Raw genomic sequence first — 72089 nt, 5'->3', positions numbered from 1 at the left:
CAAGTTAGGCACTTTCCTACATAAATGGCGACGTCCCTTTTAATGTTCGGCCACCAATATTGTTCTTTGAGGTCGTGATACATCTTATTGGCACCGGGGTGAATCGAATATCTTGACTTATGGGCTTCGTCTAAAATAAGGCTTCGTAGGTCCCCATAACTAGGTACCCAAATTCTTCCGGCAAAATATCAGAGTCCGGTTTCTTTAACTTCGAATCGAGAGGTGAGAACGTTCAAGTGTTCGAGAGAGATGTTTTCATCCTTGAGAGCCTCATCTTGGGCTACACGAATTTAACTATTGAGATTAGTGTGGATGGTGATGTTTAAAGTTCGGACACGAAGAGGCACCGCTCTTTCTTTTCGACTTAAGGCATCGGCTACTACATTTGGCTTCCCGGGATGGTAACGAAGCTCACAATCATAATCGTTTAAAGTTTCAATCAACTGTCGTTGTCTCATGTTTAGTTGCTTTTGATCGAAGATGTGTTGAAGGCTTTTGTGATCGGTGAAGATAGTACTCTTGGTTCCATACAGATAGTGTCTCCACATTTTAAGTGCAAAGACAATGGATACAAGTTCGAGATCATGTGTTGTGTAGTTTCGTTCATGGATTTTTAGTTGTCGAGAGGCATAAGCAATGACTTTCCTTCGTTGCATCAATACACACCCAAAACCATGTTTCGAGGCATCACAATATACAACAAAATCATCGTTGCCTTCGGAAAGTGACAAGATAGGAGTGGTGGTTAGCTTTGTCTTCAAGATTTGAAACGTGGATTCTTGCTCGGTCGCCCAAATGAATTTCTTTCCCTTGTGAGTTAGCACGGTTAGAGGACGTGCAATCAAAGATAGTACCCGATGAGACCCAAGGATTGACGAATGTGAGTAGGAGTAGTAGGAGTCTCCCATTTGCTAATGGCTTCGATTTTCGATGGATGGACCTTAATACCTTGATCACTTACAACATGGCCAAGAAATTGAACTTCCTTCAACCAAAATTCACACTTGGAGAATTTGGCATAGAGTCATTCTTATCTCAAGAGTTCAAGCACAAGTCAGAGATGTTGTTCGTGCTCTTCTTCGCTTTTAGAATAGACCAAAATATCATCGATGAACACGATAATGAATTTGTCGAGGTATGGTTTGCACACGCGGTTCATAAGATCCATGAACACATCCGATGCGTTAGTGAGACCAAATGGCATTACAAGAAATTCATAACTACTATAACGAGTCTGTAAAGCGGTTTTGGAGACATCTTCCCCCTTAACCCTTAATTGATGATAACCCGAGCGGAGATCGATTTTCGAATATACACGAGATCCTTGTAGTTGATCAAAGAGGTCGTCCATGCACGGAAGAGGATATCGGTTCTTAACCGTCAATTTGTTTAGTTTACGATAGTCGATACACATTCGTAGGTATCCATCTTTCTTCTTAACGAATAAAATCGGAGCGCCCCATGGTGAATGGCTAGGTTGGATAAAACCACGGTCAAGTAGTTCTTGAATTTAACTTTGCAATTCTTGCATTTCGGATAGAGCAAGTCTATATGGTGCACGTGCTACGGGTGCGGCTCCTGGAATAAGATCGATTTGGAATTCTACCGGTCGATGAGGTGGAAGACCCGGCAATTCATCGGGGAATACATCGGAAAACTCACTAACAATTGGCACATCATTGATATGCTTCTCGTTGATCTCGACTTTCTTAACATGGCCTAGAATTGCGAAACAATCTTTACGAAGGTATTTTTCAACTTTAAGGCACGAGACGAGGTTGAGTCCGGTGCAACTCTTATCGCCATAGACAATCAAGGGTTCACCATTCTCGATAGGAATTTGAATCGCTTTAAGATCGCAAAGAATGTGGATTTCGTTTTAGCTAACCAATCCATACCAATGATTACATCAAAGCTCCCTAGTTCTATAGGTATCAAGTCAATTTCAAACTCTTTACCCATTAAGTTTAACGTACACCCCCGATAAAAAATTTCGGCACTCAATAGTTTCCCGTTGGCCACTTCAATGGTATAAGTAGTATCTAGTGTGAGTAGTGGAGTGCTAAAAGAATGAGTCAAAGTCTTGGATACAAAACTCTTATCGGCACCCGAATCGAATAAGCAAGAGACATAAGAATTGTTGAGAAGAAACGTACCAGTGACTAGTTCATTGTCATCTCGGGCTTCCTCGGTATTGATGTTGAAAGCTCGGTCGCGTGTATTGGGGTTAGCTTTCTTATTTGGGCACGCATTCCTATAATGACCTGGTTGGCCACATTCATAACAAATGCCCGGTCTTGGTGCATTGGGCCCCTTTTGAGCAACGAAGGGCGGTATTCCTACAATCGTGGGCCACGTGGCCACTCCTTTGACACTTGGCACAAAATGGTTTGCCACATTCACCAAGATGATGTTTGTAGCACTTGTTACAATAAGGCAAGTTTCTGGCATAACTCTTCTTGCCGTCGGAGGTGAAAGGCTTTTTGGTGAAGTTGTTTTTGTAGTTGTTTGATGGAGTGGCTTCCCATTTTCTTTTGTTGCCACCCGACTTATCCTCGGCCTTAGGTGCCAGTACTACGATTTCGTCCACCATTTCAATTACTTTGCGGGCCATATTCAAAGCTTCTTGATGATTGGTGGGTTTGGATGACATTACTCCGTGTTTGATGCTCTTTGGAAGACCATCCATGCAAAGTTCAACCCTTAAAGACTCGGGGTTCACAAGGTTTGGGCACATCAAGGCTAGTTCAGAAAATCGTTGATTATAGGCCTTGAGATCGTTTCCGACCGCTTTTAAAGTTCTTAGCTCTTGTTCGAGCCTTCGGGTTTCTTCACGAGGGAAATATTTGATCATCATCTTTTTTTTCAAGTCGGGCCAAGAGAGAGCGTGACCCGACAAAATCGTCATTGACGGCTTCGTCTACTTGGGTCCCGTTACCTGGTCATAAGTCTTTAAAACAACGTTTGACCAAAAGTATGTCGCATTTTAAAAGTAAGGATGTTTCAAGGTTTACAAAGTAGTTCGACAACTAGTTACATTACAATGTTTAAAGTACAATTGAAACATATGCGACACAATTTAATAATAAGTCAAAAGACGCTCCACGTATGCATGTATACTCGACATCCAAGCAAGTATCAAAAAGTATAGTGCGGAAGCATGTATCACCTAGTATTCAAGGACCTGAGAAAAACATAGAAAAATCTGTCAACGAAAACGTTGATGAAATCATAGGTGTATGTATAAAGTATGTTTTGAACCACAAGATTTTGTATAAACCGATTATCAAGCGTATACATCTCAAAAGATGTGTTTATATCATGAGCATCCAATTATCAAGGCTTAACTGAATCTTACCTCTGCATATAGTGTTAGAGCCTACACTATTCCGATAAAATTATATTTCATTCGCTAACGGTAGCGAACCGTCCGAACGAGGGTTCGTTAAACCCGTATGGCCACACAACATAAGTTCACGCTTACACCCTACAAGTGTAACTGATGATAATTGGACTTGAGGATTTTTGTTCTAACTCGTATGTATCTTTGCTTTCGTATTTGTGTTCAAAGTATGAAAGTATAAATCGTTTATGTTTTCTCATCCCACGTATAAGTATAAAAGAGTAAAAGTGGGACTACGATCTCACCTTGAGTGCACGAATGTAAAAGTACTTCACAAGTAAACATGTGCAAGAAAGAATGTTAGTCTCGACCTAAACAAATAGGTTGTATCAATATCGGTAAACACGGTTGGTCAAAGTGTTCAATTAGTCCTATAGCTCGTTACGACTCGATTGCGTATAACATGTGAATCAAGTTGTCAAGTTTCATGCAAGAATCAAGTATACAAGAAGATTAGAACGGTTTAAACAAGTATTGGTTAAGTTTGGACAAAAGTCAACTTTGGTCAAGTCAAAGTCAATGAAAAAGTCACCACGTTCGGGTCGGGTCCCGAACTATTTTTCTGAGGTTTTTAATCATATATAAGCATGTTAGAACAACTTACATAGCATAGCAAACATTTTTCGTAAATTGACAAGGTAGGTCAGTCCCTGAACATGGCCATTGCCGCGCCGCGACAATCAACGTGAACTGGTGCCTGGTCAGTTTCAATTGTTCAAGTCTCAACCAAAACTTCAATTAAGCACAATTCACAACCCGTAAACACTTAAAACGCATACCATACATCGTTAGAAAGGTAATTTGACGAGGAATACAACTAAACGTGTTTCATCAATTAAAACATCATTTACAAAAATCAAAAATCCAAGTTGAGTGCTCATTTAATGTTCACCATAAATACTTTCAAGTTCATAAATGCACATTTATGATTCGGGAATTAAATGCACACATATAATACGCCGTTTCGTAGGTAACTACGCATACAATACTACTAACACTTACAAACCACATTTCAAAGCATTTAATGCATTAAAAATCCATTTTACTTCTACCAAACCCTAACTCAAACTCATAAATTTAGCAATTATGTTTATGGAGTCTTTCTAAGTCAACCTACACATCAAATTGAAGCTAGTGATGCTAGTAACACATTTAATTCATGCACTTATAACATTTAACAACATTTAAGCAACCAAAACTCAAGATTAAACACACCCATATATCAAGTTCATGCTAGTTACTCAAAATAACAAGATCGAGCATATAAATCACATATTCATGTTAGACTTGTGCCATAGACACTAATTAACACTTTTATAAGTTAAAAACATCATGAACACAAAATCTAGTATTTTTAGAAAGTTACCCAAATGCAACCAAGTTGGTATGGATTCGAAGAGAAAGATGTAAGGATTCCGAATATGTAATTTGTTTTGATGTTTGCTTCCTTGAAATGATTTAGATGATGATTCTTTGAATTGGGTGTTTAAGAGTAAAAGATGGAAGAAGTGGGAAAATGGGTGGTGAATGGATGAGTGAAGGAGAAGCACTTTGACTAGTTGACCTAGTCAATTCTTTGCCCAATTGACAACATTAGTCCCTCAAGTTTGATTCGGGTGCGTGAAATACCTAAACGAGATATTTTAAGAACGCGTATTAACGGAAAATGTTATAATTAAATAACGGACTTTAAAATAATTAAACAGAAAGTAAATGGAAAAGACAGGATGTTACAGTATATATGTAGAAAGTAAAAAAGAAAAGAAAAAAATAGAAAAGGCCCCAACGACTATGTATCGGTTATATATATATATATATATATATATATATATATATATATATATATATATATATATATATATATATATATATATATATATAATTTTTTTTATTCAACGTTTAACATTTTCATCCGTCGCCTATGCGACTGACACAAGTGGGACGCAGGCAACTGACGGGGTGGGGGAGTGGGGTGACCTGCGACGAGCCAGGGAACGAGGTTGGGGACGGGCTCCACTCATACTGCTCTGAACATATCATGTCTAATTCGAATTTTATATTAATCATAAAACTCCTAAAAATGGAATTATTTAAGCCTGCTAGAGTGCTAGAAGTTTCGATTTAGGAGTAACTTATTAACATATAAACATAAATATATAGGAGAAAGTTCGATACAAAATCAAAAAGCTAGTGAACTAACTAATGTGCATTAAGGTATACTTATGCACAATGGTTCACATTAAAATAGTTTTGTATTTGTGCACAAAATTATACTTGTGCACAATTGCACATCAAAAAAGTTATGTTTCGAACTTTAAGCTAAACATACATTATAATTTATAATCAATATCTAAAAAAACAATACTACGTAACAATATATCAATATCAATATACTAATTACAACAAAAATAATAATGATAATAATTTTTAAATTATACTAAGTTGTGCAATCGGTGAGGTAATTTGGTACTCATTCCGTCCCACTATAAGTATTCACATTTGATTTTTAAAATTTTTCGTTATCAACTTTGACTGTAAATATCTTTAATTGTGTTATATAATATTTGATAATATTTGATAAAATTAATATGAATAAATAGTAATTATTTGTCAACTTTAACCGACATATTTTTATTTTTGTTATATAATATTTGATAAAATTTGTATGAATCGATTGGGGTTTTAAACGTAATTTATTTAATATTTATCAAATAATATATAATACAAAACAAAAATATATAAACATCATTAGAGTTATTAAAAAACAAAAAAAAAATTCAGTGGGACACTTTAAAAGACTTATGCAACAAATAGGATCGTGTGTAGTTGATACCTGCGAGGCGTTGTCGTTATATGTTCTGAAACTGCTGGCTGCTGATTGTAGATCTAATTTAACTATTCTTGAGATAATTTTCAAAGTTAGTTAACTGCTGGCTTTTTCAAAAGCGAATTGCAGGAAAAGAATTGTTCAGCGAAATAGAGAAAAGAAAAAAAGAAAAGAAAGAGAGAGAACCAAAAAATTATAATCTTTTTATAAATTGTTGTAAACGGATAGTTGTGAAATAGGTTGATTACTTTACAGTACCACAACTTGTTACTTTGGTAATACTTGAACTGCTGTGCACTTAAAGTAAGTTCATAGTCCTAAGAGCACTGGGTGTGGTGACGCGTCAGTTCAGTGTTAGTTCAGTGTTTTGCTGATGACTGGACTGACACTGAAAACTGACATTGGTGAAAAAACAGGGGAATTGAAAAGATGGTCAGTTCAGTGTCTTAGAGAGAGAAGATATTTATATTTTGTTATTTAATCCTTTATTTAAATTAATTAATTTATTTTATAAAACAATATTAACACAAAATAAATATTTTATTATTATTATGATTATGATTATTACTATTATTAATTTTAATTAATAATTAATAATCACAATGATAATAATTAATGATAACAATAATTATAATTATACTTTATACTTATTATTATAAAAAATGTAAAAGAATCCTTACACAATCTTACACAATGTTACAGTATTATTTTTATTTTATTTTATCACTAATTAAAAAAAATAAAAAACCCATGGATTCCAAATAAACACGTCATCTTTTATTTATATTATTATTTATCATTATCATCTATCATCTATATCTTACCATCTCTTTCCCTTTCCCCTTCATATAAAGACATATACATATAGATACAGATACGCACCACCATTTTCTTAATCAAAATTAACTCCTAAATTCTAGACTATCAAAATTAACGGCTAGTAATTTGAATTTGGGACCCACAAAACTCACACCTCCACCGTCGTGCAGACGACTTCGGCCCTTGAGACGCCGGAGCGACACCGAGATGGTGTGGTCCGACCGTCGGCGGGTTAAGCAAAGCAATCCGACGCTGAGCTGACTGGATCCGCACCCAGTGCTCTAACTTTTCTACTGTTTTAACTGTTTTAAAATATTGAGATGAGAATACTTGCATCTTTATAACTATTTTATAGTGTAGACACGAGTACCTTAAACCGGTTTCGTATGAGTTACATGACCACAGGAGTACCTTAAACAGGTGCTTTTCCCCGAATCATCACATCCACCACCCAAATTAGCATTCGTATATCCCCTAAGTATGACAGTGTTTTTAGTAAAGCACAATCTCGTAATAGAAGTACCTTTCAAATACCCGAAGCAACCATTTGACCGTTTGTCACACCCCCCAAATAAGGCCAGGGGTATTTGTGACCATTCATATCATAACACGGTTGTATAAACGAGAACGACTCTATATGAGACGTTTTGAATAAAACCTTTAATAATAAAACAGCGGAAGCATTAAGAGTGTTTACATCAAATCCAAACTATAATAGTAATAGTTTTAAAATGCGAAGTAAATGTAATGAAATGAAGATTCCATGCAGCAACATTCAATTCATCAAGTAGTAGTCATAGCAATCATCTTAATCGTTACATGAGACAAAACATGCTTAAAGTGTCAACCAAAAAGGTTGAGTGAAGTTCATAGGTTTATATAATATGCATTAGACCACAAGATTTAGTTTAAAGTTGATTGATACCAAATATATCAATCTAAAAGTGTTGCTGTAGTTTGTAATATCGCGACTAAACAATAGTTACCTCGTGACACCTTATACAGTCAGTGTCATTGAATCATTATTATGTAACCAAAGACCAACGGTCAAATGGTTAGAGACGTTACTCTCAATAGGCCTACTCACAATAATTAAGTTTGCGTTATACCAACCAATTAACGATATTACGGTGAGGATTTGCATGACAAAGCAAGACAACATAATAACATTTGAGTACTTGTGTCTAAACGTAAAATAGTTATAAAGCAAGCATGTGTCTCACCCCAAAAGTTATAAACAGTTAAGTAAACAGTAAAAGTGGGGCTATTAAAATCAACTTAAATTAGCACAACGAGGATTTCACTAGGAAGTAGCTGTAATTGAAGTAGACCAGAAATCTCAACCTAGAGATAATAGTTGGTCGTTAGTTGAGTAAGCAACAAAGTATCTGGGTATAATTATTCGTTTGTTCGGAGGATTACTACTAATAGTAAATTTTCCTTTTAAGGAAGGTTTCTATTTTTGGAAAGTTTGTAAGCACGTAATCAGATAAACTTTCGATTAAAGACTTCGAATTCGTAATGGCCTATTCAGGTCTAGGGGCTTGAGCTGTAGGATCCTTTAAATCGGAAAATCCAAACCCTTCCATCATAGAGTTTCGTAGATGCCACCCGTCAAGAAAATTTGATGATAAAAAATAAATCCAATACGTTTATTTGTTCGTGAAATATTTACTCCCAAATATTTTACGAAAGTATAATATTAATCGTATATTAGAAATCGCGCGTATAGGAATACGACACTTTAAATATTTTACTTATACAATAAATATATTATGATAGTTTGAATATATAAGTTTTTATATTATTATTTACTAATCTTTAATTTAAAATAATATTTGATTAATACTTATATTATACTATATATATATATATATATATATATATATATATATATATATATATATATATATATATATATATATATATATATAGTGGTAGGATCAAGAGGGAAGTAACCAATCGGGGGGAAGCGAGGGGAAGCAAAAACTTTTTTTTTTTCGTTTTTTGAAAAAACTTTGTTCACGAACATTATAGATGAGATGAAAATATGAACATTTAGTAGAGACACTTTGTGATAAATGTTTTTATTTTGGTGGGAAAACGCTCGAAGAGGTAATATATAACAATTATCGTGTTTTTCGAGCGTATGTTGAGGTTTTAGCTATTGGGGTTTAGATATTAGGGTTTATAGGGTTTAGATATTAGGGTTTAGAAATTTAGGGTTTAGGGTTTAGATTTAGGGTTTAGATTTAGAATTTAGATTAAGTTTTTAACATGAACGGTTTAGAGTTTGGGGTTTAGGGTTTAGGGTTTGGTGTTTTGGGTTTATGGAATAAACCCAAAACACCAAACCCTAAAGCCTAAACTCAAAATCGGGCTAAATATTTACTTTACAAAACATGAAAAAAAAAACGTTCATATTCTTCACGAACAATATTATCTTAAAAGTTATTTTTGTCGATCGTTTTCCCGCCTAAATAATAACATTCATCACGAAGTGTCTCTTCTAAATGTTCATATTTTCGTGTGATCTTGATGCCGGAAAAAAATTTCCAAAAAAACCGAAAAAAATAAATTTGCTTCCCCCCGCTTTCCCCCGATTGGTTACTTCCCCATTGATCCTGCCCCTATATATATATATATATATATATATATATATATATATATATATATATATATATATATACACACACACACATATATATATATATATATGTATATATATATATATATGTATATATATATATATGTATATATATATATATTGTATATATATATATATATGTATATATATATATGTATATATGTATATATATATGTATATATGTATATATATATATGTGTGTATATATATATATATATATATATATATATTATATTTAATTTGTTTTTATTAAACATATAAATTGTAAATAAATATAAATAATCTTCAAAAATTCATACAACTTAGTAGAAATATTCTAGAATGTATTTAGATATTTTATAAGTAATATAATATGTTTATGACAATTTTTAATAATTAAAATTGATTTATTCAATTTTATTATGTTTCGCATGAATATAATAACAAATAAATTATAAATTTGATTTAAATACATATAAAAATTATAAAAAATTATTTTTTATCAGAGTAATATCATATTAAGGTTAGGAAACCTGTAAAAATATTTGTTTGATTTTTATCAAATTATTACATATATACTTCGCATATACACATATATATTCAATAATTCATTTTAATTGCTTAATAATTATAAATCCTATTATAATTAAAAAATTATAACATGTTTTCATACTCAATATTAATTGTGGAATAATTATAATAATAATAATATGGTATTTATTTTATTTCAATTACATATAATTTATAACATTATTTACATGTTTCGAAAAAAATAATCAACCAAAATAAATAAAAATAAATAAAAAGAAAGAAAAAAATACTTACAAGAAGTAGTTTTTCAAAGAGAGAAATGAAGGTTTAAGGTGCAAATTAAAATGAAGAAATGATGGGCTATTTATACTTGAAAAAATTAGGTAAAAAGAATAAAAGAAATAAAAAAAAAATATTTTAAGTCTTAGTTGGTTTTATAATGGGATTTTAAAAATTAAAAGTATTAAATTTTAGGTCATGAAATAAAATAACAAAAGTATTTTTCCATTAACATTTTAAAATAAAAAGCAAAAGTAGTTTATTACTTTATATATATATATATATATATATATATATATATATATATATATATATATATATATATATATATATATATATGTATATATATATATATATATATATATATATATATATATATAAACATAATCTTTTTATTAAAAAAATGGGCCGTCCCTTTGTTTTAATTTTATATATTATTATTATATTTTTTTAAGAGAATCTTGATCCAAATATTTATTTCTCATTTTATTTTTTATTTTTTATTTGTATATATATATATATACCGAAATATACATGTATATATATATATATATATATATATATATATATATATATATATATATATATATATATATATATATGTTTCTTTTTTATAAATTTATAATTTAATCCTAATCATTTTTAATATTTCAAGTTTTATAATTTATATATTGGACATTATATACTAATTATAAAGTTAATTATTTAACTTTCTATGTAGTTTCTTACCGGGTTTTTATATACTTTCATATAATATTAATAGTTAATATAATTTACTTAGTATTAAGGTTAGGGTTTGAGTTATCGACTGAAAATTCATCATCCGGTCAACGTTCATTATATAATCATCGATTGCGTTTTAATAACAACCCTAACTTTAGGAGTAAAATAGTTAATTCAAAGTGAAAAAGTGAGGGTCGTTATAGTACCTCCCCGTTAAAGGAAACTTCGTCCCGAAGTTTTAGGTAGATTTCTCGATTGCATCAACGTTTGAGAAAAGATGGGGATATTTGTGCCTCATTTGGTCTTCACGTTCCCAGGTATACTCGGGGCCACGTCGTGAATTCCAAAGGATCTTAACAATAGGTATGGTGCTTTGTTTTAAGCGTTAGCAGATCGGTCCATGACCTCTACGGGTTCCTCTATGAAGTGCATTTTATCATCAATGCGAATGTCATCCAAAGGAATAACGAGAGTGTCATCAGCGAGACACTTTTTGAGATTCAAGACATGAAATATGTCGTGTATGCTGCTAAGTTCAGCAGGTAGTTCAAATCGATAAGCCACGGGTCCGATCCTCTCAGTAATCCTGAAGGGTCTAACAAAACGCGGACTTAGTTTGCTTCGTTTAACAAAACGAACGACGCCTTTCCAAGGGGATACTTTCAACATGACTTTGTCACCAACTTGAAATTCCAAATCTTTCTGACGTTTATTAGCAGAGCTCTTCTGTTGGCTGCGGGTAGTTTCTAATCATTTCTTAATCTGAACGATCTTTTCGGTTGTCTCGTGTATGATTTCAGGACCGGTTAACTGTCTGTCCTCTAATTCATCCCAATATAAAGGTGATCTACATTTTTGCCCATATAAAGCTTCAAAAGGAGCAGCCTTAACACTTGAATGATAGTTGTTGTTGTAAGAAAACTCGACCAAAGGTAAATGTTTATCCCAACCTTTGTCGAAATCAATAACGCACGCACGAAGCATATCTTCTAACGTTTGAATGTTTCGTTCACTTTGACTATCAGTTTGCGGATGATAAGCAGTACTCATGTCGAGTTGAGTTCCAAGATCAGTGTGTAAGGATTTCCATAATCTGGAAGTGAATCTACTGTCGCGATCGGATATGATTAAAATAGGAACACCATGACGAGAGACAATTTCCTTAATATAAAGTTGTGACAATCTCTCCATTTTGTTGGTTTCCTTGATCGGTAAGAAATGAGCTGATTTAGTAAGAAGATCAAATATGACCCAAATAGTATCATTGCCACCAGAAGTCTTGGGAAATTTAGTAATGAAGTCTATAGTGATACCTTCCCATTTCCACTGTGGGATTTCTGGTTGTTAAAGTAAGCCAGATGGTATCTGATGTTCGGCTTTAACCTTCAAACAAGTTAGACACTTGCTCACATATTCATCAACGTCTGATTTCAGATGAGGCCACCAATAAAATTCTTTCACAACGTGATAAATTTTACTAGAGCCTGGGTGAATAGAATACCTAGTCTTATGTGCTTCATCTAAGACTAGTTTACATAGATTTTCGAAGTATGGAACCCAGATTCGGTTATTGAAATACCTTATTCCGTTTTCCTTAGTTTCCAATTGTCATACGAGACCTCCAAGTCCCTCAAGTTTGACATTTTCTTCTTTCAATGCTTCTAGTTGCGCATCGCGAATTCGAGTTGTAAGATTAGTCTTAATGACCATATTTAGAGCTCGAACTCGAATAGGTTTTTCTCGTTCCTTGCGACTTAGGGCATCGGCAACAGAATTCCCTCTTCTGGGGTGATACTTGAGTTCACAATCATAATCATTTAATAATACAATCCATCTTTGTTGCCTAATATTCAGCTGTTTTTGATCAAAGATGTGTTGGAGACTTTTGTGATCGGTAAGTACCGTGAATTTGGTTCCATATAGATAATGTCTCCACAATTTTAAAGCAAATACCATAGCTCCTAATTCCAGGTTGATAATGCTAAAAACGAATATATATATTTCATAGCATTATCCCTCAAGAAAGACAAGCTTTTAGTTGCAATTGTTCTATTTACAAGTGATATTCATTTAAATAATGAAAGGTGAAGACAAAAGACAGATTTGACGAATTAAAGACGCAAACGACCAAAAAGCTAAAAAGTACAAAGTACAATCAAAGTGGTTCAAATTATTGATGAGAAACGTCTAAAAATTACAAGAGTACAAGCCGTGAAACACAAAGTACAAGATATTAAATTGTACGAAAAGGCGCTCAAAAATCCGGAACCGAGACATGAACCAACTTTCAGTGCGCGACGCAACGGACTAAAAATTACAAGTCAACTATGCACAAGAATATAATATAATATATAATTAATTATATATATTATTATATATTATAATTATACGCAGCCCACGTTTTGGATTTAATCTATGAGCTGGATTCCAGACCTCTGCACTTGCGGAGCTTTAAAGAAGAAGACCTCCGCACTCGCGGAGATCAACAGTACAACGTGGGCCTATAAAAGGCAACGAATTCTGTACAACGAAAACACACCTTTTTCTCTCTATCTCTCACGTAATATATATATATATATATATATATATATATATATATATATATATATATATATATATATATATTATAATTTTAATTTTAATTTTAATTTAATAATAATAAGGGTATGTTAGCGAATGTTGTAAGTGTGTAAGTCAAAATTCTGTCCGTGTAACGCTACGCTTTTATTAATCATTGTAAGTTATGTTCAACCTTTTTAAATTAATGTCTCGTAGCTAAGTTATTACCATAATTGGGGTTTGGACAAAAGAACGACACTCGTAGAAATTAGACTATAGGCTAATAATGGGCTTTATATTTGTTTAATTGAATGATAGTTCGTTAATTTAATATAAAGATTTACAATTGGATGTACCTATAAATAATCATATACACTCGATCGGACACGATGGGTGGGATATTTATAAGTACTAATAATCGTTCATTTAACCGGACACGAGAATGGATTAATAGTTAATGGACTCATTAAAACAGGGGTGGATCACATACGAGGAAAATTAGTGTAATTATAGTTTAAGTCCCCAATTAGTTGGAATATTTGACTTCGGATATAAGGATAATTTGACGAGGACACTCGCACTTTATATTTATGACTGATGGACTGTTATGGATAAAAACCAGATGGACATATTGAATAATCCAGGACAAAGGACAATTAACCCATGGTAATAAATTAAAATCAACACGTCAAATATCATGATTACGGAAGTTTAAATAAGCATAATTCCTTTATTTCATATTTCATCGCACTTTTATTTACTGTCATTTTATTTAATTGCACTTTTAATTATCGTACTTTTTAATTATCGCAATTTTATTTATTGTCATTTTATTTATCGCACTTTAATTTATCGCACTTTAATTATTGTCATTTACTTTATTCTTTAAATTAAGTTATTTTTATTTTTAATATTTTACATTAGGTTTTAACTGTAACTAAAGTTTTAAAATCGACAAACCGGTCATTAAACGGTAAAAACCTCCTTTTAAAATAATAATACTACTTATGTATATATTTATATATTTACAAATATAGTTTTAAAAATATAGCGTTAAACTCGGCTAGATCCCTGTGGAACGAACCGGACTTACTAAAAACTACACTACTGTACTATTAGGTACACTGCCTATAAGTGTTGTAGTAAGGTTTAGGTATATCCACTCTATAAATAAATAAATAACTTGTGTAAAATTGTATCGTATTTAATAGTATTTCGCAATAAAAATATAACTATTTCGTATACACCTCTACGCACATCAAGTATTTTTGGCGCCGCTGCCGGAGAATCCTAAACACCGAAAGCGCAATGCTATATAAAAAAAAAATTTTATTAAGTCGTGATCTATTTCTGTAAAAATATATGTTTTAAATATTAAAAATACAAGAAAAAGAAAAATATATCTATATATTTTTAAGTTTAGTTAAATTAAAAAGTTTATATTTTTTATTTATTGTGAAAAAGTTATAAAAAAATAATAAGTTATATATATATATATATAGGTTAAAAACAGAAAAATTAAAAAAGTAAAAAAAAAAATCACTGAACCTGCACAAATTCGACCTAAACCTCAGCTGAGTCTGCATAATCCGCACTCGCGGTACTTTTTGCCAGCTGGGATCCGCACTCGCGGAGCCTTATGACAGGCTGAACCTTGTACGCATTTATTACACAATTAGGTTTAAATTAATTATTATTATTATTATTATTATTAAACCTAATTAGGGTTTATATTTAATATTAATTAGTTTTAGTTTAATTAATTTTGTATTTTAAGTTTTAAGTTTTATTTAGTTTTATAAAAATTAATACTTTTATAAAATAATAATATAAAAATAATATTTTTGTAAAAATTGTATTTTTATAATTTAAGTTTTACTTTTAAATTTTGTATCTTTTTAATCGTTTATTCGTAATATTTATATTTTTTCGCTCGTAATTAGTTTTAAGTTATAGTTTTTGCCGTAGTTATTTATATTTCTAGATTTTTAGGATTTGCCGTAAAATCCCTTAAGTGCTTTTTCTTTAGACTAACATTTAGGTGCTTTAGAATTTTACGACGTTGTTTATCGTTTTAGTTTTAAATACATTTTAGTACCTTTTTAAGATATTGCCGTCTTGGATATAGAATTTCTCTAAGCTTTAATACCTCTAGACGCAACTTTTAATTTTTAATTTTTAGAATTCTAAGTTTCGACGCGCTACTTTCTTATTTTTATTTTTCGACCTTTTATTTTTCGACGTGCTCTTTTTCTTTCTTATTTCTCGCCGATCTAGTTTTTAGGACATAGAATTTTCTATTTCTTCTCTAAAATTTCTTTAAATTTCGACGAAAAATTATTTTAAGTGGTTAAATTGATAGACATCCAAAATTTTCTGGTCGTAGTAATAGTAGGATTTGTTAGTGGCGAGTTGTGGGCTTCCGATTTAAAGGGTCCTGGCTACCTACTGCATCTATTGGCTATTCGTAACGTGGGCAAAATCAGAAAAGTCTATTAATTTGATAGCTTATATAATTTTTATTTTTATAACTAATAGGATATTCAATGAATGCACCGAGCAAAACGTTCACCACCTTTTATACGTTCACCACCTGTAACCAGATCAAGACATCTAGTCAATATTGTCGCCGTTGATTTTTCTTTAGAATCGTCATCCAGTCGACCAAGTACTCCAATTCAAATTTCCGATAATCCGTTTTTGGACCCGACTACACAATTGAGAATCCGAAGGATATTCAGGGACAATTCAGAGATCCTGAACCACTAATCATTCCTCCTGAACCACCAATCATTCAAACAGAGATTGTCGAGGAACAAACTATTAAATCAGAATAATCTAGTGATTCAGATTCAACAAATTCAATCATGGAAAATCTGGAACCTCTAAGTATGGAAGACCGAATGAGAGCTAAACGCACTGGCCAAGGTCATGCAATTACTCAACCAGACATTAATGCGCCAGATTATGAAATCAAAGGACAAATCCTACACATGGTAACTAATCAATGCCAATTTAGTGTGTGCTGAAGGAAGATCCAAACGAACATCTTCGTACCTTTAATAGGATCTGTACTCTATTTAAAATTAGAGAAGTGGAGGATGAACAGCTATCTCATGTTATTTCCCTGGACTTTAAAGGGAGAAGACAAAGATTGGTTAGAATCGTTACCTGAAGGGGCGATTGATACATGGAATGTTTTAGTTGAAAAATTTCTTAAACAATTTTTTCCGGTATCTAAAGCCGTAAGACTTCAAGGAGAAATTGTTACGTTCACACAAAAACCAAATGAAACTCTATATGAAGCATGGACAAGATTTGGAAAGTTATTGAGAGGATGTCTGCAACATGGTTTAGACACTTATCAAATAGTATAAATATTCTACCAAGGATGCGACATCACTACACGAAAAGACATCGATATAGCAGCTGGTGGTTCCATTATGAAGAAAACCGCAACTAAAGCTTACAAAATTATTGATAACACTGCTTCCCACTCACATGAGTGGCATCAAGAAAAAGATATCGTTAGATCATCTAGAGCGGCTAGAGCCGATTCTAGCCATGACTTTGATTCCATTTCCGCAAAGATAGATGCCGTCGAGAGACGAATGGAAAAGATGACTAAGGATATTCACTCAATATGAATTAGTTGTGAGCAGTGTGGAGGACCACATTTGACAAAAGATTGTCTCAGTATTGAACAAACAATGGAACAAAGAGAGAATGTTTCATACATAAACCAAAGGCCTGGAAATAATTATCAAAATAATTATCAACTGCCAAGACCAAACTACAATCAGAATTATAACCGAAATGTTCCATACAACAACCAACACGGTCTTAGCAATCAACAAGTACCTAATAATACTTACAACCAGCAAAGACCTATTTTTTAAAATAAACCACCACAAACCGATGATAAAAAGCCAAATTTAGAAGACATGATGTCGAAGCTAGTTGAATCTCAAACACAATTTTTCACATCTCAGGAACAAACCAATGAACAAAATGCTCAAGCATTTAGAAATCAACAAGCTTCTATCCAAAATCTGAAACAAGAAGTAAGCAACCTAGCAAGGTTGATAGGTGAAAGAAAACCGGAAAGTCTACCTAGCGATACAAATGCTAACCCCCGGAATGAAACCGCTAAAGCAATTACCACAAGAAGTGGTATTACACTTAAACCACCTGAAATACCTGTAATTTCTGATGATTCTACTCCTACTACACAAGAACCACAATCTGAGCAAGATAAGGAAACAGAACCGGTAGTTGAAAAGGTTAATGAAGATAACACAGTTAAAGCTAAACCTTATGTTAAACCATACCAACCACCACTTCCTTACCCGAGTAAAATGAGAAAAGAAAGACTTGAAGCAGAGCAATCCAAATTCTTGGATATGTTTAAACAAATAAATGTTAATCTTCCTTTCATTGATGTGATTTCAGGAATGCCTAGATATGCTAAATTCTTGAAAGATCTAATCACAAATAGAAAGAAAATGGAAGAACTCTCGGCTGTTACTATGAATGCTAATTGTTCTGTAGTGCTGTTGAATAAGATACCAGAAAAACTCTCTGATCCAGGAAGTTTCACAATTCCATGTTTTCTAGGTAGTCTTATTTCAATAGAAGCATTGGCAGATTTAGGTGCTAGTATAAATTTAATGCCGTATTCACTATACGCTAAACTAGACCATAGAGAATTGAAACCAACACGAATAAGCATACAACTAGCCGATCGATCAGTAAAATATCCTAGAGGGATAATGGAGAATATGCTAGTTAAAGTTGGTACTTTAGTATTTCTAGTAGATTTTGTTATTCTGGACATGGAAGAAGATTCTCGAGTTCCTCTCATATTAGGAAGACCATTCTTAAACACGGCTAAAGCAATAATAGACGTGTTCGGTAAGAAACTGACCTTAAGTATAGAGGACGAGAGTGTTACCTTTTCTGTGGATAGAGCCATGCAACAACCGCAATCTGCAGATGATACATGTTATTATATTCAAACTATAGATTCACATGCAGAATTGTTAGAAGAATTTCCAGAATTACAAGGAACAGGAGAATGTTCTTTAGGAGAAGGAACTGAACCAATTGATGAAGCTGAAATGTTAGCTACACTCTTGGCTAATGGATACGAACCCACAACAGAAGAAATTCAAATGCTAAAAGAAGAAGACAGATATCGATACAAATCATCGATAGAAGAACCACCGACATTAGAGTTAAAACCACTTCCAAACCATTTGGAATATGCTTATTTATATGGTGAATCTGAATTACCTGTAATAATATCGTCTTCGCTTACGGAAAATGAAAAATCTCAACTCATTTCTGTGCTAAAAGCTCATAAACCAGCTATTGCATGGAAGATTCATGACATTAAAGGCATAAGTCCTTCGTATTGCACACATAAAATCCTTATGGAAGAAGGTCATAAAACGTATGTGCAACACCAACGAAGACTAAATCCGAATATGCAAGATGTTGTTAAGAAAGAAATTATTAAACTGCTCGATGCAGGTTTAATTTATCTAATCTCTGATAGTCCATGGGTAAGCCCAGTTCAATGCGTACCTAAGAAGGGTGGCATGACTGTCATCACAAATGAGAAAAATGAGCTTATTCCTACTAGGACTATAACAGGATGGCGTGTTTGTATTGATTATAGAAAATTAAATGACGCCACCAGAAAAGATCACTTTCCCTTACCTTTCATTGATCAAATGTTGGAAAGATTAGCCGAAAATAGTTACTATTGTTTTCTTGACGGTTTTTTCGGATATTTTCAAATCCCAATAGCACCCTAGGACCAAGAGAAAACCACATTTACATGCCCTTATAGTACTTTTGCTTACAAACGCATGCCATTTGGACTTTGCAACGCCCCTGCAACCTTTCAAAGGTGCATGATGGCGATTTTTCACGACATGATAGAAGAATGCATGGAAGTATTCATGGATGGCTTTTCAGTTTTCGGTGATACATTTGAATCATGTCTAGTTAATCTTGAACGAATGCTTATTAGATGTGAACAATCAAATCTAGTTCTTAATTGGGAGAAATGTCATTTCATGATTAAAGAAGGCTTCGTTCTTGGTCATAAAATTTCAAATGAAGGAATTGAAGTGGATAGAGCTAAAGTAGATGTAATTGCTAAACTTCCACATCCCAGCAATGTTAGAGGAGTTAGGAGTTTTCTATGGCATGCCGGTTTTTACCGACATTTCATAAAAGATTTTTCTAAAATTGCCACTCCTATGAATAAACTCCTAGAAAAGGATGCTCCATTCATCTTTTCGAATGAATGCATCAAATCTTTTAATATTCTTAAAGAAAAACTCACTAATGCGCCGATCATGATAACTCCAAATTGGAATCTACCATTTGAACTCATGTGCGTTGCAAGTGATTTTGCAATGGGAGCCGTTTTAGGACAAAGGATTGAAAAACGATTTCAACCTATTTATTACGCTAGTAAGATGTTACAAGGAGCACAAACGAATTACACAACTACTGAAAAAAAACTCCTTGCTATTGTCTTTGCTTTTGACAAATTTCGTTCATATCTCGTTCTAGCTAAAACGGTGGTCTATACTGACCATTCTGCTCTTAGATATTTATTTTCAAAACAAGATGCCAAACCACGATTAATCCGTTGGATCTTACTCTTACAAGAGTTCGATATTGAAATCCGAGACAAAAAGGGATCAGAAAATCTCGCCGCTGATCATCTTTCTCGTCTTGAAAATCCTGAATTAGAAATTCTAAATGAATCGGCCATACAAAACAACTTTCCTGATGAATATCTATTGAAGATATATTACAATGAAATTCCATGGTTTGCAGACTATGCAAACTACTTACTATGTGAATTCCTTGAAAAAGGGTTGTCGTACCAAAAACGAAAGAAATTCTTTAGTGATATAAAACACTATTTCTGGGAAGATCCACACTTGTTTAAAAGCTGTCCCGATGGAATAATACGCCGATGTGTATTCGGAGATGAAGCTAGTCAAATCTTAAACCATTGTCACACAGGACCAACAGGAGGGCATTATGGGCCTCAACTTACAGCAAGAAAAGTCTACGATGCCGGATTCTATTGGCCTACAATTTTCAAAGACGCACACCTTCTTTGCAAATCATGTGATGCATGTCAAAGGGCCAGAAAAATAAGTCAACGTGATGAAATGCCACAAAATGTCATTCAAGTATGTGAAGTATTTGACATTTGGGGTATTGACTTTATGGGTCCATTTCCAAAATCTCATAATAATCTCTATATTCTCGTTGCCATTGATTATGTATCTAAATGGGCGGAAGCACAAGCTCTCCCAACTAACGATGTACGAGTTGTAGTCAACTTTTTAAAACGTCTTTTTGCTATGTTTGGAACACCGAAAGCTTTAATAAGTGATCAGAGTACTCATTTTTGTAATAATCAACTTGAGAAAGTTCTCAAAAGATATGGAGTAACTCATAAAATCTCAACCGCTTATCATCCACAAACAAGTGGACAAGTTGAAAATACCAACCGAGCATTAAAACGTATTATAGAGAAAACCTGGTGTGAAGCGAGGTGTATATAAAATAGTTATTAATTTTAGCAGAAAACACTATTAAATACGATACAATTTTACACAAGATATTTATTTATTTATAGAATGGATATACTTAAACCTTGCTACAACACTTATAGGCAGTGTACCTAATCGTACAGTAGTGTAGTTTTTAGTAAGTCCGGTTCGTTCCACAGGGAAATCTTTAAACAAAGCTCAACGCTATATTAGTTTACTTTTATAAAAATACAAACATATATATAAGTAATATTATTATTATAAAGGGGGCTTTTTACCGTTTAATGACCGGTTTGTCGATTTTAAGATTTTAGTCGCAGTTAAAACCTAATGTAAAAAATAAATACAAGACTTAAATTAAAGCGTAAAGTAAATAACGATAATGAAATTGCGAATAATAAAAATGCGATAAAATAAAATTGCGATAATTAAAAAGTACGATAATTAAAAGTGCGATTAAATAACAATAAATAAAAGTGCGATAATTAGAAGTGCAATTAAATATAAAATAAAGGAAATTAAATATGAAATAAAAGAATTATGCTTATTTAAACTTCCGTAATCATGATGTTTGACGTGTTGATTTTAGTTTTATGCCCATGGGTTAATTGTCCTTTGTCCTGGATTATTTAATATGTCCGTCTGGTTTTTGTCCATAACAGTCCATCAGTCATAAATATAAATTGCAAGTGTCCTCGTCAAATTATTATTATACCCGAAGTTAAATATTCCAACTAATTGGGGATTCGAATTGTAACAAGGTTTTAATACTTTGTTTAATGAATACACCAGGTTATCGACTGCGTGTAAACCAAGGTTTTACTACTTTGTTAACAATTACACCAATTACCCTTGAATGTAATTTCACCCCTGTTTTAATTATTCTAGTGGCTATTAATCCATTCCCGTGTCCGGTTAAATGAACGATTATTCGTACATATAAATACCCCGCCCATCGTGTCCGATCGAGTGTATATGGTAATTTATAGGGACGCCCAATTGTAATTCTTTATATTAACATTAACAAACTTTCATTTAGTTAAACAAATATAAAGCCCATTAATAGCCCATAGTCTAATTTCCACAAGTGTCGTTCTTTTGTCCAAACCCCAATTATGGTACAAAGCCCAATTACCCAATTTTAGTAATTAGCCCAACATCATGATTACTTCGTTTTAAATAAGCATAATAATAACTTAGCTACTAGACATTAATATAAAAAGGTTGAACATAACTTACAATGATTAAAAATAGCGTAGCGTTACACGGACAGAATTTCGACTTACGCCCTTACAACATTCGCTAACATACCCTTATTATTAGAATTAAAATTAAAATTAAAATTAAAATATAAATTATATATATATATATTTCGTATGAATGAGAGGAAAAAAGATGATGATATTTGATCAGAATTCGGTTGGCTTTATAGCCAGAGTTGAAAATTGGGGCTCCGCGACTCGCGGCAAAATGCCCTTAAAACTCCGCGAGTCGCGGAGATGTATTTACAGCTCACACCCTTGGAGTTTCTTGCTGCCGACGGTTTTTAATATATATATATAATATATATATAATTAATATAATTAATTATATATTATATTATATTTATATACATAGTTAACTTGTAATTTTTAGTCCGTTGCGTCGAGCGTTAAGAGTTGACTCTGGTCCCGGTTCCGGATTTTCGAACGTCCTCGCGTACAATTTAATATCTTGTACTTTGCGTTTTGAATCTTGTACTCTTGTGATTTCGAGACGTTTCTTATCAATAATTGGAACCTTTTTGATTGTCTTTTGTTCTTTTGAGCTTTTTGGTCGTTTGCGTCTTCAAATCGTCGAATCTGTCTTCTGTCTTCACCTTTTATTATTTAAACGAATATCACTTGTAAATAGAACAATTGCAACTAAAAGTTTGTCTTTCTTGAGGAATAATGCTATGAAATATATGTTCGTTTTTAGCATTATCAAATATTCCCACACTTGAGCGTTGCTTGTCCTCAAGCAATATTGTCTTGAAATACTAGAATCACTTCTTTATTCTTCACACTTTGTACATCAGTGATTTCTATACGGCGGTATAAACAATGGTAGTAACGATATGGTTTACAGTCCCACATGACTATAAAAATTTAGATCCATTAAGGAAATTGGATCTTTATGAAAACATTTGATCTTTTGAAATCTAGTTTTTACCCTAGATAAGTTTTCCGGAATAACCCTTTACCGGTGTTTGCAAAATATTTTTTTGTGGGTTTGGTGGGTTTCAGATTTGAAAATTTTAGCTCAAAACTTGCGGTTTTGTGTCACCCACTTGCTAACCTTGTATTTGGAAAGCAACACGTCCAGTTTACTTGTCCCGTATATTACCTTTCGGCAAACTACCGTCCGGTTGTAAAGGAAAGCGTTGAACAAGCAACTGTTTAAGGCAATGTCCCGTGACATGCTTTTGATTATGGTCTATAACGTGTCGGACGCAATTACTATCCTTGGTAGGAGCAATAGTAAAGCTCACCCTTATAATTTTTCGGTCTGGCACAAGGTCCTGTCTTTGACCATGCTATGCAACCACCGTTCTTACGGTTGACACCTGATTTAGTTCAAGTGACCTAATGAATTCCAGGTGAATTCCTAGGATTTTACGTTCAATGGTAATGAACGCATTGAAAATAGGGTTTTCAGAAAACAAATCGGTTTGTAATTTTTTTTGATCAAAATATTTTCTCGTTTAAGCTCGAGTTTAGATATCATCGAATTCCATGAGTTTGAATTCTCAATCTTTAAGGTCAATCTCTAGGATTGAGTAATATCAGTCTTAAAAGCTGATTTTTAATCTTTAAGGAGATTATCCTTTCTGGGGATCTGATTCATTAGTCTTATCCAGCTAATTTGCATGGTGCCCCCCCATTGTACGAGATAAATCCTTCTCATGGTTAGGATAAATCTGACCACTTGGCGACCCTGTTTAATGCTGAGGTCCGTGGATTTCCTGCTGATTTTAGTGATGACTTTTCTAGATTTTTCGTCAACCTACAGTTGGTCTGGACGACAACTTCATGACCTAAATCAAGAAGCGCGTGTCTTTTTCGGAAGACTTTACTTCCTTTTAATGATGGAATTGATTCATCATGTAGATCCATCTCTTCTTTTCTTTCATTGGGTAAAACAGTTTAGTTTAGTCCAAAGCAAAAGTATTTTCAGTTATTTGTTACAGATATATGTGACATATGTTTAAAATAACTTGGTAAATTTTCCCACACTTGGCTTTTATTTTCCTTTTTATCGTCCTCTATTCCATTTTAAATGAATTTTAACATTTTAGTTTGTTTCTCAATTTATGTCCTTTCCGAGGTAACAATAATTTCGGTGTTAAAACCTAGTTTTATCGTTCATAAATATGTATAAACATGATTTGAATTCATTTAATTGAAAAATTTTACTAGAATTGGGTAGTCAGTATATAAGACTAGGGCTGTTCTTTTTTATCAGAGAGCACTAGATTCTAATACAACTACTGCTTTACTAGTATTTTTAATGGTAACCAAGTGTATAAAGTAAAAATTTTTAAAATCCGAAAGAATTTAACCCCTTCCCACACTTAAGATCTTGCAATGCCCTCATTTGCAAGAAATCAGTAACAATTTAAATTATTGAGGGTGATTTGTGTGAAAATGATTAAATTTTTACCAAAGTTTCCAAATATATTGGCGTTTGTTTGCTGAATGATAAATGGTGCACATCATTTGTTCATTCCGTCTTGTTGTTATTTCACATATATTTTGCATCTTGTCGTCAAAATTAGTTGCTTTTGCTGAACTTAATGCCAGTCTTTGAAAATGCGTTGTTTTACCCTGTTGTGTACATAAGATAAACTGCAAACATATATACATATTTTTGAAGTTTGGTTTATTACCCCACATTCAAAAATTATTAAAATCTAAGAATAAAAGTTAGATAATTATAAAAATGATTACAATATTAACAAAAATATTAAATGTATCAATAATTACAAATTACAAAATAAAAAAATAAAAAGTAAACTAAGGATGATATTGGTACCAATAGGGGTTCCACGCATAACCATAAGTGCTATAGAATGCTTCGGCAGGGTCATACGTAGGATATGGTGGCTGCATCTCTATCGACCAAGGAGGGAACACGGGTTTCGGTGTAGGAATATAGTTTCTACCTATATGTTGGCAATGCGCTATGATCTGGTTCTGATGAACTTGCCAATCTTCAAATGCTCTCTGTCTAGCATTTTCGTATTCCTGAGAAGCTATAAACCTATGCATTTCTTGCATCTCATTCCCCCCTCCTACATTACCTTGTTCCTGGTTTCTCTCCACCTGTGGATGTCTACCATTGTATCGTACTGCGGCGTTATTTCGCCGCTTCAAAACTTTCGCACCATGGTATACATTTAAACCTATAGTGTCGCGGGGTTCCGGCTCTTCTACTAATAATCCCCCCCGACTTATATCCACACCGAGATATTCACCAATCAAAGTAATAAAAATACCACCTCCTATTATGCTATGTGGACGCATCCCCCGAACCATAGCTGATAAATAATAACCCACACAATATGGTATACTTACAGCGCTGTGTGGGTCTCGAATACACATATGGTAAAACAAATCCTGTTCATTTACTTTTTCTTTGTTCTTACCCCTTTGTGTAATCGAATTAGCTAAAAACCTATGTATCACTCTTAATTCGGCTCTATCTATATCCAAATAAGAGTAGTTTCCCCCTTTGAAACGGTGATGGCTTGTCATTTGACTCCACACACCGTGTGTATCAAAATTCTCATCTATCTTTCTACCGTTTAGTATCAATCCTCTACAATCGGCAGACGCTAATTCCTCAGGCGTATATATACGTAAAGCCCGAGCCATGTCCAGTAAAGACATGTGGCGCATCGAACCGCCTAACAAAAATCTAATAAAAGAACGATCGGTTAAACTAGCTACCCGATCATTCAACTCTATACTACATAACAACTCTTCACACCATACTTTATATACAGGTCTGCGTATGGTGAATAAACATATCCAGTCATTAAAAGAAGAATTACCATACCTCTGTACAAGTAATTCCCTAATTGGCCCGGCCAATTCTACAGCTTCTAAGGGTTCCCATTCTATGACCCTCGGTACCTCAACAACCTTGGAATGAAGAGTATGCAAACCCCGTTGATATTTTGGATAATCTATCCAAAGTCTGTCAAATCTCAGGTTCGGGTGCAACTGTTCCAAGTGCATATCTGAAAAGGTCATGACTGGATGAGGTACATCCTGCTTGTAGTAGTTATCTACCTCCTGTTGTTCCAAGTTCTCAGCAGGAGCATGGCGGGCTTGGGATGAAGATTCACCCCTTTCATTCTGCAAAACACATCAAACACAAATTTTGTGCATCCAAATATGCATTAGTGTCAGCAAAATCATCAATCAAAATAATTACAATGACATTATCAATTTATATCAAACTTAAGCTTATTTTCACATTTTTATCAAATCTACACTTTTTTCAAATAAGCATATACGAAAATTTTCGCCAAGTTCATAAGCATTCAACTCAAATAACATGTCAAAATAATCATTACTAGCAATCAAACAAGTCTCAAATGGCATTATCTTTCAAAAATCAAGTTCATGAATTTTAGACTTGAAAAAGTCCACTTTAATTCTCAAAATCATGTTTAGGCTCAAAGTTTGGATCATTTAACTACCTAGACATGTTACACTACTCAATTTAGCAACAATTCATGACAAAAATCGGCCATAACCTGTTTATATCAAAAAGCCCCAAATTTGCTCAAGAACACAAACCCTAGATTATTCAAAATTTGAAGTTTAAGGCTTCTAATCATGTTAAACAGCATCAATCTAGGTTATACAAGCATAATACATAAACAATTTAAGTCTAATTACACTAAAAAGCATCAAAATCAAATTGGGGAAAAAATAGCTCAAGAACACTAAAATTCAAATTAAATGGTGTTTAGGTGTAGAAATTTACCGTTTTTCTTGAGTAATTCTTAGATATCATCCTTCTCAACATGATTTTAGCAAAAAATTTGGTGATTAACGGTTAAAAATTGAGATTTTTGGGGGTGATTTTCGGGTTTTTTCGGGGTTTTTTCGCAGCTATTTCGCTGTGTTTTTGTGTGTTTTTGTGTGGGTTGAGTGAACTGATCGTGCAGCTCTTTTATTTTTTTTCTGTAATTTGGTCCCTCCGCGAGTCGCGGAGGTTTTGCACTGCAAACTCCGCGAGTCGCGGAGTTTACTCTTTTTTTTTTTTTTTTTTTTTTTTTTTTTTAAATCTTTAACTTATAAAACAATTAAGAAATTAATTTTAAAATTTTGTTTCCCTTGTTATTTAGGACGAGGTCGTTTCGGATCGATGTCCTAGTCCGTCCCTCGACAAAATTTTAAAATTTTTCTTTTTGTAGCGATTGTTTTAAAAGCTAAGATTTTTGGGTTTTTTAATGTTTTTGGCATACTTTAAATCAATAAGATTAAAAATAATGATAATAAAAGTTCTCGTCCCTCCCTCGGGTAAAGCAATTTCGGTTCAAAGACCTAGTCTTCAACTTACGACGAATTTTAAAAATCATATTCTTAACTTAATGAGATAAAGTAAATTTTTGTTTTTAAATTCACACAACTTAAATATAAAATTCAAAATTAATAAAAAAAATAATCACACCAAACTTAAAATTTGAAATGCATAAAATTAAAAATTCATATTTTAAAAATTAAAAATTCACACCAAACTTAATTTAAAAATTCATATTATAAATTCATACCAAACTTATATTAATTTTTCAAATATTTACAATTTTAAATATATTGTTTTTACAAAATTTACAATATTAATTTAAGATTTAAATATTAATTTTAAAAACATGGTAAAAAAATAAATTAAAAATCTTTTTGTCTTTTTATCCCACTTTAATCAATCAAATATTATCAAAAATATGCGCCCCTCTTTTCGGTAAAGTAATTTCGGTTCCAAGACCTAATTTAACTCATGACGAATTTTTGAAATATTTTGGGTTGATTGATTAAAGATATTTATACCTTAAGAATAAACGTTAAATTTCGCAGTGATGTAATAAATTTTTGAATGATATCAATAATTTCGGTCGCCAAACCTAATTTTATTTAATACCAATTTAATACTTTTTAGCGAACAAATTAGCGTTTATTATCAAAAGGTTAAAAATAAAAATAAAAATAAAAACTGTACAGACATACCTGTGGAATAGATTTCTTAGTTATATGATCTATTATATTCATAAGATAGTCGGTTTAATTGGTTTTCCATGGCTGCATAGGCGTAACCTCGAGCATTCATTGTCTTTTCTTCTAAACATATGAACGGTCCGTCTCTGCATAAAGTAACAAATTCGGTATTTGAATAGGTTTGATTATTTGAACATTTACCTCCATGTGACCATTTTCCGCATTTGTGACATCTTTCTAGGTGTCGTGCTCTTCTTTTCGCTGCGGATTTTGATTTTCCTTTACCAAATTGTAACTTATTATCTTCGCATCTGGATCCTTTTCTAACTCCGTCCATTCTTTCTCTGATTACTGATACTAATTCGCTCGGTAGTATGTCATTATTTCTTTTAGTGATCAAAGCGTGTAGCATTAGACCATGGTTTAGTTCACAGGCAGTCTTCATTTTGTAAAAACCTAAAAAAAATAAAAATTCAGAATGGGGGGAGAAGACTAGTTCTTTAGGGTCTGCTAGGGAAAGACCATACGTGTTCCATTTTCGAGAACTACACGAAAACAGACAATCTAACTCTAATAGAAATACATATTATCCTTTAAAGACTTGATTCTCCCCATACTTAGTTAGCTGTGGTGTCGAAATTGTGATTAACTTCGTTGTCGACTTCCATCGGACCATGTATGTAATGTTTAACTCTGTGACCATTAACTTTAAATTCATTCCCATTTGAATTTATTAATTCTATCGTTCCGTATGGGAAAACTCTTTTGACTATGAATGGTCCAGACCATCTTGATTTCAATTTTCCAGGAAATAGCTTGAATCGTGAATTGAAAAGAAGAACTCTGTCTCCTTCTTTAAATTCTTTTGAACTTCTGATTCTTTTATCATGCCATTTCTTCGTTCTTTCTTTATAGATTAACGAATTTTCGTATGCTTCATGTCTTAATTCTTCTAATTCGTTTAGTTGACTTAATCGTAGACGTCCGGCTTCATGTAAATCAAGATTACATGTTTTCAAAGCCCAAAATGCTTTGTGTTCAATTTCTACTGGAAGATGACATGCTTTTCCATAAACAAGTCTAAAAGGTGTGGTTCCAATTGGAGTTTTGTAGGCTGTTCTAAAAGCCCAGAGTGCATCCTCCAATTTAATGGACCATTCCTTCGGATTTGATCCTACGGTTTTCTCTAGAATACGTTTTAAAGCTCGGTTGGTATTTTCAACTTGTCCACTTGTTTGTGGATGATATGCGGTGGAGATTTTATGAGTTACTCCATATCTTTTAAGAACTTTCTCAAGTTGATTATTACAGAAATGAGTACCCCGATCACTTATTAAAGCTTTCGGTGTTCCAAACCTTGCAAAAAGACGTTTTAAAAAGTTGACTACAACTCGTGCATCGTTAGTTGGGAGAGCTTGTGCTTCCGCCCATTTAGATACATAATCAATGGCTACGAGTATATATAGATTATTATGAGATTTTGGAAATGGACCCATAAAGTCAATACCCCAAATGTCAAATACTTCACATACTTGGATGACATTTTGTGGCATTTCATCACGTTGACTTATTCTTCCGGCCCTTTGACATGCATCACAGGATTTGCAAAGAAGGTGTGCGTCTTTGTAAATTGTAGGCCAATAGAATCCAGCTTCATAAACTTTTCTTGCTGTTAGTTGAGGCCCATAATGCCCTCCTGTTGGTCCTGTGTGACAATGGTTTAAAATTTTACTAGCTTCATCTCCAAATACACATCGGCGTATTATTCCATCGGGACAACTTTTAAACAGATGTGGATCTTCCCAGAAATAGTGTTTTATATCACTGAAGAATTTCTTTCGTCTTTGGTATGATAATCCTTTTTCAAGGAATCCACATACTAAATAATTTGCATAGTCTGCAAACCATGGGATTTCTTTATAATCTATCTTCAATAGATATTCATCAGGAAAGTTGTCTTGTATGGCTGATTCATTCAGAACTTCTAATTCGGGATTTTCAAGACGAGAAAGATGATCAGCGGCGAGATTTTCTGCTCCTTTTTTATCTCGGATTTCAATATCAAACTCTTGTAAGAGTAAGATCCAACGGATTAATCTTGGTTTAGCATCTTGTTTTGAAAATAGGTATCTAAGAGCAGAATGGTCGGTATAGACCACCGTTTTTGCTAGAACGAGATATGATCGAAATTTGTCAAAAGCAAAGACAATAGCAAGGAGTTCTTTTTCAGTAGTTGTATAGTTCGTTTGTGCTCCTTGTAACGTCTTACTAGCATAATATATAGGTTGAAATCGTTTTTCAATCCTTTGTCCTAAAACGGCTCCCATTGCAAAATCACTTGCATCGCACATTAGTTCAAATGGTAGATTCCAATTTGGTGTTATCATGATCGGTGCATTAGTGAGTTTCTCTTTAAGAATATTAAAAGATTTGATACACTCATCTGAAAAGATGAATGGCGCATCCTTTTCTAGGAGTTTATTCATAGGAGTGGCAATTTTAGAAAAATCTTTTATAAAACGTCGGTAAAAACCGGCATGCCCTAGAAAACTCCTAACTCCTCTAACGTTGGTGGGATGTGGAAGTTTAGCAATTACATCTACTTTAGCTCTATCCACTTCAATTCCTTCTTTTGAAATTTTATGTCCAAGAACGATGCCTTCTTTAACCATGAAATGGCATTTCTCCCAATTAAGTACTAGATTTGATTTTTCGCATCTAATTAGCATTCGTTCCAGATTAACTAGACATGATTTAAATGTATCACCGAAGACTGAAAAGTCATCCATGAATACTTCCATGCATTCTTCTATCATGTCGTGAAAAATCGCCATCATGCACCTTTGAAAGGTTGCAGGGGCGTTGCAAAGTCCAAATGGCATGCGTTTGTAAGCAAAAGTACCATAAGGGCACGTGAATGTGGTTTTCTCTTGATCTTCGGGTGCTATTGGAATTTGAAAATATCCGGAAAATCCATCTAGAAAACAATAGTAACTATTTCCGGCTAATCTTTCCAACATTTGATCTATGAAAGGTAAGGGAAAGTGATCTTTTCTGGTGGCGTCATTTAATTTTCTATAATCAATACATACATGCCATCCTGTTACAGTCCTAGTAGGAATAAGCTCATTTTTCTCATTTGTAATGACAGTCATGCCACCCTTCTTAGGTACGCATTGAACTGGGCTTACCCATGGACTATCAGAGATTGGATATATCAAACCTGCATCTAGCAGTTTAATAATCTCTTTCTTAACTACATCTTGCATATTAGGATTTAATCTTCGTTGGCGTTGCACATACGTTTTATGACCTTCTTCCATAAGGATTTTATGTGTGCAATACGAAGGACTTATTCCTTTAATATCATGAATTTTCCATGCAATGGCTGGTTTATGAGCTTTCAACACAGAAATGAGCTGTGATTTCTCATTTTCAGTAAGAGAAGATGATATTATTACAGGTAATTCAGATTCACCATGTAAATAAGCATATTCCAAATGGTTTGGAAGTGGCTTTAACTCTAATTTCGGAGGTTCTTCTATCGATGATTTATATCGATATCTGTCTTCTTCTTTTAGCATTTGAATTTCTTCTGTTGTTGGTTCATATCCATTAGCTATAAGTGTAGCTAACATTTCAGCTTCATCAATTGGTTCATTACCTTCTCCTAAAGAACATTCTCCTGTTCCTTGTAATTCTGGAAATTCTTCTAATAATTCCGCATGTGCATCTATAGTTTGAATATAATAACATGTATCATCTGCAGATTGTGGTTGTTGCATTGCTCTATCAACTGAAAAGGTAACACTCTCATCCTCTATACTTAGGGTCAGTTTCTTACCGAACACGTCTATCATTGCTTTAGCCGTGTTTAAGAATGGTCTTCCTAATATGAGAGGAACTTGAGAATCTTCTTCCATGTCCAAAACAACAAAATCTACTGGAAATACTAAAGTACCAACTTTAACTAGCATGTTTTCCATTATCCCTCTAGGATATTTTATTGATCTATCGGCTAGTTGTATGCTTATTCTGGTTGGTTTTAATTCTCCAAGGTCTAGTTTAGCGTATAGTGAATACGGCATTAGATTTATACTAGCACCTAAGTCTGCCAATGCTTCTATTGAACTAAGACTACCCAGAAAACATGGAATTGTGAAACTTCCTGGATCAGATAGTTTTTCTGGTATCTTATTCAACAGTACTGCTGAACAATTAGCATTCATAGTAACAGCCGAGAGTTCTTCCATTTTCTTTCTATTTGAGATTAGATCTTTCAAGAATTTAGCATATCTTGGCATTCCTGAAATCACATCAATGAAAGGAAGATTTACATTTATCTGTTTAAACATATCCAAGAATTTGGATTGCTCGGCTTCAAGTTTTTCTTTCTTCATTTTACTTGGGTAAGGAAGTGGTGGTTGGTATGGTTTAACATAAGGTTTATCCTTAACTGTGTTATCTTCATTAACCTTTTCAACTACCGGTTCTTTTTCCTTATCTTGATCAGGTTGTGGTTCTTGTGGAGTAGGAATAGTTTCATCAGAAGTTACAGGTATTTCAGGTGGTTTAAGTGTTGTATCACTTCTTGTGGTAATAGCTTTAGCTGTTTCATTCCGGGGGTTAGCATTTGTATCGCTTGGTAGACTTCCCGGTTTTCTTTCACCTATTAACCTTGCTAGGTTACTTACTTCTTGTTTCAGATTTTGAATAGAAGCTTGTTGATTTCTAAATGCTTGAGCATTTTGTTCATTTGTTTGTTTCTGAGATGTGAAAAACTGTGTTTGAGTTTCAACTAGCTTCGTCATCATATCTTCTAAATTCGGCTTTTTATCATCGGTTTGTTGTGGTGGTTTGTTTTGAAAATTAGGTCTTTGCTGATTATAAGTATTATTGGATACTTGTTGATTGCTAGGACCTTGTTGGTTGTTGTATGGAATATTTCGGTTATAATTCTGGTTTTGATTGTAAATCGGTCTTGGCGGTTGATAATTATTCTGATAATTATTTCCAGGCCTTTGGTTTATGTATGAAATATTCTCTCTTTGTTCCATTGTTAATTCAATACTGAGACAATCTTTTGTCAAATGTGGTCCTCCACACTGCTCACAACTAATTCGTATTGAGTGAATATCCTTAGTCATCTTTTCCATTCGTCTCTCGAAAGCATCTATCTTTGCGGAAATGGAATCTAAGTCATGGCTAGAATCGGCTCTAGCTGCTTTAGATGATCTAATGATGTCTTTTTCTTGGTGCCACTCATGTGAGTGGGAAGCAGTATTATCAATAATTTTGTAAGCATCAGTTTCGGTTTTCTTCATAATAGAACCACCAGCTGCTATATCTATGTCTTTTCTTGTAGTGATGTCGCATCCTCGGTAGAATATTTGTACTATTTGACAGGTGTCTAAACCATGTTGCGGACATCCTCTTAATAACTTTCCATATCTTGTCCACGCCTCATATAGAGTTTCATTTGGCTTTTGTGTGAACGTAACAATTTCTGCTTGAAGTCTTACGGCTTTAGATGCAGGAAAGAATTGTTTAAGAAATTTGTCAATTAAAACATCCCATGTATCAATCGCCCCTTCAGGTAACGATTCCAACCAATCTTTGGCTTCTCCCTTTAAAGTCCAGGGAAATAACATGAGATATATCTGTTTATCCTCCACTTCTCGTATTTTAAATAGTGTGCAGATCCTATTAAAGGTACGTAGATGTTCATTTGGATCTTCCTTCGGCGCACCACTAAATTGGCATTGATTAGTCACCATGTGTAGAATTTGTCCTTTGATTTCATAATCTGGCGCATTAATGTCTGGATGAGTAATTGCGTGACCTGGGCCAGTGCGTTTAGCTCTCATTCGGTCTTCCATACTTAAAGGTTCCAGATTCTCCATAATTGAATTTGTTGAATCGGTATCACTAGATGATTCTGATTTAATGGTTCGTTCCTCAACAATCTCTGTTTGAATGATTGGTGGTTCCGGAGGAAAGTTTAATGGTTCAGGATCTACGAACCGTTCCTGAATATTCTCCGGATTCTCAATTGTGAGGTTGGGTTCAAAAAATGGATTATCGGAAATTTGAACTGAAGTACTTGGTCGACTGGATGACGATTCTAAAGAAAAATCAACGGCGGTTATATTTGTTAAACGATGTCTTGATCGAGTTACAGGTGGTGAACGTACAAAAGGTGATGAACGTCTTGCTCGGTGCATTCACTGAATATCCTATTAGTTTTAAAAAGGAAAGAAAAATTATAATAAGTTATCCAATCAATAGACTTTTCTGATTTTGCCCACGTTTCGAATAGCCAAAAGATGCAGCAGAGGGGCAGGATTCGTTTGGTCTCAATATAATTGAGGACTGTTTGGCTCCAATAACCCGGTCCACGTACAAATCCAACTATTACTACGAACCAGAAAATTTTGATGTCTATTAATTTAACCACTTAAAATAAATTTTCGTAATTTTAAGAAATTTAGATAAGAAGTAGAAAAAATTCTAAGTCCTAAAAACTAGAATAGCGAGAAATAAGAGAGAAAAAGAGTTCGTCGAAAAAGGTTGAAAAAGAAAAAAATGGTTGAAAAATAAAAGGTGACGAAAAAAATAAAAGAAACTTATAAAAACTTAAAAATACTTAACTAACCTAACCTTATTACTACAACTAACTTAAAATTATAATCGCAAATTGAAATTACTAATTGGAATGATAATTGGTACATAGTAAAAGGTGTCTAAAAATATTAAAGCTTACAAGGAAAAACTAAATCCCAAATGGAAATAACTTAAAAAGAAACTAAAACTTAAAAAGGCGTCGCAAAATTCTAAAGCACCTAAATCTTAGTCTAAAGAAGAAGCACTTAAGGAATTCTACTGCAAAGCCTAAAAATCTAGGAGTAAAAATAACTATAGCAAAAAACTAAGTTTAAAATTAACTATGAGCTAAAAATACAAATATTACGCTACAACGATTAAAAAGGTACAAAATATAAAAATATACAAAAGTTGTAAAAAGTACAATTTTTATAAAAATATTATTTTTATATTATTTATTTAATAAAACTACTAATTTTACAATTTAATAAAACTAATTAAACTAAAATATATAAATAAAAAGTAAAAGTAAAATTAAAACTAATAATAATAATAATAATAATTAGGTTTTAATAATAATAATAATTAAAAAAAAAAACCCGTAATCAATGCTGTTTTAGGGCTTCCTGTGCGCGTGTCAGAGTAGCTCCGCGAGTTGCGGTGATTAATGAGGAAAACCCCGCGAGTCGCGGGGATCAGAAATTCAGCTGACAGGGTTGAGTTTTTACGCGTTTTCTTTTTTTATTTTTTTTTTATTTTCTGTTTTCTGTTTTTTTTTTTAATTAAATAAAAGATATTAAAACAAAACTTATATTTTTATAAACTAAAATAGAAATAAAGAAACTTATAAAACTTAAATATTTAACAAAATCTTAAAAATACTAATATTTTTGTTTTTCTTTTTATATTTTCGAATATTTAAAACGTATTTTTACAAAAACGACTTTTAATAAAAGTAACTAAAAATCTTTTTTTTTTTTTATATATTAGCGTTGCGCTTCCGGCTTTTAAGATAGTTCCCCGGCAGCGGCGCCAAAAATACTTGGTGTGAAGCGAGGTGTATATAAAATAGTTATTAATTTTAGCAGAAAACACTATTAAATACGATACAATTTTACACAAGATATTTATTTATTTATAGAATGGATATACTTAAACCTTGCTACAACACTTATAGGCAGTGTACCTAATCGTACAGTAGTGTAGTTTTTAGTAAGTCCGGTTCGTTCCACAGGGAAATCTTTAAACAAAGCTCAACGCTATATTAGTTTACTTTTATAAAAATACAAACATATATATAAGTAATATTATTATTATAAAGGGGGCTTTTTACCGTTTAATGACCGGTTTGTCGATTTTAAGATTTTAGTCGCAGTTAAAACCTAATGTAAAAAATAAATACAAGACTTAAATTAAAGCGTAAAGTAAATAACGATAATGAAATTGCGAATAATAAAAATGCGATAAAATAAAATTGCGATAATTAAAAAGTACGATAATTAAAAGTGCGATTAAATAACAATAAATAAAAGTGCGATAATTAGAAGTGCAATTAAATATAAAATAAAGGAAATTAAATATGAAATAAAAGAATTATGCTTATTTAAACTTCCGTAATCATGATGTTTGACGTGTTGATTTTAGTTTTATGCCCATGGGTTAATTGTCCTTTGTCCTGGATTATTTAATATGTCCGTCTGGTTTTTGTCCATAACAGTCCATCAGTCATAAATATAAATTGCAAGTGTCCTCGTCAAATTATTATTATACCCGAAGTTAAATATTCCAACTAATTGGGGATTCGAATTGTAACAAGGTTTTAATACTTTGTTTAATGAATACACCAGGTTATCGACTGCGTGTAAACCAAGGTTTTACTACTTTGTTAACAATTACACCAATTACCCTTGAATGTAATTTCACCCCTGTTTTAATTATTCTAGTGGCTATTAATCCATTCCCGTGTCCGGTTAAATGAACGATTATTCGTACATATAAATACCCCGCCCATCGTGTCCGATCTAGTGTATATGGTCATTTATAGGGACGCCCAATTGTAATTCTTTATATTAACATTAACAAACTTTCATTTAGTTAAACAAATATAAAGCCCATTAATAGCCCATAGTCTAATTTCCACAAGTGTCGTTCTTTTGTCCAAACCCCAATTATGGTACAAAGCCCAATTACCCAATTTTAGTAATTAGCCCAACATCATGATTACTTCGTTTTAAATAAGCATAATAATAACTTAGCTACTAGACATTAATATAAAAAGGTTGAACATAACTTACAATGATTAAAAATAGCGTAGCGTTACACGGACAGAATTTCGAATTACGCCCTTACAACATTCGCTAACATACCCTTATTATTAGAATTAAAATTAAAATTAAAATTAAAATATAAATTATATATATATATATATTTCGTATGAATGAGAGGAAAAAAGATGATGATATTTGATCAGAATTCGGTTGGCTTTATAGCCAGAGTTGAAAATTGGGGCTCCGCGACTCGCGGCAAAATGCCCTTAAAACTCCGCGAGTCGCGGAGATGTATTTACAGCTCACACCCTTGGAGTTTCTTGCTGCCGACGGTTTTTAATATATATATATAATATATATATAATTAATATAATTAATTATATATTATATTATATTTATATACATAGTTAACTTGTAATTTTTAGTCCGTTGCGTCGAGCGTTAAGAGTTGACTCTGGTCCCGGTTCCGGATTTTCGAACGTCCTCGCGTACAATTTAATATCTTGTACTTTGCGTTTTGAATCTTGTACTCTTGTGATTTCGAGACGTTTCTTATCAATAATTGGAACCTTTTTGATTGTCTTTTGTTCTTTTGAGCTTTTTGGTCGTTTGCGTCTTCAAATCGTCGAATCTGTCTTCTGTCTTCACCTTTTATTATTTAAACGAATATCACTTGTAAATAGAACAATTGCAACTAAAAGCTTGTCTTTCTTGAGGAATAATGCTATGAAATATATGTTCGTTTTTAGCATTATCAAAACCGTAGGATCAAATCCAAAGGAATGGTCTATGAAATTGGAGGATGCACTCTGGGCTTTTAGAACAACCTACAAAACTCCAATTGGAACCACACCATTTAAACTCATTTACGGAAAAGCATGTCACCTTCCAGTAGAAATTGAACACAAAGCATTTTGGGCTTTGAAGACATGTAATCTTGATTTACATGAAGCCGGACGTCTACGGTTAAGTCAACTAAACGAATTAGAAGAACTAAGACATGAAGCATACGAAAATTCGTTAATCTATAAGGAAAGAATGAAGAAATGGCATGATAAAAGAATCAGAAGTTCAAAAGAATTTAAAGAAGGAGACAGAGTTCTTCTTTTCAATTCACGATTCAAGCTATTTCCTGGAAAATTGAAATCAAGATGGTCTGGACCATTCATAGTCAAAAGAGTTTTCCCGTACGGAACAGTAGAATTGATAAATTCAAATGGGATTGAATTTAAAGTTAATGGTCACAGAGTTAAACATTACATAGATAATCCAATGGAAGTTGAAGATGAAGTTAATCACAATTTCGACACCACAGCTAACTAAGTGTGGGAAGATTCGAATTTTTTAGGGTAATATTTATTTCTGTTAGAGTTAGATATTCTGTTTTCGTGTAGTTCTCGAGAATGGAATCCGAATGGTCTTTCCCTAGCAGACCCTAAAGAACTAGTCTTCTCCCTCCATTCTGAATTTTTATTTTTTTAGGTTTTACGAGATGAAGAACTCCTTTGATTTGAACCATGGTCTAATGCTACACATTTTGATTACTAAACGTAATAATGACATACTCCCGAGTGACCTGATGTCAGTAATAAGAAGCAGATGTGATGAAGTAAGGAAAGAATTCAGAAAAGATCATCATAAGATACATTTTGGTAAAGGCAAATCAAAGTCTGCAACAAAAAGAAGAGCACGACACCTTGAAAGATGTTATAAATGCGGAAAATGGTCACATGAAGGTAAATGTTCGAACAATCAAACATATTCAAATACCGAATTTGTTACTCTATGCAGAGAAGGACTGTTTATATGTTTAGAAGAAAATATATTGAAGAATCGAGGTTACGCTTATGTAGCTATGGAAAATCAAATCACACGACTCTCCTATGAGTCAGCTAAAGCAGGTCTCTGAGAATTCTATCTCATAGGTAAGTATGTACAGTTTTTATTTGTTTTTATTTAATTGCTTTTAACCTTTTGATAATAAACGCTGAATCGTTCGCTATAAAGTATTAAATTGGTATTCAATAAAATTAGGTATGCGTAACCGAAATTATTGATATCATACAAAAATTTATTGCATCACTGCGAAATTTACCGTTTATTCTTAAGGTATAAATATCTTTAATCAATCAACTCAAAATATTTTAAAAATTCGTCAGGAGTAAAACTAGGTTATGGAACCGAAATTACTTTACCGGAAAGAGGGACGTATATTTTTGATTATATTTGATTGATTAAAGTGGGATAAAAGACCAAAAAGATTTTTAATTTTAATTTTTACCTTGTTTTTAAAATTAATATTATAAATTTTTTAAATCAATATATTTCAGTTTGTAAATATTTTAAACTACTATTTTTAATATAAGTTTGTAAAATTAAAAATATTAATAATATTTATATGAATTTTTAATTTTATGCATTTTAAATTTAAGTTTGGTGTGAATTTAAAAAACAAAAATTTACTTTATTTCATTGAGTTAAAAAAATATGATTTCTAAAATTCGTCGTGAGTTGAAGACTAGGTCGTTGAACCGAAATTGCTTTACCCGAGGGCGGGACGAGAAATTTTATTATCATTATTTTTAATCTTATTGATCTAAAGTATGCCAAAAACATTATAAAAAAAACGCCAATATGTTTGGAAACTTTGGTAAAATTTAATCATTTTTCTACAAATCACCCTCAATAATTTAAATTGTACTAATTTCTTGCAAATGAGGGCATTGGAAGATCTTAAGTGTGGGAAAGGGTTAAATTCTTTCGAATTTTTAAAATTTTAAATTTAAACACTTGGTTACCATTAAAAATACTAGTAACGCAGTAGTTGTATTAGAATCTAGTGCTCTTTGATAATAAAAAACAGCCCTAGTCTTATATACTGACTATCCAATTCTAGTAAAATTTTTCAAAATTTTCAATTAAATGAACTCAAAATCATGTTTATACATATTTATGAGCGATAAAACTAGGTGTTAACACCGAAATTATTGTTACCTCGGAAAGGACATAAATTGAGAAACAACCCAAAATGTTAGAATTCATTTAAAATGGAATAGAGAAAAATAAAAAGGCAAAGAAAGAAAAATAAAAGCCAAGTGTGGGAAAAATTTACCAAGTTATTTAAAACATATATTACATATTTTTGTACATATAATTAAAGATACTTTTGTTTTGGACGATATTAATCAATTTTACCCAGTTTATTGTAATATAAATGGAATCTAAAAGGAAATAAAGTCTTCTGAGAAAAAGACACGCGCTTCTTGATTTAGGTCAGGAAGTTGTCGTCCAGACCAGTTGTAGAGTCTACGAAAAACCTTGAAAAGTTTTCTCAAAAATCAGCTGGAAATCCACGGACCTCAGCATCAAACAGGGTCGCCAAGTGGTCAGACTTATCCTAACCATGAGAGGATCTGTCTCGTACAATGGGGGGGGGCACCGTGCAAATTAGCTTATAAGACTAATGAATCAGATCTCCAGAAAGGATAATCTCCTTAAAGATCAAAAATCAGCTTTTAAGCCTGATATTACTCAATCCTTGAGATTGACCTTAAAGATTGAGAATTACAAACTCATGGAATTCGATGATATCTAAACTCGAACTTGAACGAGAAAATATTTTGATCAAAATTACAAACCGATTTGTTTTCTGAAAACCCTATTTTCAATGCGTTCATTACCATTGAACGTAAAATCTTAGGAATTCACCTGGAATTCATTAGATCACCTGAACCAAATCGGGTGTCAACAGTAAGAACGGTGGTTGCATAGCATGGTCGAAGACAGGACCTTGTGCCAGACCAAAAAAACTATAGGGTGATCTTTACAATTACTCCTACAAAGGATAGTAATTGCATCCAACACGTTATAGACCATAATCAAAAGCATGTCACGGGACATTGCCTTAACCATTGCTTGTTCAACGCTTTCCTTTACAACCGGACGGTAGTTTACCGAAAGGTAATATATGGAGCAAGTAAATTGGACGTGTTGCTTTCCCAATACAAGGTTAGCAAGTGGGTGATACAAAACCGCAAGTTTTGAGCTAAAATTTTCAAATCTGAAACCCACAAAACTCACAAAAACAATTTGCAAACACCGGTGAAGGGTTATTCCGGAAAACTTATCTAGGGTAAAAGCTAGATTGAAATTTTAAAAGATCAAATGTTTTCATAAAGATCCAATTTCTTAAAGGATCTGAATTTTTATAGTCATGTAGGACTGTAAACCACAATGTTACTACCATTGTTCATACCGCCGTATAGAAATCACTGATGTACAAAGTGTGAAGAATAAAGAAGTGATTCTAGTATTTTTATTTCAAGACTATATTGCTTGAGGACAATCAACGCTCAAGTGTGGGAATATTTGATAATGCTAAAAACGAACATATATTTCATAGCATTATCCCTCAAGAAAGACAAACTTTTAGTTGCAATTGTTCTATTTACAAGTGATATTCATTTAAATAATGAAAGGTGAAGACAAAAGACAGATTCGACGAATTGAAGACGCCAATGACCAAAAAGCTAAAAAGTACAAAGTACAATCAAAGTGGTTCAAATTATTGATGAGAAACGTCTAAAAATTACAAGAGTACAAGCCGTGAAACACAAAGTACAAGATATTAAATTGTACGAAAAGGCGTTCGAAAATTCAGAACCGAGACATGAACCAACTTTCAGTGCGCGACGCAACGGAATAAAAATTACAAGTCAACTATGCACAAGAATATAATATAATATATAATTAATTATATATATTATTATATATTATAATTATACGCAGCCCACGTTTTGGATTTAATCTATGAGCTGGATTCCAGATCTCCGCACTCGCGGAGCTTTAAAGAAAAAGACCTCCGCACTCGCGGAGATCAACAGTACAACGTGGTCCTATAAAAGGCAACGAATTCTGCACAACGAAAACACACCTTTTTCTCTCTATCTCTCACGTAATATATATATATATATATATATATATATATATATATATATATATATATATATATATATATATATATATATATATATATATATATATATATATATATATATATATGTATGTATGTATATATTATAATTTTAATTTTAATTTAATAATAATAAGGGTATGTTAGCGAATGTTGTAAGTGTGTAAGTCGAAATTCTGTCCGTGTAACGCTACACTTTTATTAATCATTGTAAGTTATGTTCAACCTTTTTAAATTAATGTATCATAGCTAAGTTATTATTATGCTTATTTAAATCGAAGTAATCGTGATGTTGGGCTAAATATTAAGATTGGGTAATTGGGCTTTGTACCATAATTGGGGTTTGGGCAAAAGAACGACACTTGTAGAAATTAGACTATGGGCTATTAATGGGCTTTATATTTGTTTAATTGAATGATAGTTCGTTAATTTAATATAAAGATTTACAATTGGATGTACCTATAATTAACCATATACACTCGATCGGACACGATGAGCGGGATATTTATAAGTACTAATAATCGTTCATTTAACCGGACACGGGAATGGATTAATAGTTAATGGACTCATTAAAACAGGGGTGGAATACATACAAGGAAAATTGGTGTAATTATAGTTTAAGTCCCCAATTAGTTGGAATATTTGACTTCGGATATAAGGATAATTTGACGAGGACACTCGCACTTTATATTTATGACTGATGGACTGTTATGGATAAAAACCAGATGGACATATTGAATAATCCAGGACAAAGGACAATTAACCCATGGTAATAAATTAAAATCAACACGTCAAACATCATGATTACGAAAGTTTAAATAAGCATAATTCCTTTATTTCATATTTCATCGCACTTTTATTTACTGCCATTTTATTTAATTGCACTTTTAATTATCGTACTTTTTAATTATCGCAATTTTATTTATTGTCATTTTATTTATCGCACTTTAATTTATCGCACTTTAATTATTGTCATTTACTTTACGCTTTAAATTAAGTTATTTTTATTTTTAATATTTTACATTAGGTTTTAACTGCAACTAAAGTTTTAAAATCGACAAACCGGTCATTAAACGATAAAAACCCCCTTTTAAAATAATAATACTACTTATGTATATATTTATATATTTACAAATATAGTTTTAAAAATATAGCGTTAAACTCAGCTAGATCCATGTGGAACGAACCGGACTTACTAAAAACTACACTACTGTACGATTAGGTACACTGCCTATAAGTTTTGTAGTAAGGTTTAGGTATATCCACTCTATAAATAAATAAATAACTTGTGTAAAATTGTATCATATTTAATAGTATTTCGCAATAAAAATATAACTATTTCGTATACACCTCTACGCACATCAAGTATTTTTGGCGCCGCTGCCGGGGAATCCTAAAAGCCGAAAACGCAACGCTATATAAAAAAAAGATTTTTATTAAGTCGTAATCTATTTCTGTAAAAATATACGTTTTAAATATTAAAAATACAAGAAAAAGAAAATTATATCTATATATTTTTAAGTTTAGTTAAATTAAAAAGTTTATATTTTTTATTTATTGTGAAAAAGTTATAAAAAAATAATAAGTTATATTTATATATGTTAAAAACAGAAAAATTAAAAAAGTAAAAAATAATCACTGAACCTGCACAAATTCGACCTGCACCTCAGCTGAGTGTGCATAATCCGCACTCGCGGTACTTTTTGCCAGCTGGGATCCGCACTCGCGGAGCCTTCTGACAGGCTGAACCTTGTATGCATTTATTACACAATTAGGTTTAAATTAATTAATTATTATTATTATTATTAAACCTAATTAGGGTTTATATTTAATATTAATTAGTTTTAGTTTAATTAATTTTGTATTTTAAGTTTTAAGTTTTATTTAGTTTTATAAAAATTAATACTTTTATAAAATAATAATATAAAAATAATATTTTTGTAAAAATTGTATTTTTATAATTTAAGTTTTACTTTTAAATTTTGTATCTTTTTAATCGTTTATTTGTAATATTTATATTTTTCCGCTCGTAATTAGTTTTAAGTTATAGTTTTTGCCGTAGTTATTTATATTTCTAGATTTTTAGGATTTGCCATAAAATCCCTTAAGTGCTTTTTCTTTAGACTAACATTTAGGTGCTTTAGAATTTTATGACGTTGTTTATCGTTTTAGTTTTAAATATATTTTAGTACATTTTTAAGATATTGCCGTCTTGGATATAGAAATTCTCTAAGCTTTAATACCTCTAGACGCAACTTTTAATTTTTAGAATTCTAAGTTTCGACGCGCTACTTTCTTATTTTTATTTTTCGACCTTTTATTTTTCGACGTTTTCCGACGCGCTCTTTTTCTTTCTTATTTCTCGCCGATCTAGTTTTTAGGACATAGAATTTTCTATTTCTTCTCTAAAATTTCTTTAAATTTCGATGAAAAATTATTTTACGTGGTTAAATTGATAGACATCCAAAATTTTCTGGTTCGTAGTAATAGTTGGATTTGTTAGTGGCGAGTTGTGGGCTTCCGATTTAAAGGGTCCTGGCTACCTGCCGCATCTATTGGCTATTCGAAACGTGGGCAAAATCAGAAAAGTCTATTAATTTGATAGCTTATATAATTTTTATTTTTATAACTAATAGGTTATTCAGTGAATGCACTGAGCAAAACGTTCACCACCTTTTATACGTTCACCACCTGTAACCAGATCAAGACATCTAGCCAATATTGTCGCCGTTGATTTTTCTTTAGAATCGTCATCCAGTAGACCAAGTACTCCAATTCAAATTTCCGATAATCCATTTTTTGAACCCGACTACACAATTGAGAATCCGAAGGATATTCAGGGACAATTCAGAGATCCTGAACCACTAATCATTCCTCCTGAACCACCAATCATTCAAACAGAGATTGTCGAGGAATAAACTATTAAATCAGAATCCTCTAGTGATTCAGATTCAACAAATTCAATCATGGAAAATCTGGAACCTCTAAGTATGGAAGACCGAATGAGAGCTAAACGCACTGGCCAAGGTCATGCAATTACTCAACCAGACATTAATGCGCCAGATTATGAAATCAAAGGACAAATCCTACACATGGTAACTAATCAATGCCAATTTAGTGGTGCGCCGAAGGAAGATCCAAACAAACATCTTCGTACCATTAATAGGATCTGTACTCTATTTAAAATTAGAGAAGTCGAGGATGAACAGATCTATCTCATGTTATTTCCCTGGACTTTAAAGGGAGAAGCCAAAGATTGGTTAGAATCGTTACCTGAAGGGGCGATTGATACATGGGATGTTTTAGTTGAAAATTTTCTTAAACAATTTTTTCCGGCATCTAAAGCCGTAAGACTTCAAGGAGAAATTGTTACGTTCACACAAAAACCAAATAAAACTCTATATGAAGCGTGGACAAGATTTGGAAAGTTATTGAGAGGATGTCCGCAACATGGTTTAGACACTTATCAAATAGTACAAATATTCTACCAAGGATGCGATATCACTACACGAAAAGACATCGATATAGCAGCTGGTGGTTCCATTATGAAGAAAACCGCAACTGAAGCTTACAAAATTATTGATAATACTGCTTCCCACTCACATGAGTGGCATCAAGAAAAAGATATCATTAGATCATATAAAGCGTCTAGAGCCGATTCTAGCGATGACTTTGATTCCATTTCTGCAAAGATAGATGCTGTCGAGAGACGAATGGAAAAGATGACTAAGGATATTCACTCAATTCGAATTAGTTGTGAGCAGTGTGGAGGACCACATTTGACAAAAGATTGTCTCGGTATTGAACAAACAATAGAACAAAGAGAGAATGTTTCATACATAAACCAAAGGCCTGGAAATAATTATTAAAATAATTATCAACCGCCAAGACCAAACTACAATCAGAATTATAATCGAAATGTTCCATACAACAACCAACAAGGTCCTAGCAATCAACAAGTACCTAATAATACTTACAACCAGCAAAGACATATTTTTCAAAATAAACCACCACAAACCGATGATAAAAAAGTCAAATTTAGAAGACATGATGTCGAAGCTAGTTGAATCTCAAACTCATTTTTTCACATCTCGGAAATAAACCAGTGAACAAAATGCTCAAGCATTTAGAATCAACAAGCTTCTATCCAAAATCTGGAACAAGAAGTAGGCAACCTAGCAAGGTTGATAGGTGAAAGAAAACCGGGAAGTTTACCTAGCGATACAAATGCTAACCCCCGGAATGAAACAGCTAAAGCAATTACCACAAGAAGTGGTATTACACTTAAACCACCTGAAATACTTGTAATTTCTGATGATTCTACTCCTACTACACAAGAACCACAATCTGAGCAAGATAAGGAAACAGAATCGGTAGTTGAAAAGGTTAATGAAGATAACACAGTTAAAGCTAAACCTTATGTTAAACCATAACAACCACCACTTCCTTACCTGAGTAAAATGAGAAAAGAAAGACTTGAAGCCGAGCAATCCAAATTCTTGGATATGTTTAAACAAATAAATGTTAATCTTCCTTTCATTGATGTGATTTCAAGAATGCCTAGATATGCTAAATTCTTGAAAGATCTAATCACAAATAGAAAGAAAATGGAAGAACTCTCGGCTGTTACTATGAATGCTAATTGTTCTGCAGTGTTGTTGAATAAGATACCAGAAAAACTCTCTGATCCAGGAAGTTTCACAATTCCATGTTTTCTGGGTAGTCTTAGTTCAATAGAAGCATTGGCAGATTTAGGTGCTAGTATAAATTTAATGCCGTATTCACTATACGCTAAACTAGACCTTGGAGAATTGAAACCAACACGAATAAGCATACAACTAGCCAATCGATCAGTAAAATATCCTAGAGGGATAATGGAGAACATGCTAGTTAAACACGAATAAGCACATTAAGTATTTTTAACCTAAACCTTGAGTAGGCTCAAACTTTCTTTTGTTATCAGTAGCCTTCACTTCGGTTTGTTTTTCCTTGGCATTTCTTCTTGCAGCCATAACCAGATTTTGGGTCATCAACATTGTAGCCTCAATGGTTTCTTTACCAGCAGATATAACATTCCCCTGAATCTGAGGAGGAAGACCGATGATATACTTTTCAATCTTCTTGCTCTCAGGAGTAACCATACTAGGGCATAGAGCAGCTAGCTCCAGAAATGGATTGTTGTATTCCTTAACTTCAATATTTTTCATTCTTAACTCCCAGAATTCGACTTCAAATTTCTGGACTTGATTCCTAGGACAATACTTGCCAGCCAGCATGTTTTTAATGTTTTCCAGGGTATGGCTAGGGCAGCAGTCCATCCAATTGTACCAGCATATGCAGTCCACCAAGTTAAAGCTCCACCAGATAGAGTTCCAGTAGCATACTTGACCTTGTCAGCTTCACCACAGTAACACAGAAGAAACACAGATTCCATCTTTTCGAACCAGCGGTTTAGTTCAATTGGTCCTTCGGTTCCTTTATATCTTGGTGGCTTACAATTCATAAATTCTTTATGTGAGCATGAGTTCGGAGGGTTTCGGTTTCTGTTGCTGTTGTTTTGATTATTGTTGTTGCCTTGAGCGGCAGCAAGGAGTAGTTAAAATTGTTCACTTGTGAGAGTAACGTTAGAAGAGTTGGTATTGTCATTTGTGAAATGTCCCATTCATATTGATTATAAACGTTCCATATTAATTGATTTCGTTGCGAGGTTTTGACCTCTATATGAGACATTTTTCAAAGACTGCATTCATTTTTAAAACAACTATAACCTTTATTTTATCAATAAAGGTTTTAAAAACATTACGTAGATTATCAAATAATGATAATCTGAAATATACTGTTTACACACGACCATTACATAATGGTTTACAATAGAAATATATTACATCGACATATGTTTCTTGAATGCAGTTTTTAAACAATATCATACAAACATGGACTCCAAATCTTGTCCTTATTTTAGTATGCAACAGCGGAAGCTCTTAGTATTCACCTGAGAATACAAATGCTTTAAACGTCAACAAAAATGTTGGTGAGTTATAGGTTTAACTTATATATATCAAATCGTAACAATAGACCACAAGATTTCATATTTCAATACACATCCCATACATAGAGATAAAAATTATTCATACGGTGAACACCTGGTAACCGACATTAACAAGATGCATATATAAAAATATCCCCATCATTCCGGGACACCCTTCGGATATGATATAAATTTCGAAGTACTAAAGCATCCGGTACTTCGGATGGGGTTTTTTGGGCCCAATAGATCTATCTTTAGGATTCGCGTCAATTAGGGTGTCTGTTCCCTAATTCTTAGATTACCAGACTTAATAAAAAGGGGCATATTCGATTTCGATAATTCACCAATAGAATGTAGTTTCACGTACTTGTGTCTATTTTGTAAATCATTTATAAAACCTGCATGTATTCTCATCCCAAAAATATTAGATTTTAAAAGTGGGACTATAACTCACTTTACAGATATTTCCTTCCTCGGAAATAAGACTTGGCCACGGATCGATTCACGAACCTATACAAATATGTACATATATATCAAAGTATGATCAAAATATAATTACAACCATTTTTATTATGTTTTAAAGATTTGAGTGTATTAAGCCAGCTGTCCTCGTTAGTAACCTACAACTAGTTGTCCACAATTAGATGTACAGAAATAAATCGATATATATTATCTTGAATCAATCCACGACCCAGTGTATACACGTCTCAGGCTAGATCACAACTCAAAGTATATATATTTTTGGAATCAACCTCAACCCTGTATAGCTAACTCCAACATTACTGCATATAGAGTGTCTATGGTTGTTCCAAATAATATATATACATGGGTCGATATGATATGTCAAAACATTTACATACGTGTCTATGGTATCCCAAGATTACATAATATATTAGAATACATGTATACAATATAAGTTAGCTAGGATATGATTTGTATAGATTTGTTAAACAATTTCACGTAGCTAAAGAGATCAAAAATATCCAATCTTGTTTTACCCATAACTTCTTCATTTTAAATTCATTTTGAATGAATCAAATTGCTATGGTTTCATATTGAACTCTATTTTATGAATATAAACATAAAAAGTATAGGTTTATAGTCAGAAATATAAGTTACAAGTCATTTTTGTAAAGGTAGTCATTTCAGTCGAAAGAACGACGTCTAGATGAACATTTTAGAAAACATACTTCCACTTTGAGTTTAACCTTAATTTTTGGATATAGTTTCATGTTCATATGAAAAATCATTTTACCAGAAGAACAACTTTTAAATCAAAGTTTATCATAGTTTTTAATTATTCAAACCAAAACAGCCCCCGGTTTCACTACGACGGCGTATATCCGATTTTATGGTGTTCATCGTGTTTCCAGGTTTTAAATCATTAAGTTAGCATATCATATAGATATAGAACATGTGTTTAGTTGATTTTAAAAGTCAAGTTAGAAGGATTAACTTTTGTTTGCGAACAAGTTTAGAATTGACGAAACTATGTTCTAGTGATTACAAGTTTAAACCTTCGAATAAGATAGCTTTATATGTATGAATCGAATGATGTTATGAACATCATTACTACCTCAAGTATTCTGGATAAAACTACTGGAAATGAGAAAAATGGATCTAGCTTCAAAGGATCCTTGGATGGCTTGAAATAAGATTTTCACTCGAAATAAGATTGTTATAGTTGTAGAAATTGAATCAAAGTTTGAATATGAATATTACCTTGAATTAGAAAGATAACCTACTGTAAATAACAAAGGTTCCTTGATCTTAGATGATTACTTGGAATGGATTAGATAGCTTGGAAGTAGACTTGCAAACTTGGAAGTATTCTTTATTTTTATGAAACTATACTTATGGAATTTATGAAGAACACTTAGAACTTGAAGATGGAACTTGAGAGAGATCAATTAGATGAAGAAAATTGAAGAATGGAAGTGTTTGTAGGTGTTTTTGGTCGTTGGTATATGGATTAGATATAAAGGATATGTAATTTTGTTTTCATGTAAATAAGTCATGAATTATTACTCATATTTTTGTAATTTTATTAGATATTTCATGCTAGTTGCCAAATGATGGTTCCCACATGTGTTAGGTGACTCACATGGGCTGATAAGAGCTGATAATTGGAGTGTATATACCAATAGTACATACATCTAAAAGCTGTGTATTGTACGAGTACGAATACAGGTGCATACGAGTAGAATTGTTGATGAAACTGAACGAGGATGTAATTGTAAGCATTTTTGTTAAGTAGAAGTATTTTGATAAGTGTGTTGAAGTCTTTAAAAAGTGTATGAATACATATTAAAACACTACATGTATATACATTTTAACTGAGTCGATAAGTCATCGTTAGTCGTTACATGTAAATGTTGTTTTGAATCCTTTAGATTAACGATCTTGTTAAATGTTGTTAACCCATTGTTTATTATATCAAATGAGATATTAAATTGTTACATTATCATGATATTATGATATATAATATATCTTAGTATGATATATATACAGTTAAATGTCGTTACAACGATAATCGTTACATATATGTCTCGTTTCGAAATCATTAAGTTAGTAGTCTTATTTTTACATATGTAGTTCATTATTAATACACTTAATGATATATTTACTTATCATTTTACATAATTAACCAAGTGTATCAATATCTTAATATGATTCATATGTACCTAGTAAAACGTTGTTATAACGATAATCGTTATATATATCATTTTCGAGTTTCTTAATTTAATAGTCTCATTTTTATGTATATAACTCATTGTTAAAATACCTAATGAGATACTTACTTATAATAAAATCATGTTAACTATATATATAACCATATATATGTCATCGTATAGTTTTTACAAGTTTTAACGTTCGTGAATCACCGGTCAACTTGGGTGGTCAATTGTCTATATGAAACCTATTTCAATTAATCAAGTCTTAACAAGTTTGATTGCTTAACATGTTGGAAACATTTAGTCATGTAAATATCAATCTCAATTAATATATATAAACATGGAAAAGTTCGGGTCACTACAGTACCTACCCGTTAAATAAATTTCGTCCCGAAATTTTAAGCTGTTGAAGGTGTTGACAAATCTTCTGGAAATAGATGCGGGTATTTATTCTTCATCTGATCTTCATGCTCCCAGGTGAACTCGGGTCCTCTACGAGCATTCCATCGAACATTAACAATCGGTATCTTGTTTTGCTTATGTCTCTTAACCTCACGATCCATTATTTCGACGGGTTCTTCAATGAACTGAAGTTTTTCATTGATTTGGATTTCGTCCAACGGAATAGTGAGATCTTCTTTAGCAAAATATTTCTTCAAATTCGAGACATGTAAAGTGTTATGTACAGCCGCGAGTTATTGAGGTAGCTCCAGTTGGTAAGCTACTGGTCCGACACGATCTATAATCTTGAATGGTCCAATGTACCTTGGATTTAGTTTCCCCCGTTTACCAAATCGAACAACGCCTTTCCAAGGTAAAACCTTAAGCATGATCATTTCTCTAATTTCAAACTCTATATCTTTTCTTTTACTGTCCGCGTAGCTCTTTTGTCGACTCTGGGCGATTTTCAATCGTTGTTGAATTTGGATGATTTTCTCGGTAGTTTCTTGTATTATCTCCGAACCCGTAATCTGTCTATCCCCCACTTCATTCCAACAAATTGGAGACCTACACTTTCTACCATAAAATGCCTCAAATGGCGCCATCTCAATACTAGAATGATAACTGTTGTTGTAGGAAAATTCTGCTAACGGTAGGTGTCGATCCCAACTATTTCCGAAATCAATAACACATGCTCGTAGCATGTCTTCAAGCGTTTGTATCATCCTTTCGCTCTGCCCATCAGTTTGTGGATGATAGGCAGTACTCATGTCTAGACGAGTCCCCAATGCTTGTTGCAATGTCTGCCAGAACCTTGAAACAAATCTACCATCCCTATCAGAGATAATAGAGACGGGTATTCCATGTCTGGAGACAACCTCCTTCAAATACAATCGTGCCAACTTCTCCATTTTGTCATCTTCTCTCATTGGCAGGAAGTGTGCTGACTTGGTGAGACGATCAACTATTACCCAAATAGTATCATAACCACTTACAGTCCTTGGTAATTTAGTAATGAAATCCATAGTAATGTTTTCCCATTTCCATTCCGGGATTTCAGGTTGTTGTAGTAGACCTGATGGTTTCTGATGTTCAGCTTTGACCTTAGAACACGTCAAACATTCTCCTACATATTTAGCAATATCGGCTTTCATACCCGACCACCAAAAGTGTTTCTTGAGATCTTTATACATCTTCCCCGCTCCGGGATGTATTGAATATCTGGTTTTATATGCTTCTTTAAGTACCATTTCTCTCACATCTCCAAACCTTGGTACCCAAATTCTATCTGCCCTATATCAAGTTCCGTCTTCCCGAATATTAATATGTTTCTCTGATCGTTTGGGTATCTCATTCTTCAACTTTCCTTCTTTTACAACCCCATGTTGCTCCTCCTTTATTTGAGTAGTAAGGTTAGTACGAATAATTATATTCATAGCTTTTACCCGCATAGGTTCTCTGTCCTTTCTACTCAAAGAGTCAGCTACCACATTCGCCTTCCCCGGGTGGTATCGAATCTCAAAATCATAATCATTCAACAGTTCAATCCACCTGCATTGTCTCATATTCAGTTGCTTCTAATTAAATATATGTTGGAGACTTTTGTGGTCGGTATATATAATACTTTTGACCCCATATAAATAATGCCTCCAAGTATTTAATGCAAAAACAACAACACCCATCGTGAGTTGTATAATTTTGCTCGTGAATCTTCAATTGTCTAGACGCATAAGCAATCACCTTTGTTCGTTGCATTAATACACGATCGAGACCTTGCTTTGATGCATCACAATAAATCACAAAATCATCATTCCCTTCAGGCAATGACAATATAGGTGTCGTAGTTAGCTTTTTCTTCAATAACTGAAACGCCTTCTCTTGTTCATCCTTTCATTCAAATTTCTTCCCTTTATGCGTTAATGCAGTCAAGGGTTTTGCTATTTTGGAGAAATCTTGGATGAATCTTCTGTAGTAACCAGCCAATCCTAAAAATTGACGTATATGCTTTGGAGTTTTTGGGGTTTCCCACTTTTTAACGGTTTCGATCTTTGCCGGGTCCACCTGGATACCTTCTTTGCTCACTATGTGACCGAGGAATTGAACTTCTTCCAACCAAAATGCACACTTTGAAAACTTAGCGTACAGTTTTTCTTTCCTCAATACTTCTAACACTTTTCTCAAATGTTCTTCATGCTCTTGATCATTCTTTGAGTAAATAAGTATGTCATCGATGAAAACAATGACAAACTTGTCAAGATATGGCCCACACACTCAGTTCATAAGGTCCATGAACATAGCTGGTGCGTTAGTCAATCCAAACGGCATAACCATAAACTCGTAATGACCATAACGCGTCCTAAAAGCAGTTTTTGGAATATCATCCTCCTTTACTCACATTTGATGATATCCAGAACGTAAATCGATTTTCGAATAAACCGACGAGCCTTGTAGTTGATCAAATAAGTCGTCAATTCTCAGCAGTGGATAACGGTTTTTGATGGTAAGTTTATTCAACTCTCTATAGTCAATACACAACCTAAATGTACCATCCTTCTTTTTGACAAACAAAATAGGAGCTCCTCATGGTGATGTACTTGGTTGTATGAAACCACGCTCTAGAAGTTCTTGTAATTGGCTTTGAAGTTCCTTCATTTCGCTGGGTGCGAGTCTGTATGGAGCACGAGCTATTAGTGCAGCTCCCGGTACAAGATCTATTTGAAATTCAACAGATCGGTGTGGAGGTAATCCCGGTAATTCTTTCAGAAATACATCGGGAAATTCTTTTGCGACGGGAACATCATTGATGCTCTTTTCTTCAGTTTGTACTTTCTCGACGTGTGCTAGAACAGCATAGCAACCCTTTCTTATTAACTTTTGCGCCTTCAAATTACTAATAAGATTTAGCTTCGCGTTGCTCTTTTCTCCGTACACCATTAAGGGTTTTTCTTCTTCTCGTACAATGCGAATTGCATTTTTGTAACATACGATCTCTGCTTTCACCTTTTCAACCAGTCCATGCCGATTATCACATCAAAACTCCCTAACTCTACTGGTATTAAATCAATCTTAAATGTTTCGCTAACCAGTTTAATTTCTCGATTCCGACATATATTATCTGCTGCAATTAATTTACCGTTTGCTAATTCGAGTAAAAATTTACTATCCAACGGCGTCAATGGACAACTTAATTTAGCACAAAAATCTCTACTCATATAGCTTCTATCCGCACCCGAATCAAATAAAACGTAAGCAGATTTATTGTCAATAAGAAACGTACTCGTAACAAGCTCCGGGTCTTCCTGTGCCTCTGCCGCATTAATATTGAAAACTCTTCCGCAGCCTTGTCCATTCGTGTTCTCCTGGTTCGGGCAATTTCTAATAATGTGGCCCGGTTTTCCACATTTATAACAAACTACATTGGCATAACTTGCTCCGACACTACTTGCTCCGCCATTACTCGTTCCGACACCATTTGTTCCTTTCGTTCTGTTAACCCCTGGTCCGTAGACCTCACACTTCACCGCGCTATGACCATTTCTTTTACACTTGTTGCAAAATTTGGTGCAGAACCCCGAGTGATACTTTTCACACCTTTGGCATAGCTGCTTCTGATTGTTGTTGTTGTTGTTGCGGTTGTTATTGTTGCTGGGATGATTGTTGTAGTTGTTGTTGTTGTTGTTGTTGTTGTTGTTGTTGTTGTTGTTGTTGTTGTTGTTGTTGTTGTTGTTGTTGTTGTTGTTGTTGTTGTTGTTGTGCCATTTGTTGTAGTTGATGTTGCGATTGTTGGGATAGTTGTTGTTGTTTTGGTGACTCTTATCACCGTTTTCCTCCCACTTTCTTTTGACTAACTTCACGTTGGCCTCTTCGGCCGCCTGTTCTTTAATTCTTCCCTCAATCTGTTTCACTAGTTTGTGAGCCATTCTACATGCCTTTTGTATGGAGGCAGGCTCGTGTGAACTTATATCTTCTTGGATTCTCTCCGGTAACCCTTTCACAAACGCGTCGATCTTCTCTTCCTCATCTTCGAACTCTCTCGGACACAATAGGCACAATTCTGTGAATCGTCTTTCGTACAAAGTAATATCGAATCCCTGTGTTCGTAACCCTCTAAGTTCTGACTTGAGCTTATTGACCTCGGTTCTGGGGCGGTACTTCTCGTTCATCAAGTGCTTGAATGCTGACCACGGTAGCGCGTAAGCAGCATCTTGTCCCACTTGCTCTAGATAGGTATTCCACCATGTTAACGCACTACCTATGAAGGTATGCGTAGCGTACTTCACTTTGTCTCCTTCAGCACACTTACTTATGGCAAACAACAATTCAACTTTCTCAGTCCACCATTTCAATCCGATTGGTCCTTCGGTCCTATCAAATTCTGAAGGTTTGCAGGCAGTGAATTCCTTGTAGGAGCATCCTACACGATTTCTTGCGCCGTTAGCTGTATTGCTAGATTCAGAGTTATTGTTGGTATGTAGCGCGGCCTGTACTGCGGCTATGTTTGAAGCAAGAAAGGCACGAAATTCCTCTTCGCTCATATTCAAGGTGTGTCGAGTAGTCGGTGCCATTTCCTTCAAAATAGTCAAATGAAACAATTTAATCATACAGAATATTAAGAGTAGTCAATAGTATCTCGTAGCATAATATGAACTCATTTATAAAAGCTTTTTCTTCATATTAGCATTTTATAAGTTTAAATTCGGGTACTACCTACCCGTTAAGTTCATACTTAGTAGCTAATATACAATTCAACTACTACAATTCCATATGAAAAACTGATTATAATAATAAATCACATACAAATATTCTTCAAACTTACAATTTCGCTATATTACATATAACATGAAATATAGTACACTATGATACATGACAGTTTTGAAGATAAATCTAGTTAATACGTAAGTTGTTCAGTAAAGGAAATAAAGACACGTAATTCATAAGTCCAGAAACAAGTCATGCATTCTGGTTTTACTATGACTACTTCCCATCCTTGGTCTTGTGGAACATAACCGTTGTGACCGTTGACAAGACAGCATGTTGTAATGTCGTCAAAAGAACGAGGGTTTCGTAATGTCCAACAGCCCCGTAATAATCTAAAAACCTTGTTTCTCATCTCAACTACCGAGTCCATCACTTGTGGGAATGTTTTATTTAAAAGTTGCAACCCAATGTTCTTTTTCTCAATTTGATGAGAAGAGAACATTATTAACCCGTAAGCATAACATGCTTCTTTATGTTACATGTTAGAAGCTCTTTCTAACTCACGAAATCCTATGTTGGGATATGTTGAGTCAAAATAGGTTCTTAACCCGTAGCGTAAAATTGCATTTGGGTTCCCCGCATTTAACGCTTTAAAGAAAACACGGCGTAACTTACGGTCTCCCCAATGTGATATACCCCACCTATCAAAGGAAAGCCTTTTATAAACTAAGGCATTTCTGGAAAATCTTTCAAATGTTTGACAAGTTAATTTCGCCATAACTAAATGTGCTGATGAATTCTGACCGACTCTAGACAAGATTTCCTCAATCATATCCTCTGGTAGGTCTTCAAAAATATTCGGTTGTCTACCCTTAAAGTCCATTTTGTTTTTATACTGTAAAATAGACAAGGATTAGATTCGTAAAAGGTAATTAACAAACAATACAAGCAATTTTTACATAGAACATAAAAGTACAAGCACACTATATTACATATATTATACAACATGATTACAACTCTTTAATCCGACTCACTCGTTTCTTCTTCTTCGGACTTGGTTCGTTTTGCTAATTTCCTAGGGATATATGATGTTCCTCTAATACGAGTCGTCGTTTTCCACATTGGTTTAGAAAAACCTAGTGGTTTAGAAGTTCCCGGGTTATTGTCACGATATTGAAAATACGAGTGTTGACGGTACATATAAAGTTCATCGGGGTCGGAATCAGATTTCTCTATTTTGATGCCTTTTCCCTTATTATTTTCTTTTGCCTCATTAAATTGGGTCAGGGTAATTTCTATAACATCATCGGAATTCTCATCAGGATCCGATTCATCGGAAAATTGGTAATTTTCCCAATATTTTGCTTCCTTAGCTGAAACACCATTGACCATTATTAACTTTAGTCCATTGGTTGAGGATTTTCTTTTATTTGACAGGTTTTCTGTGGTTCCTACTATTCCCCCCTCCGGAACCTCTCCTTCTTCCGGTTCCTCTTCTTCTGGTTCCTCTTCTTCCGGTTCCTCTTCTTCCGATTCCGTTTCCTCTTCTTCCGGTTCTTCGAGAACTTGTGAATCTTGCCAATATATATTCGACTCTTCGTTATTATTAGGTGAGTTAATGGGATTTGTGCTAGAGGTAGACATCTATCACACAATATCAAACATTTTAAGAGATTAATATCACATAATATTTACATGTTAATAATATATAGTTTCCAACAAAAATGTTAAGCAATCATTTTTAAAGAAAACACGGTTGAAGTCCAGACTCACTAAGGCATCCTAACAAACTCGATAAGACACACTAATGCAAATTTTCTGGTTCTCTAAGACCAACTCTCGGATACCAACTGAAATGTCCCGTTCATATTGATTATAAACGTTCCATATTAATTGATTTCGTTGCGATTTTTTGACCTCTATATGAGACATTTTTCAAAGACTGCATTCATTTTTAAAACAACCATAACCTTTATTTTATCAATAAAGGTTTTAAAAACATTACGTAGATTATCAAATAATGATCATCTAAAATATAGTGTTTACACACGACCATTACAGAATGGTTTACAATAGAAATATATTACATCGACATATGTTTCTTGAATGCAGTTTTTACACAATATCATACAAACATGGACTCCAAATCTTGTCCTTATTTTAGTATGCAATAGCGGAAGCTCTTAGTATTCACCTGAGAATACACATGCTTTAAACGTCAACAAAAATGTTGGTGAGTTATAGGTTTAACTTATATATATCAAATCGTAACAATAGACCACAAGATTTCATATTTCAATACACATCCCATACATAGAGATAAAAATCATTCATATGGTGAACACCTGGTAACCGACATTAACAAGATGCATATATAAGAATATCCCCATCATTCCGGGACACCCTTCGGATATGATATAAATTTCGAAGTACTAAAGCATCCGGTACTTTGGATGGGGTTTGTTAGGCCCAATAGATCTATCTTTAGGATTCGCGTCAATTAGGGTGTCTGTTCCCTAATTCTTAGATTACCAGACTTAATAAAAAAGGGCATATTCAATTCCGATAATTCAACCATAAAATGTAGTTTCACGTACTTGTGTCTATTTTGTAAATCATTTATAAAACCTGCATGTATTCTCATCCCAAAAATATTAGATTTTAAAAGTGGGACTATAACTCACTTTCAAAGATATTTCCTTCCTCGGAAATAAGACTTGGCCACGGATCGATTCACGAACCTATACAAATATGTACATATATATCAAAGTATGATCAAAATATAATTACAACCATTTTTATTATGTTTTAAAGATTTGAGTGTATTAAGCCAGCTGTCCTCGTTAGTAACCTACAACTAGTTGTCCACAATTAGATGTACAGAAATAAATCGATATATATTATCTTGAATCAATCCACGACCCAGTGTATACACGTCTCAGGCTAGATCACAACTCAAAGTATATATATTTTTGGAATCAACCTCAACCCTGTATAGCTAACTCCGACATTACTGCATATAGAGTGTCTATGGTTGTTCCAAATAATATATATACATGGGTCGATATGATATGTCAAAACATTTGCATACGTGTCTATGGTATCCCAAGATTACATAATATATTAGAATACATGTATAATACAATATAAGTTAGCTAGGATATGATTTGTATAGATTTGTTAAACAATTTCACGTAGCTAAAGAGATCAAAAATATCCAATCTTGTTTTACCCATAACTTCTTCATTTTAAATCTGTTTCAAAAATATAAGTTACAAGTCATTTTTGTAAAGGTAGTCATTTCAGTCGAAAGAACGACGTCTAGATGATCATTTTAGAAAACATACTTCCACTTTGAGTTTAACATTGATTTTTGGATATAGTTTCATGTTCATATGAAAAATCATTTTCCCAGAAGAACAATTTTTAAATCAAAGTTTATCATAGTTTTTAATTATCCAAACCAAAACAGCCCCCGGTTTCACTACGACGGCGTATATCCGATTTTATGGTGTTCATCGTGTTTTCAGGTTTTAAATCATTAAGTTAGCATATCATATAGATATAGAACATGTATTTAGTTAATTTTAAAAGTCAATTTAGAAGGATTAACTTTTGTTTGCGAACAAGTTTAGAATTAACTAAACTATGTTCTAGTGATTACAAGTTTAAACCTTTGAATAAGATAGCTTTATATGTGTGAATCGAATGATGTTATGAACATCATTACTACCTTAAGTTTTCTGGATAAAACTACTGGAAATGAGAAAAATGGATCTAGCTTCAAAGGTTCCTTGGATGGCTTGAAAGTTCTTGAAACAGAATCATGACACGAAAACAGTTCAAGTAAGATTTTCACTCGAAATAAGATTGTTATAGTTGTAGAAATTGAATCAAAGTTTGAATATGAATATTACCTTGAATTAGAAAGATAACCTACTATAAATAATAAAGGTTCCTTGATCTTAGATGATTACTTGGAATGGAATAGAAAGCTTGGAAGTAGACTTGCAAACTTGGAAGTATTCTTGATTTTTATGAAACTATACTTATGAAATTTATGAAGAACACTTAGAACTTGAAGATGGAACTTGAGAGAGATCAATTAGATGAAGAAAATTGAAGAATGGAAGTGTTTGTAGGTGTTTTTGGTCATTGGTATATGGATTAGATATAAAGGATATGTAATTTTGTTTTCATGTAAATAAGTCATGAATGATTACTGATATTTTTGTAATTTTATGAGATATTTCATGCTAGTTGCCAAATGATGATTCCCACATGTATTAGGTGACTCACATGGGCTGCTAAGAGCTGATCATTGGAGTGTATATATGATGTCGAACGAGGTGTATATAAAATAGTTAATATTTTACTAGAAAAATACTATTAAATACGATACAATTTTACACAAGATATTTATTTATTTATAGAATGGATATACTTAAACCTTGCTACAACACTTATAGGCAGTGTACCTAATCGTACAGTAGTGTAGTTTTTAGTAAGTCCGGTTCGTTCCACAGGGAAATCTTTAAACAAAGCTCAACGCTATATTAGTTTACTTTTATAAAAATACAAATATATATATAAGTAATATTATTATTATAAAGGGGGGTTTTTACCGTTTAATGACCGGCTTGTCGATTTTAAAACTTTAGTCGCAGTTAAAACCTAATGTAAAATATAAAATAAATACAAGACTTTAAATTAAAGCGTAAAGTAAATAACGATAATGAAATTGCGAATAATAAAAATGCGATAAAATTAAATTGCGATAATTAAAAGTACGATAATTAAAAGTGCGATTAAATAAAATAACAATAAATAAAAGTGCGATAATTAGAAGTGCAATTAAATATAAAATAAAGAAATTAAATATGAAATAAAAGAATTATGCTTATTTAAACTTCCGTAATCATGATGTTTGACGTGTTGATTTTAGTTTTATGCCCTTGGGTTAATTGTCCTTTGTCCTGGATTATTCAATATGTCCGTCTGGTTTTTGTCCATAACAGTCCATCAGTCATAAATATAAATTGCAAGTGTCCTTGACAAATTATTATTATACCCGAAGTTAAATATTCCAACTAATTGGGGATTCGAATTGTAACAAGGTTTTAATACTTTGTTTAATGAATACACCAGGTTATCGACTGCGTGTAAACCAAGGTTTTACTACTTTGTTAACAATTACACCAATTACCCTTGAATGTAATTTCACCCCTGTTTTAATTATTCTAGTGGCTATTAATCCATTCCCGTCTCCGGTTAAATGAACGATTATTCGTACATATAAATACCCCGCCCATCGTGTCCGATCGAGTGTATATGGTAATTTATAGGGACGCCCAATTGTAAATCTTTATATTAACATTAACAAACTTTCATTTAGTTAAACAAATATAAAGCCCATTAATAGCCCATAGTCTAGTTTCCACAAGTGTCGTTCTTTTGTCCAAACCCCAATTATGGTACAAAGCCCAATTACCCAATTTTAGTAATTAGCCCAACATCATGATTACTTCGTTTTAAATAAGCATAATAATAACTTAGCTACGAGACATTAATATAAAAAGGTTGAACATAACTTACAATGATTAAAAATAGCGTAGCGTTACACGGACAGAATTTCGACTTACACCCTTATAACATTCGCTAACATACCCTTATTATTAGAATTAAAATTAAAATTAAAATTAAAATATAAATTATATATATATATTACTCGTATGAATGAGAAGAAAAAAGATGATATAATTTGATCAGAATTCGGTTGGCTTTATAGCCAGAGTTGAAAATTGGGGCTCCGCGACTCGCGGCAAAATGCCCTTAAAACTCCGCGAGTCGCGGAGATATATTTACAGCTCACACCCTTGGAGTTTCTTGCTGCCGACGGTTTTTAATATATATATATATATAATATATATATAATTAATATAATTAATTATATATTATATTATATTTATATACATAGTTAACTTGTAATTTTTAGTCCGTTGCGTCGAGCATTAAGAGTTGACTCTAGTCCCGGTTCCGGATTTTCGAACGTCCTCGCGTACAATTTAATATCTTGTACTTTGCGTTTTGAATCTTGTACTTCTGTAATTTCGAGACGTTTCTTATCAATAATTGGAACCTTTTTGATTGTCTTTTGTTCTTTTGAGCTTTTTGGTCGTTTGCGTCTTCAATTCGTCGAATCTGTCTTTTGTCTTCACCTTTTATTATTTAAACGAATATCACTTGTAAATAGAACAATTGCAACTAAAAGCTTGTCTTTCTTGAGGAATAATGCTATGAAATATATGTTCGTTTTTAGCATTATCAATATACCAATAGTACATACATCTAAAAGCTGTGTATTGTACGAGTACGAATACGGGTGCATACGAGTAGAATTGTTGATGAAACTGAACGAGGATGTAATTGTAAGCATTTTTGTTAAGTAGAAGTATTTTGATAAGTGTCTTGAAGTCTTTCAAAAGTGTATGAATACATATTAAAATGCTACATGTATATACATTTTAACTGAGTCGATAAGTCATCGTTAGTCGTTACATGTAAATGTTGTTTTGAAACCTTTAGGTTAACGATCTTGTTAAATGTTGTTAACCCATTGTTTATTATATCAAATGAGATATTAAATTGTTACATTATCATGATGTTATGATATATAATATATCTTAGTATGATATATATACAGTTAAATGTCGTTACAACGATAATCGTTACATATATGTCTCGTTTCGAAATCATTAAGTTAGTAGTCTTATTTTTACATATGTAGTTCATTGTTAATACACTTAATGATATATTTACTTATCATTTAACATAATTAACCAAGTGTATCAATATCTTAATATGATTCATATGTACCTAGTAAAACGTTATTATAACGATAATCGTTATATATATCGTTTTCGAGTTTCTTAATTTAATAGTCTCATTTTTATGTATATAACTCATTGTTAAAATACCTAATGAGATACTTACTTATAATAAAATCATGTTAACTATATATATAACCATATATATGTTATCGTATAGTTTTTACAATTTTTAACGTTCGTGAATCACCGGTCAACTTGGGTGGTCAATTGTCTATATGAAACCTATTTCAATTAATCAAGTCTTAACAAGTTTGATTGCTTAACACGTTGGAAACATTTAGTCATGTAAATATCAATCTCAATTAATATATATAAACATGGAAAAGTTCGGGTCACTACAATTTGGTTGTCGTTCCCCAGCCATTGTTCTTCAATACATAATTACAGTATTAGTTGAAGAGTTATGGTGCAATAAATATAATTTGTAATTATTATCCATAATAATCACATGATTACACACATATGGCTAAGGCAAGATAAGATAAGATATATAAAAACAACCACTTAACTTGTTATTAACAACGAATGGATAAATCATCCTTATTACACAAAGGAAATGAGAAGTATGGTAGGCAATGCCTTTACATAAATGAAATAGAAATAATGGACGAAACGAAAATCCTAAGGATTATCAATCCTTTTTCGAAGTGGAGGGTTTGTGTTGATCCTTGAAGTAGCTCAAAAGATACATTATAGATTTTTCGACCTCCACAATCCTCTTGTCTTGCCTAGTAACCATTTGGGAGAACATATTGTAAACTCTCTTTACATCACTGTTAAGATAGTCTTGATGTTTTTCCATCTTTACCCATTGTTCACGGGAGGACTTTTTCATGTTGTCGACATGCATTTGTAGGTTCATAATATCGCACCGGATAATAGCATTGTCGTATTCGGTGTAAGTGAACTCAGACATTTTAGGCTGTTTGGAAGAACTATCAATATCCGTGGCAGGTGTCTCAGGTTCCTTCCTTTTTGGTGAAGGAGTCTTGGTAGTAATAGGAGGTTCAGGTTTCTCCCCAACCTCTTCTGGGTCAGTTTCATTAAAGATACCACAAACAGTTCCAAGGCCATCGTAGTTACCGTCAACTTTAGGCTCACCTTCTTCGTTTTTGGGTTCATCTTCAAAAGGTTCCTCTTCCTCCTCCTTCTACCTCTTCCTCATATTCCGAGTCCGAAGCGTCATTCTCGGAGTCACCATCATAAGCTTTATCTTCCGGAGAAGACTCGTCCTTAGGTGAGAGAGGTGGGGTAACTGAAATATAAGTTGGAGAAGCAGGTAGTGTAGCAGGGGTGTAAATAGGTGAAGTAGGTGGTGAAATAAGAGGGTAGCTAGGTGTGTCGACAGATCTCTCGAAATCAGATTCTTCAGTGTCGGTAATGACGATAGGGTTCATGCTAGTCATCCTAGAAGAATAGGGGAAGGAAGGTTACAAGCGTTCTAAGGAAGACGTAAGGTAAGAGGTAAAAGTATAGGTAACAGATAGCAAGATAATAATAGATAGTCTATTAAAACTAAGGCAGGAAAGGCTATAGTCCTAAAGATTGCTAAGTCACCCTAGCTAACACATAAGGCACACATAAAATGCAATCCTGGTTCAAAGTCCAATTAGAACCAAGATTAGTTTTCAATATAACATCTCCAATACCTTCAATCTCAAGATTTTTGTTGCTTGCCAATTTCACTTTACCTCAATACGACCAAAAATTCTTCACCACGCTCATAGTGGGAGTAGCGTGAAAAGAAGCTCCCAAAACTAGAATCCAAGACTCCGCCAAATTCTCTACACTACACAATAGTGCATCATCCGTATCTTCCGCGGTCAAGTTTATGCCTTTAGTCGGAGCATTTTTACAATTACGTTGATAATTCCCCTTTTGATTGTAACCCCTACAAATAGCTTCACTTCGGTCTTTAGATGGATACCTCTTCTTAGACTTCCCCTTACCCCTCTTCTCACCGCGATCAATTTTCCTACCACGGTAGTCGGTACTTAACAAAGACCCCGATGATTCTTCTCCATAGTTTCTCCTACGAGTATCTTCATCGAGAATTAAATCCCTTATTCCTTCATACACTAGCTTTGTAGTTCCGGAAGAGCTACTAACCGTGATGACTGTACCCGTCCAACTTTTTTGGTAATGATGAAAACAAGATTAGTGGTTTTAGTTCATCATCAACCACAATCTCCACCGAAGCTAACCTCGATATGATATTGTTAAACTCATTGATATGATCCGTTGCACTCACACCTTCGTTCATCTTCGTATTGAACAATTGACGCATAAGAAAAACCTTATTAGAGGCGGTAGGTTTTTCATACATGTTGGAGAGAGCCTTCAAACACGTAAACGTCGTCTTCTCATTCACAATGTTATAGGCAACATGCTTAGCGAATGAAAGACAAATAGTACCCAAAGCTTGGCGGTCCAATAACGTCCAATCGGTATCGCTCATGCCGTTGGGTTTAGTCTCCAATAAGGGTTGGTGTAGCTTTTTCTGATACAAGTAGTCCTCGATTTGCATCTTCCAAAAGCCTAAGCCTTTTCCATCAAACCGGTCGATTCCAAACTTCCCGTCTTCTGCCATCTTTCCCAAACTCAAACCTTGAGCTCTTGATACCAGGTGTAATGTTTATATGTAACATCCCGTTTTCTTCGTATATGACTTAAGGTACTTATTTAATTGTTAGAACGTTATATCTTGTTTGTTTATGTGTTTAAACGTTTTAAAGTGTTAATTTGTTATATATTACGCATGAGAAGGTATATGTGTACGGGTATACGCATGGTTTAGGAGGGGTATTAAGTCATGTGAGGCTTAAAGTTGAAGTTTAATGCGTATAAGAAGCGAGAACGAAGGGTTCAAGTCGTATTTTCCATTGTGAGTTTAAAATATGGAAAGGTGGTCAGACTGCGACCATTGTCGCATCGCGGAAAGGAAGGTCGCGCCGCGACATATAACGCGAATCAAACCCCAGGAACCAAATTAAACAGCTCGAATTTTAAGTTAATTGCCGCGTCCCGACAAAAGGGGTCGCGACTGGTATGCTGATTCATTTTTCAGACTTAAATAGGAGTGGTTCAAGGGTATTTTCATCTTTTCATGTTTAGATCAGATTTGTGGCTCAAATATCAACCATTTATCCCATTTAATTCATTTTCATTTACCTTTTCTTTCCATTTCTCTTCCAAAACATAAAAACCCCAATTAAATTAAAAGTGAGATTCGAAGGTGAAGACTTGTGATTCGATCTTTGGAGAAAATAGGAAATTTGTACTCCTCATTCTTAGCTACGAGTGGATAGTGTTAGTAAGTCTTAACTCCATGTTTTGAGTTTTAGTTAAATTATGGTTAGGGTTTTGTTCATTTGAGACTTGTAAGACCCATTTGTGGTTAAATGGGTGAATTTGGGTAAAATTGATGTAAGAAAACCCCAATAGCTATAATCTACAGTTTTGATCTTATGAATTGAGGTTGTAAGTGTTAAATAGTGTTGTTAGTCACCATTACACTTGTAAATGATGAAAGAATTGTTAATGATTTAAGTTTGACTTGATTTGTGAGTCTAAGTGTTAAAATGGATCAAATGAGTAATGGTTGACCTAATTGGGTGAAATGGGTATGAAATACCTTAAGTTGGTGTTAGTTAGAGTTAGTAGACTTCAAATCACTAGCTTTAGTGATTAAAGATGAGTCTTGGCCATTTATGGGCGGTTTTGGTGTAGTTGAGTTATTTAATGCAATTGGGTCATTAAATGCTCAAGTGTAAGTATGGTGGTTGGTTCCACAAGTTGTGTATTGAATGTGTACTTAATGTATTAGGTACTTTGCTTTGAAGCATACGGAAGTGTTTAATCACCAATGACGTGTTAAGGTGAGTGGAATAATTATGCGTGTACGTATATAATGTACTTATTTGTGTAGCGTGGAATGTGGAATTGTCGCGATGTTTAAGACACCACATTCTATGTAACGAGTGGAATTTTTGCGGTGTTCAAGACACCACTCATTGGTTTGATTGACATGTAGAATTGTCGCGGTGTTCAAGACACCACATTGTCATGGGAGTGGAATTGTCGCGGTGTTCAAGACACCACTCATTGGTTTGATTGACATGTGGAATTGTCGCGGTGTTCAAGACACCACATTTCCATGGGGGTGAGTTACTCGCGGTGTTGGGGGTGAGTTAGTCGCGGTGTTCAAGACATCACCCGAGGGGTTAGTGATTACGCGTCGTATGTACACTAATGGATGTTATGAACTCCGATGGTCTCTAGCGAGAACCGTTCCCTTGTACGATTGGTTAACCATGGTTGTGCAAAATTTGTATTTAGTATATTAAATTCTGAACCATATGCTATTGTTATTGCTAGCTTATTGTGAATCGCGGATAGTAGTTTATGCATGATGTTTGCATGGTTGTCGAATTGCTAGCTTGTATGTGGTATTGTATTTGTGACTGCAAGTAAGTAGGTTATATATGCATGTGTATACTTATTGCACTCACTAAGTGTTAGCTTACCCCTCTCGTTGTTTATCTTTTTAGATGCAGGTGCGGAGAAGGGAAAGGGGGTTGTTGGATACTAGTTCCCCATGTTAGATTTGTGTTGAAGCTTTTGATGCCGACCTAGCGTTTTGGGTAGTTTAGCCCCAAACCATGCTCGGGTGTAGTTTGGATTAAAACTATCATTTTAAGTGGGTTGAACTTGTATTACATTTGATTAATGGCCTTCGTGCCTTTTGTAAACATTAAACTTGTGATATTGTTAAATGGGATATATGTAACCGTTTAATTGGGCGCTAACGGTATTTATTTTTAAAAAAAATTTTACTCGTGTTTAATACGGGTTGGGTTGTGTCAAGTGGTATCAGAGCATGGTCTAAGGGATTTAGGCGACTTGAGATAGGTGCCTAGACTTAGACTTTATTGTGTGTGCGCTTTATGTGGGACTTGTAAGACTTTGGGTCGGATCGGTTTTGGTTAGTGCATAGGTTTATGTGAACTAACCTTGCGCTATTGGTTTTGTGTTGTATTTGAAATCCATCAAGCGAGATAGACGTTGTACTAGCAAGTTAATGCGATATGCTCGCGTAGCAATGACTAGCTACCATTGTTACGGGTGCAAATCGTGTCAAACAAGTGATATACGATGATTGTTGAGCAAGATGGAGCGGTAAGGTGTATATGTGCATATATATATATATATATATATATATATATATATATATATATATATATATATATATATATATATATATATATATATATGTGTGTGTGTGTGTGTGTGTGTGTGTGTGTGTGTGTTATGTCTTTTCATTTCGATGTTTAACCTCTTTCGTTTTATAGAATGAAGATGAGAAATGGACACGACACCGATAATGGGGGCACGAGCGAGGACCCCGAGTTCACGGCCAAGGTTGAGGCCATTTTGAAAAGTCATCATGCGTCTTTCATAGAAGATGTTAAGAAGATGTTTCTAGATACGATTGACGAGCAATTAGTCAACGTAGTAAATGAGCAAATTAAAGTTGTCATTCAAGAGGACAATGTTGGAAGATGAGACTTTTTCTATAAGAATTTCAAAGATGCTCAACCTCCTACTTTTGAGGGCGAACGGGACCCACTTAAGAGTGCCCGGTGGATCTCCGACATGGAGGGAGATTTGTGTACTTGTGAATGCCCTCTTGATAAAAAGACGAGGTATGGTTGTAGCATGTTGAGGGGCGATGCCAAGTTATAGTAGGATGCAAAGATCCAAGTTTATGGTGAAGAACAATGCATGGAATTCACTTGGGATGAATTCATGGCAGAATTTTTCGATGAATACTGAACTTCAGCCGATCTTACAAGGCTTAAGGATGAATTACATTCCTTGAGGCAAGGGTCGATGGATTTGAACACTCTCCAATCCGTTTTCTTGTCCAAGACCCAATTTTGCCCGGAGTATGTCGGGAATGATAAAATGTTGAAGGAAGACTTCTATCGAATCCTGAACAATACTTATCAAGAGAAGATTAGTGTAAATGTGATGAAGAGTTTTGATGAGTTGTTTAATATGGCCAAAGGTTTTGAGGCGCTTGTGTTGAAAAAGAGTGGTTTTACTTTTGGCAAAAGGAAGATTGAAGCTACTAGTCATTCGAACTTTTCAAACAAGAAGAACAAGAAGGGCTCCGAGAGTGTTGGTTGTGTGAAGAAAGGTGCTTCCGGAGATTTTCCTTATTCTTGTCACAATTGTGGATGAAAGGGGCATATGGCCCGTGATTGCACCAAACCATCTACTACAACCAAACTTACTTGTTACAATTGTGGTAAAGAAGGGCACTGAAGGTCGGAGTGTCCCAATTTGAATAATGATAATGTTAAGAGGTTGGAGAAGGTGGCGGGCACGGCTAAGGGGCGAAACTATTTGATGACCAATGATGAGGCCAAGCAATCCAATGAATTTCTCTCATGTACTTTCATGGTTAACTCTAATCCGGCAAGGATATTATTTGATAGCGGTGCTAATTTGTCTTTTGTGTCGCCTCGATTTGTGCCTAAGCTTAACAAACCACTAGCTAAGTTAAGTCATTCGGTAGAAGTTGAAATAGCGGATGGTAAGACGGTGCTAGGGGTTGATGTGTGTAAAGATTGTAATGTTGTATTTGGTACCGAAACATTTAAAATTGATCTCATTCCGATGACTTTGGGTGAGTTTGATATTGTTGTGGGTATGGATTGGCTCGATCGTTATAGAGCCGATATTGCATGCCATGATAAGTTTATTCGTGTCAAGACCCCAAGTAGGGGAGAGTTGATTATTCATGGCTATAAACGAAGAAGACTCGTACCACTATGCACTTATGCACGGGCGAGACATTTTCTTAAGAGTGGTGGTATGGTTTTTCTTGCCCATGTCATTGATACTCGTGATGAGCCACCATCCATTCGTGGAATTTTGGTGGTAAATGAATTTGAAGACGTTTTTCCGGATGAATTACCGGGTGTCCCGGTGGAAAGACAAGTTGAATTTCGCATTGAGTTGGTTCCAGGAGCTACTCCCATTGCTAAAACTCCTTATCGTTTAGCGCCGATGGAAATGCAAGAGTTGTTAAATCAAACCCAAGAGTTACTTGAAAAGGGTTTATTCGACCGAGTTCCTCGCCATGGGGTGTTCCGATTTTGTTTGTGAAAAAGAAAGATGGTAGTATGCGGATGTGCATCGATTATCGGGAGTTGAACAAAGTGACGATCAAGAATCGTTTTCCATTGCCTCGGATTGACAATTTTTTTGACCAACTCCAAGGTGCAACGTATTTTTCTAAGATTGACTTGCGATCCGGCTATCATCAAGTGCGGGTCCGTGAGGAAGATATAGAGAAAACGGCTTTTCGAACACGTTACGGGCATTTTGAGTTTGTGGTTATGCCTTTTGGTCTTACGAATGGACCGGCGGCATTCATGGATCTTATGAACCGAGTGTGTCAACCTATGTTGGACAAGTCGGTAATTGTGTTCATTGACGACATACTTGTTTATTCTAAGAGTATGAAGGAACATGAGCACCATTTGCATGAAGTATTGAGGACGTTGCGGAAGGAGAAGTTGTATGCTAAATTCTCCAAATGTGAATTTTGGCTAAGGGAAGTTCAATTCCTTGGCAATTAATGGTGTATCCTATTGAATACACGCATAAAAGGCATAATAATCGCATAAAATTACCATCAGAAGCACTAAGAACAACAGTTTTATGAGACTGTCCGCCTAACGTTCTCCGCTGTACAGGCTGCTCTGTCATGCGTAAGCCCTGAAGGCCGCCTAGCGCGTAAGCCCTGGCCGGAGAACGGCACTTTCAGCATAAATCTCGGATCACAAGTAACAGAACGTATCATCATCTGACACGTGTCCCCGAACAATCTGGTGGATCTAACACTATAAATAGACCCCTTGGGTCGTCATTTTACACAGTTCAGACATTCTGACAAATTTGAGAGCAGAGACTTCACCTCTCTCTCTCTAACACTTTCCTCACTAGAAGTCATCCGGCTAGCAATTCTACGCTCTACGGACGACAGATTGATTAAACCACCCACAAGTTTCTATACTTGTGAACCGGGTCTGCAGGGATTATTTCCCAAGAGCAAACATCAATCGGCAACACACGCCCACCTAAAGCTAGATTACTTCTAGTATCGTGTTGGCACACTAACCCTTACCTCATAAGGAAATAGGTGTTAACAATGGCGCCATCCATTATTAAGACGAATCATCTCACCAACACTGACAAAGAAGGTGAGGGTAACGAATTGGTACCCATAGAAGTAGGATTGATACATCCATGGAAAGCTGGACAACGGAGGAAGGCAGAAGTGTTAGAAGATTAGGAAGAGCAATTAATATCATTTCCTTCTATGTTCAACACAAATCCATCCGATGGTCCAGTGGTTATAGAAGCACGAGTTGCTAATTACTTAATACGCAACATTTATACTGACACAGGAGCTGGAGCAGATAGTATGTATGAACATTGCTTCATACAGCTTCCTAAAGATGTACAAGAAAAAATGAAGGAAACATATGTGCCGTTAGCAAGTTTTACAAGTGAACTGTCCTGGTCTGAAGGAAGTACTCTGTTTGAAGTAACCTTGGGTAAGTCACCCCTATGACGCACAACCAATATTGAGTTCCTGGTGGTTAAAGCAAATTCACAATACAACATAATTTTGGGAAGAACTGCTTTAATGACGTTTGGAGCTGTAACATCAACTGTACATGGCATGATGAAGTTTCCAACGCCAGGCGGAGTAGCAACGTTATATGCAGAACGATAGAAGTCAATTGAGTGTTCTCAAGTAACAAAGGCAATAATTAAACCAATCATACATGATGATGGGTCAATTTCACCGAATCTTAAATTTCCAG

Source organism: Rutidosis leptorrhynchoides, chromosome 9, assembly GCF_046630445.1.
Source record: "Rutidosis leptorrhynchoides isolate AG116_Rl617_1_P2 chromosome 9, CSIRO_AGI_Rlap_v1, whole genome shotgun sequence".
Lineage (NCBI taxonomy): Eukaryota > Viridiplantae > Streptophyta > Magnoliopsida > Asterales > Asteraceae > Rutidosis > Rutidosis leptorrhynchoides.
The sequence above is the reverse complement of the archived record's forward strand: the minus strand, read 5'-3'. Positions refer to the sequence as shown.